The sequence below is a fragment of the Somniosus microcephalus genome, chromosome 3, assembly GCF_052327205.1.
Source record: "Somniosus microcephalus isolate GS21.2 chromosome 3, FLI_Smic_1.0, whole genome shotgun sequence".
NCBI lineage: Eukaryota > Metazoa > Chordata > Chondrichthyes > Squaliformes > Somniosidae > Somniosus > Somniosus microcephalus.
Window position 1 is genome coordinate 128,737,468 of NC_140989.1, and position 72,089 is coordinate 128,809,556.

Sequence of the window (72,089 nt, forward strand, 5' to 3'; positions counted from 1 at the left end):
GCAGAGAAAGTTACTGTGGGATTAAACCCCGATACAGGCAGATACAGTGACTGTCGGGGATTAAAGCCGACACAGGCAGAGACAGCGACTGTGGGGGATTAAACCCGACACAGGCAGAGACAGCGACTGTGGGGGATTAAACCCTGATACAGGCAGAGACAGTGACTGTGGGGGATTAAACCCCGATATAGGCAGAGAGATTGACTGTGGGGGATTAAACCCGACACAGGCAGAGACAGCGACTGTGGGGGATTAAACCCTGATACCGGCAGTGACAGTGAATGTGGGAGAATAAACCCTGATACAGGCCAGGACAGAGACTGTGGGAGATTAAACCCTGATACAGGCAGTGACAGCGACTGCGGGAGATAAAACTCCGATACAGACAGAGACAGTGAGAGTGGGGAATAAAACTCTGATACACGCAGAAACAATGACTGTAGGGGATTAAACCCTGATAAAGGCATTGACAGCGACTATGGGAGATTAAACCCTGCTAGAGGCAGAGACAGTGACTGTGGGGTGTAAAACCCTGATACAGGCAGAGACAGTGACTGTGGGGGATTAAACCCCGATACAGGCTGATTCAGTGACTATGGGGGATTAAACCCTGATACAGGCAGAGACAGTGACTGGGGGATTAAACCATGATACAGGCCGGGTCAGTGACTGTGGGGGATTAAACCCTGATACAGGCAGAGACGGTCACTGTGGGGGATTAAAACCTGATACAGGCCGGGACAGTGACTGTGGGGAAATAATCCCTGATACAGGCAGAGACAGTGACTGTGGGAGAAAAAACACTGATACAGGCTGGGACAGAGACTGTATGGGATTGAACCCTGATACAGGCAAGGACAGTGATTGTGGGAGATTAAAGCCTGATACAGGTGGAGAGAGTGACTGTGGGGGATTAAACCCTGATACAGGCAGAGACAGTGTCTGTGGGGGATTAAACCACGATACAGGCAGAGACAGTGACTGTGGGAGATTAAACCCTGATACAGGCAGAGACAGTGACTGTGGGGGATTAAACCCGATACAGGCAGAGCCAGTGACTGTGGCAGATTAAACCTCGATACAGGGAGAGACAGTGACTGTGGGGTATTAAACCCGACACAGGCAGACACAGCGACTGTGGGGGATTAATCCGACACAGGGAGAGACAGCGACTGTGGGGGATTAAACCCTGATACAGGCATTGACAGTGATAGTGGGGGATTAAAATCTGATACAGGCATTGACAGCGACTATGGGAGATTAAACCCTGATACAGGCAGAGACAGTAACTGTGGGAGAATAAACCGTGATAAAGAGCGGGACAGAGACTTTGGGGGATTAAACCCTGATATAAGCAGAGACAGTGGCTGGGTGGGATTGAATCCCGATACAGACTGGGTCAGTGACTGTGGGGGATTAAACCCTGATACAGGCAGAGAAAGTGACTGTGGGGGATAAAACGCCGATGTAGGCAGAGACAGTGACAGTGGGGAATTAAAATCTGATACACGCAGAAACAATGACTGTAGGGGATTAAACCCCAATAAAGGCATTGACAGCGATTATGGGAGATTAACCCCTGATACAGGCAGAGACAGTAACTTTGGGAGAATAAACCCTGCTACAAGCCGGGACAGTGACTGTGGGGGATAAAATCCTGTTACAGGTAGAGACAGTGACAGTGGGGGATTAAACCCCGATACAGGCAGAGACAGTGACTTTGGGGGATTAAACGCTGATACAGGCAGAGACAATGACTGTGGGGGATTAAACCCTGATACAGGTTGGGTCAATGAGTGTGATGGGGTGAAACCATGTTGCTAGCAGAGACAGTGACTGTGGGTGATTAAGCTCTGATACAGGCAGAGAGAGTGACTGTGGGGTATTAAACCCTCATACAGGCAGAGACAGTGACTGTGGGGGATTAAACCCTGATACAGGCAGAGACAGTGACTGTGGGGTATTAAACCCTGATACAGGCAGAGACAGTGACTGTGGGGGATTAAACCCTGACACAGGCCGGGACAGTGACTGTGGGGGATTAAACCCTGACACAGGCCGGGACAGTGACTGTGGGGGATTAAACCCTGACACAGGCCGGGACAGCGACTGTGGGGGATTATACTCTGATACAGGCAGAGACAGAGACTCCGGGGGATTAAACCCTGATACAGGCAGAGACTGGGGTCGATTTTCCTGGAGCTGTTAGGCGGGGTTTCAGCTGTGTGGGGGGGGGGGATATCCCAAAATCGGTGGTCCCGCCACATCCCGCCCAAAACCCGCCTCCACGTAGCGTAATCCCTATTTTGAGGGGTGTCGTGTGGGATTCCCGATGGCTCCAAACCACGCCAAGTTGTAGCAGGTGGGCCGTCGGTTTGAAGAACTTGGAGGGGTCATGATGTCGGTGTTCAGGTGAGTGATGGGTGCATGAGTGCAAAGGTAAGTGTGTTTGGTGTGTCTAAAGTGTGTAAAGAAGTTTAAATTACCTGTACTTACCTTAACAGCCTTTCTTCCTCTAGGTTTCAGGAGTCCATCACTCAGCCGGCACTGAAAGCAAAATGGCTGCGAGCTGTCAAAAGTGACAGCCTTCAGCTTAAATTGCCGGTGTGAGTTCTAACTGAGTCTGCGTAGATGGACTCAGGTTAGAAGTCAGACTGTCAGTATTATGTCCGTGTATGATTGAGACACGGACAGCAGGAGTTGAACAAAACAAGTCTTTACTGAAAGGAGTCAATCGGGAAAACTGAAACTACAGAGGCTTACTAGCACCTTTTATACAGGGGTGGTCACTGCCGGTACTGCAGTCTGAGACCAGTTATTCTCTTAAAGGTACATACACAACAATTCCTCCCCTTTTAGATAAACAGTACATAACATTCATTTAACAACTAAAAGATAACTAATTACAATCACAATTACGGTTGCTAGATACATTGGTTAAGTTTAAGCAATTATAAGTTCAGTCTTTGAGGAGGCTTCCTGATTCTGTCTGGATAACGCCTCTTTGGGGTATCAGGTTCCTCTGGCAAGGTTGAGTCGGGATCAATGTCGTTGTTTGGTTCATCTGCTTCCAATATCACCGATTCTGCGGTAGCTGCAATTGGTATGTCGATTTCATTACCAGGTGTATCAGATCGTGATGTGGAGTTGACGTTTTCCAGTGACTCTAGAATCTGGTCAGCATGGCGTCTTACAATGCTCTCTCCAATGTCCACGGTGTACATGAGAGGTCCTTGCCATGTACAAATCATTCCTGGCTGCCATTTCTCAGTGCGGTAGTCCCGGGCCAAAACTGGTTGACCTATCTTAAAACTACTGGTCAGCCTTTCATTCATATTCTGAAACTGCCTGTTCTCCACATCTCTTCGGACGTTTGGCTTAACCAAATCCAAGTGGCATCGTAGTCTTCGATTGAAGAACATCATGGCTGGAGTTTTGTTGGTAACCGCATGTGTCGCATTCCGGTAGGCAAACAAGAAGTTGTCCACCTTGTGTTGTAGGGGTATATCTTCATTACACATTGCCTTGATAGCCTTCTTGAATGTTTGAACAAACCTCTCGGCCAATCCATTAGTGGCTGGATGATATGGGGCAGATGTGTAATGCTTAACACCATTGTTCTTTAAGAACCTCTGGAACACTTCAGACACAAACTGTGGTCCATTGTCAGAGCAAATCTGTTCAGGCAGCCCATTCCTGGTGAATATGGTTCGTAAAACTGTGATAGTTTTTTCCGTGGTGGTTGAGGACATTTTTATTACCTCTGGCCACCTTGAATGTGCATCCACCGCAATTAAAAACATCGAGTCCATGAAGGGACCAGCAAAATCAATGTGCACCCTTTGCCATGGAGATGAGGGCCACTCCCATGGATGTAGAGGAGGTTGTGGTGGGGCGTTTTGGACCTTCTGGCATCCTGCACAGCTCTTGGTCATCTGTTCAATTTCTCTATCGATTCCCGGCCACCACACAAACACTTTGGCTAAGTTCTTCATTTTTACCCCACCCAGATGACCCTCATGAAGCTCATTGAGCATTCTATCCGTCAACTTAGGTGGAATTACTACTCTGGATCCACACATCAAGGTTCCTCTGCACACTGACAGCTGTTCTCTTCTCGGCGAGAATGCTGGCAGCAGTGGTTCGCCATGTGCTGGCCATCCCTTCACCGTTAAATCTTAGACCCGTGATAGTGTCGGGTCATTCCGTGTTTCCTTTTCTATGTTTGCATTCGTCACAGGGAGACATTCGACTATGGTCGAGTGGAATAACTCCATTGGATCCACTGCAAGGTCTTCTTCTTCCACCGTCGGCAACGGTAGGCGTGACAATCCATCAGCATTCCCATGCTGTTTAGTTCCTTTGTACTCGATGTCATATTGGTGTGCCCCGAGGAAAAGGGACCACCTCTGCAGCCGTTGCGCTGTCATTATCGGTATGCCCTTCTGAGGGTTGAAAATGGAGACAAGAGGTTGATGATCGGTTAGTAGAGTAAATTTTTGACCGTGCAGGTAGTGATTGAACTTCTTCACCCCCCACACTAGGCTGAGGGCCTCTCTGTCAATCTGGGCGTAGTTACGCTCGGCAGAAGTTAACGAGCGTGACGCAAAAGCTATCGGCCTCTCTAAACCATCAAGGAATTTATGTGACAGTACCGCCCCAATGCCGTAGGGAGACGCATCATACGGCAGTCTGATCAGCAGTGCTGGGTTGTAGTGAGCCAATACTTCTCTTGAAGTGATTAAGTCCTTACTCTTCTGAAAGGCCCGCTTACAGTCATTGCTCCATTTCCATGCTACTCCCGTTCGTAGCAGGGCGTTCAGTGGGTGCAGGATTGTCAACAAATTCGGCAAAAACTTATGGTAGCAAATCACCAATCCGAGGAATGACCTCAGTTGTGACACATTTTCAGGCGCTGGGGCCTTAACAACCGCTTCAATTTTGTCAGGGGACTTATGTAACCCCTCTTCATCAATCACGTGGCCACAATACGATATCTGTTTCTTAAAAAACTCGCACTTGGGGCGGTTGGCTCGTAGCCCATGTTCCCGTAGTCTAGTGAGCACCTGTTCTAGGTTGTTAAGGTGTTCACTGTCATCTTCACCTGTCACAAGGATGTCGTCCAAGTAACACTGAGTCCCCGGAATCACTTGCAGGACTTGTTCCATCGCTCTTTGCCATATCGCCAGAGCCGATGCTACTCCGAATACCAATCGATGATACTGGTAAAGACCTTTGTGAGTGTTTATCGTGAGATACTTCCTAGAGGATTCTTCAACCTCCATCTGCAAATATGCTTGTGCTAGGTCAATTTTTGTAAAACGCTTCCCTCCAGACAGTGAGGCGAAGATGTCTTCTATCCTTGGAAGAGGATATTGTACTGTGTGAAGGACTGGGTTCACCGTCACCTTGAAATCCCCACAGATGCGAACCTTCCTTGGCTCCTCAGACTTATTGCTTAACGTTTTCTTCATGACAGGAACGATGGGTGTCGCCCACTCGCTCCAGTCGACCTTAGACAACACGCCTGCATTCTCCAGATTCTCCAGCTCTGCCTCGACAGCTGGGCGAATTGCATATGGTACCGGTCTTGCTTTGAAAAACTTGGGAATTGCATTCTCTTCTATTTTTATCGAGGCGGTTACGCCTTTAAGAGTGCCCAGTTCTTGTTGAAATACCTCTTTGGCGTTAGCTAAGATTGTTGACAATCGTCCAGGAGTGACGTCTTCATCTTTTTTACCATCCACCATCATTGCATGAATGGAGTGCCAATCTAAGCTTATCTTCCTGATCCATTCACGTCCCAATAATGGTGGTCCACCATTTTGCAGTATGTAGAGATACAATTTCCGTATTTTCTTGCCGTTGTATTCGACAGGCACCCTTATTTTTCCTCTGGGGTATACTTTTTGCCCCGTATACGTCGTCAAGATGATGGATGTCTCTCTCAAGGGTATGTGTGAGAATAGCCGCTCGTAGTCTCGTCGATTCATGATGGTTGGCGCTGATCCTGTATCCAATTCCATTTTAACTTGGGACCCTGCTATCGTGAGGGTGACCCAAATGGTTCGGTGATCCTCTTTTGTGATTACATTGTGAAGTTTGAGACAGCTTAGTCTCCTGTTCCCGGATTCACTATCGCTCATCTGGTCTTCGGAACTACTGTCCGTCATCTTTTGTACTTTCTTGTACGGTTCCTTAGTAGCCTTTTTGTTGTCGCCGGTCTTCTTCCCAGACCTGCAAACTCATGCAATGTGTCCCATCTTTCCGCATTGCCTGCATATTTTGTCCTTGGACCAGCAGCCCTTCTAGTTATGGTTAGTTCTGCCGCAGCGATAACATTTTGCAAATCCCCGTGTCATTTCGTGGGTGCCGTATTCCTGTGGTTTTTGTTGAATTTCCACAGCTCCCCTGGCTGCTGCTTCATACGATACTGCCACGCTGAAAGCCTTATCTAGCGTCAGCTCTTTCTCTGAGAGTAACTTCTTCTGTGTTCCTTCACTCAGGAGTCCACAGACAAATTTGTCCCGTTGTGTATCTGCCAGTCCTGCTCCGAACTGGCAGTGCTTTGATAGCTTGCGTAGTTCCGTAAGGTACTCAGCATTGCTCTCATCTTTATGCTGAGTTCTCCTGTGGAATTTAAATCTTTCGGCTATCAACAGCGGTGCAGGGTTTAGGTGTTCCTGTAGGACAGCAACAATTTCGTTAAAACTCTTCGCCTTCGGTTTGGCTGGAGTAATCAGGTCCCGCAATAGGCCGTACGTTCTAGCGCCCATTAAGTTTAGCAATACCGATGCCTTTTTCTCCTCGGCCATTTCGTTTGCCTCGCAATATACCTCGACTCTTTCCACATACGTGGTCCAGTCCTCTATTGTATTATCAAAGGCAGTGATACAGCCAGTCTTCGGCATCTTGAAAATCTAAAATGGCGCCACCCGCGTTTTGCCTTCTTCCCCGATTTAACAAAATGGCGCCTCCCGCGCTTTGCCTTCTTCCCCCGCTGATTAAGATGACGCCTCCCGCGCTTTTGCCTTCTTCCCCACTGTTGTTAGCGCTGCTTTCCGTGGTTTCCGTTGCAACCTGCAGCTCCTCGCGGTTTCCTGCGCGTTTAATATTTCTTTTTTTTATTATTTTCCCGTCATGGAACAACCCTGTGGGACTCTTGCCTCCCTCTTCTCGGGTCTATACGCAGCCCGGCTTCGTAGCACCGGCCACGCCCTGTGTGCTCCACCCTCTCTCTCTCCTCTTCCCGACAACGCTGCTCGGCCCCGTTGCAAGCCACCCGCTCGAGTTCACGACCGCCGCAGCCCAGGAAGGATCAGTGTACTACCTGCCACCAGCCCGATTAGCTGAAGCACCGTCGACAGGAACCAGGCCCCGCTTTCGACAGCTTCTCCAGCAATCATCAACTGCGCTAACACAGTGGCGGATGCCCATGGTCGACGCCCGTTTCTACTGCTTCTTTCTTCATTCTGGCCTCGACCTCTGCTCACTTCGCTGCAGGAATGGATCCCAGGAGGTGGTGCAGACTGTAGGTAAGTTCGTATCTGCTCGTCACCAGTATTATGTCCGTGTATGATTGAGACACAGACAGCAGGAGTTGAACAAAATAAGTCTTTACTGAAAGGAGTCAATCGGGAAAACTGAAACTACAGAGGCTTACTAGCGCCTTTTATACAGGGGTGGTCACTGCCGGTACTGCAGTCTGAGACCAGTTATTCTCTTAAAGGTACATACACAACAGTCAGTGTTTGACAGCTTCAAACAGCTGTGAAACACTGATATTTCATCTGCCAAGACCTCTTGACAGATGAAATTTCAGTCTGTGACGTCACCTGTTGCCGGGTGGCCCTTAATTGGCCTGCTGAGCCGCTGGGCAGGCTTAACAAGGTCAATCAAGGGAAAATCGTGTGGACTGCCCGAACGTCGATGTAGGCGGGTCTAAAACCCGAAAGTTGTAGTCCCGCCTCCTTCCCGATAGCTTTAGGAAAATCTAGCCCCAGTGCCTGTGGGGGATTAAACAACGATACAGGTAGTGATGGTGACTGTGGAGGATTAAACCCTGATACAGGCAGAGACAGTGACTGTGGGGGAGTAAACCCCGATACAAGCATTGGCAGCGAATATGGGGGTTTAAACCCTGATACAGGCAGAGAGAGTGACTGGGAGAATAAACACAGATATTGGCTGGGACAGAGACTGTGGGGGATTAAACCTGACATAGGCCTTGACAGCAACAATGGGGGATTAAACCCTGATACAAGCAGAGACAGTGACTGTGCGGGATTAAACCCCGATACAGGCAGAGACAATGACTGTGGGGGATTAAACCCTGACACAGGCCGGGACAGCGACTGTGGGGGATTAAACTCTGTTACAGACAGAGACAGAGACTCTGGGGAATTAAACCGTGATACAGGCAGAGACTGGGGTCGATTTTCCTGGAGCTGTTAGGCGGGGTTTCAGCTGTGTGGGGGGGGGGGAAATCCCAAAATCGGTGGTCCTGCCACCATACCGCCAAAACCTGCCTCCACGTAGCGTAATCCCTATTTTGAGGGGTGTCGTGTGGGATTCCCGATGGCTCCAAACCACGCCAAGTTGTAGCAGGCGGGCCATCGGGTTGAAGAACTTGGAGGGGTCGTGATGTCGGTGTTCAGGTGAGTGATGGGTGCATGAGTGCAAAGGTAAGTGTGTTTGGTGTGTCTAAAGTGTGTAAAGAAGTTTAAATTACCTGTACTTACCTTAACAGCCTTTCTTCCTCTAGGTTTCAGGAGTCCATCACTCAGCCAGCACTGAAAGCAAAATGGCTGCGAGCTGTCAAAAGTGACAGCCTTCAGCTTAAATTGCCGGTGTGAGTTCTAACTGAGTCTGCGTAGAAGGACTCAGGTTAGAAGTCAGTCTGTCAGTGTTTGACAGCTTCAAACAGCTGGGAAACACTGATATTTCATCTGCCAAGACCTCTTGACAGATGAAATTTCAGTCTGTGACGTCACCTGTTGCCGGGTGGCCCTTAATTGGCCTGCTGAGCCCTCTGGGTGGGCTTAACAAGGTCAATCAAGGGAAAATCGCATGGATTGGCTGAACGTCGATGTAGGCGGGACTAAAACTCGAATGTTGTAGACCCGCCTCCTTCCCGACAGCTTTATGAAAATCTAGCCCCAGTGTCTGTGGGGGATTAAACAATGATACAGGCAGTGACGGTGACTCTGGGGGATTAAACCATGATACAGGCAGAGACAGTGACTGTGCGGGATGTAAGATTCGAAATTTTCAGCAATAATCACGCAAGAAAACAGGATAAAATAAGACAGTATTGACCAAAGTAAGCTTGTACAGAAAAACCTTTGATAAAAGGGCATACAAAATGGCCGCCGGGCCTCGTGATCAGTTTTCTGGACCATTTGATTTCTGTTACTGCAAGCCAGACAGGCTTGTGGATTGAAGACAGTAAGCCCGCGAAAGCCAGTATCGGGAAAACGAAACTCAGGGAACTGAGCATACATATTAATTAGATTGTAAGTACAAGACAGTTTCAGAGACAGGATGGGGCCCATCAAGGAATGGGCGGACACTTGAAACCCATTTACTGTACAAAGGAAAAACCGTTTAACAGCCATCAAGGGCAATCTCCAGACCGATCAATATACGAACCGAGTTACGGTGACAAAGTAAAAGACATTATCGGCCCAGGAAGGGCAGTTAAGGTATCACCGGCCCCCGTTACAAGACAAAGCGCCCCTGCAGAGATTTCTGCCCGCCAAAATTATTACAAAGACAGGACTATGATTTGGCGGGAGATAAGACTATCCCAAAAGGGTATAACTATGGATTGAAAAGTCCATCAAAGGGGTTCAGGTACGGTTACACAGGTGCAGGATCATGTTCACGTTTCACTTCACTTCTTCGGAATTCGACCAAGACGTTTCTTCTTTTCGAGGACGCTTCGGGACGGACTTTTCAGTGCAAGGCAGCACTTTGATTTCGGGACACGGTCGGTGTTCGTCCAGACAAGGCTCGGCCACAACGGGAAGATGATGAGGGTGGCCCGGGTACTTTGTCGGGAGCTCATCGACGACCCAGGCCAAAGAAGAAGACACCCTCAGGAGGACCGACAATCCAGGCCGGAGAGAAAGGACTCTCCAGGCCTAACACTTCCATGCCTCAACATTCCATTGTTGGCAGGGACTCCTCCATGGACCCAAATCCACAACAGAATATTTAGCGGATTTCAACCTTGACGAGTGCTCATCGAGGCTGTGTCTGCTGCCCCACCGCCTTGAGAGAGAGAGAAAAAAAACCAACTGCGCCAGAAGTTTCCAGATCCACGTGACGACGGAAAGCTGTGCCAAAAAGACTGCGAACCCCCTTTTTGCGATTCTGATAGTGGTGAGCGTGATCCCGAGTTCCTCAAGTCGAAACTTAGTTTAGGTATTAGGGGAGGGAGTAAGGTTAAATCGTAATGTGTTTCCCCTTTTACGACGTGCCGTGTGTTCCCCATTTCCATAGAGTCAAGTTCATAAATTTGTGCATGATTGTAGTTACTTTAATCTGTGCCTATGACATGTATTTTGTAATGCTTCAAACTGTTTAAAAATAGAAGCATCCATTTCGTGCTATTCAACCTGGTCTATTGAGTCCTTTCTCTGCACTACAGTTCTCTGCATCTAAGTCCAAGGTCTAGAGCCATAGGGGAGAGTGGGTCGAACCACTCAAGAGTAACTATTGCACAAAGCCTGGCAGGAGACCAGAACGAGCAAGAGAAACCCCCTACAGAAATGGCGACCATGGCAGGACCTTGGCAGCAGGAAAGTAGTGTGTTAGATCAAGGTCTGAATAAACAAAATGTGATGGATGAAAGAATAGCGGATTATGTTTTTGGAAAGGTAAACCTCACAAAACAATGGATATCTGACCTATTAAGGGATAGGCACCCGCTAGACGCAGCCATCAAGTGGACAGAGGGTAAAGAGCATAAGAAATCTGTAGAAAAGGCGGTCTGGCTGATGTGCTACAAGAAGCAAGTCCAGCTTTTGGACCAAGTCATTGTAGCACAGACAGCCCAGATCAAAGGGTTGCTTACAGAAGTAGGGGAAAAGGTTGCGGGAGGTCAGAAACTGATTGAATCGCTTAACGCGCTGAATCAGGAACGCCAATCCACAACTCACCGCCACGAAACCCGGGTAGAGTATTTAAAATGTCAGGTCATTGAAGCCAAGGCCTGTGAAGGTAGAATGAGAGAAAGGTGTTTCCGTCTAGCTAAGCAAATAGAGACCCAAGAGGAAACATTTCTGGGAGCCAGGGCAGCATATAAGATGGCCATGGAGGATAGATCTGAGAGCACTGACCACAGCGCTTGCCGCCGGGAGCAAGAGGACCTGAGAACGGCCCTAGCCAAGGCAAACGGGTTGGTGTGTCTCATAAACCCACCAGCGAGCCAGCTATTGCTAGCCAAGGAATCCAAAAGACCGATTCCACAAGAGATAGTTCAGGAACCAACCCCCGAACCCTCTGCGCCTCCTGCTTATGATGAGTCTTGGACTCCGGGAAAGGAAACGGAGACGGTAGATGAAGAGATTCTTGAGGAAGAGCCACCCCAGGTAGCAGAGTCAGGACCGGCACCGATGTGTCCCACGCGACACCGGAGGCTCGGTCCGGACGCAGCGAATGGCAATGACGGACCCCTCGTGAATCAGATCATAATGCCCCATAGCGCACGACAGCTAAGGGAAATGATCAGTCACATCCCAAAACTCACTGAATCAGGAGACCCCTCCGTCCATTTTAGGGACATGGAGCAGACCGCAGCTGTTAATGACTGCGACGGGGTTGAACAGTCTAAGATGCTGCTGTTCTCCCTGGACAGCTCGCTCCTCCAGTGTCTCCCTGACGAGAGCAAGAGAGGGCACAGGGAATATGGGTTGTTACGGGACGAGATCCTGGAGATTATAGGAGAGGGTGACGGAACTCCGTTCCTCCGTTTAGAAAAGACAGTGCAGCTAGAAGGAGAACCCCCACGGGTTTTCGCCGGAAGGTTGTGGCCCGTGTATCGGCGCAGCTGCCCGGGAGGACCGGACCGGGACGCGCTAAATGATGAACAAAGGGCTCATTGGCTCCGGTGCCTGGTAGCAGGTTGCTTGCCAATAGTGAGGGAGCAGGCCAAAGCATGGTTTGACCCCACTAACGCCCGCTCCACGGAAGACATAGTGCTCGATCAGCTCATGATCAGTTACAGGAACAACAAGGGTAGGAAATCGCCTGCCTTAAAAGGAAAGGTACATGAGGCAAGGCCCGCAGCTTCTGCTAAAAAGGAATGGCATCAGGAGGGGAATCGCCCTCCCCAAGCCAAAAGCAGTTGTTACGGGTGTGGGAAGGAGGGTCATTGGCGCAAGGACTGTAGAAATCCATGGAAGGATAATAGAGGGAGATTCCCCGCAGCCCAAGCCCAAGCCCAGACCGTTGCCCCAGCACCAGCCCAAAACCCAACCGTAGCCCCTGCCCCAGCAACAGGAGGTGGTGCGGTTGTGGATCCCACTACGATTGAGTCAATTTTAGAGACTATGCGGTCTCTGATGACCTCGCAGGGGAAGGTGGCAGTCGCCAACAGCCCTATTGCTCCCGAGACCCCAACTGAAGCACCTAAATGACTAACGCCTGCGCAGCCCGTCTACTTGTGTCCGCTCCGCTATGACGCCTGGAGAAGACCTGTGGTGGAAATGGAGGTGGAAAGGGAAAAGGGTAGTTACCTGTTGGATACGGGAGCTTCATGCACCGTGATCCACACAGCTAGACCTTTTGCCTCACCTCTGTCCACCCAGGCTCCATTCTCAGTAGCGGGTTTCACAGGCAGAGAACAGGCTGGCGCGTACTCCATCCCGCTCTCCATTCATTTGGGAGCACTCCACACCACATGGACGTGTATCCTATTGAAGTGGAGTGAGGGGGGTGGAAAAGGCATCCTCGGGGCTGATTTCTTGGTGGAACACGGGATCCTCGTGGACCTGAGAAATCACTGTCTCTGGGGAGCCGAGAGCGGTTTAGGTAAGGTAGTTGTAATCCCAGGGAGGGAAGAAAAGGGGGCCCTGTGCACCATGAAGCCGTCAGGAGGTTACGATCTCGAGCTCATGGTAGCGAACGTCCCAACGGACTTGCAGGCGTGTGTGTCGGAAAATCTGACCGCATTTGCCACCCACAAGCACGACTGTGGGAGAGTCACTGGGTTTGAAGTCAGCGTAGACGGGGACCCCATGATCCGACCCCAAAAGCAGTATAACTTCCCCAAGGAGGCAGAACCCGACATGGAGACCGCAATATCTTCATTGGTGCAGCAGGGCGTATTGAGACCAATAGCCACTCACGTGAACTCCCCCTTATGGCCGGTAAAGAAGCCGGACAATTCGTGGAGAGCCACAGTGGACTACAGAGTCCTCAATAGTAACATCCCAGCCTGCGCGCCCACGGTAGCAGCAGTTGCCGACCTAATAGGGAGTATTCCAGCATCGGCGACCACGTTCACGGTGCTGGATATCTCGAACGGTTTTTGGTCCATTCCGCTGCGGCGGGAGGATCAGTACAAGTTTGCCTTTACTTTCAAAGGACAACAGTACACTTGGAACTGCTTGCCACAGGGTTTTCGCAACAGCCCCAGCATTTTCCATCAATGCATGGCGGGGAGTTTAAAAGAATTTAACCAGCCCAACCAGATAGTACAGTATGTGGACGACTTACTCCTGTTCACGGACACAAGGGAGGAGCACGGCCCACTATTAGCCGAATTATTGGAGCTGTTAGAAAGGAAGGGTTTCAAAGTAAACCCAAAGAAAGCACAGATCGGCCAGCAGGAAGTCAAATTCCTGGGTCTGGCCATCCGCGCTGGAGAAAGAGCCATAGATAAGGCCAGAAGGGAATCAGTACAAGATCTGCCGATCCCCAACACAGTAACGGGTGTAAGGTCCTTTTTGGGATTGACCGGGTACTGCAGAGATTTCATCGAGGACTATGCTGCCACAGCAGCCCCGCTACTCCGACTCTTACACAAGGGAATCGAGTGGTCTTGGGATGAGGGGTGCCAGGCAGCATTTGAGAAGTTGAAAAGAGATCTGCAGACCGCGCCAGCCCTAGGGGCCATAGATGGGGGAGAGGAGTTTTTCCTGGAGGTAGCCGCTAGTGGGGACAGCCTGAGCGCCGTGCTGCTCCAGGAGCGGCACGGCAAGCTGAGACCGGTAGTTTATTCCTCCAGGGTGCTCACGGATGTAGAGAGGAGTTTCTCCAATTGCGAACGGCATCTCCTGGCCACGCATTGGGCTGTGAACAGATCAGTGATCTTCACAGGAACCTCTCCCATCACGCTCCTCATCCATCACACCCCCACAAAGATGCTTCTGGATGGAAGGATTAAGGATGGGACCGTAAGCAGCGCTCGGATTACGCGCTGGACCCTCCTCCTTTCCCAGATGGATCTCAAAGTTAAAGGCCTCTGCGAGCCAAAGCTCACAGCCAATATGGCATATCCTGGGACAGCCCATCGGTGTTCCGTAGAAGGGGTATGGGAGGTCAACATAGGTTTACGGGCCGGGATACACCCCACAGGCCGCGAAATCTACGTAGACGGTTCCACAACTGTATCTGCTGGCAAACGACTCACAGGGTGTGGAGTTTATGACCCTGCGGCAAACATTGCCCTGGCAATTAAGCTCCCCAGCACTATGAGCGCACAGCAGGCTGAACTGTCCGTGGTGGCGTACGTGGTTACCCACCCCGAGATTTTCCCAACCCCATACACGATTTGCTCAGACAGCATGTTCACGTGCAATTCGTGTACAGAGTACCTCGCCATCTGGTCCCGCCGTGGATATACCTCCGCGGACGGGCGGCCTTTAACAGTTAAGCCCTTGCTGGAAAAGATCCTAGCAGCTGTGGGGGAGGAAGGGGAGGTGTTCATCCACAAGGTGAAGGCTCATTCCACCACAGAACCCCGCAGTCAGGGCAACCAGCAGGCGGATGCGCTAGCCCGGGAGGGTGCCCGCAACGGCACTTTCTGGGACCCCTATGGACCCGGACCCGTGGCAGCGATCCGAGAAGGGGAGGGAACTCCAGGGAACACAGGGGTGACACCGCCCCCAGACCTAAAGACCGTCCAAACCCTGGATCCCGCCCTAAAAACAGTCCTAAAAGCCACCACAGAAGGCAAGCAGGTAGAGGGTCCGTACAGTACGGCAGCCCTCTCAGTCAAAGAAGGCATGCTGTTCCGAGAGGAGCAGTGGGTTGTGCCGCAGCAGCACCGGAGGGAATTCCTGCAACTGGCCCACGAGGGTCCAGGGGCGGGACACCCCGGGCCTGAGGTTACCTGGCAACGGGTAGAGCAGGCGGGATGGTGGCCGGGACTTCGGGACGATGTCCGCGAGTTCTGCACAAGCTGTCTTGTGTGCGCTGCAAACAACCCAGACCCCCACAAAAGGAAGGTGCCCATGGGGCACATCAGGAGGGTAGAGGGACCATGGCAGTCAATTCAGGTCGACTACATAGGGCCCCTGCCCGCCGCCCAGGGAGGATATAAGTACTGCCTTGTCCTGGTAGATGTGTTCACCAAATGGGTAGAAGCTTTCCCGTGCAGAACAGCTACGGCACTGGGCACTGCTAAGATCTTGATTCGGGAAGTGTTCTCACGGTGGGGACTCCCCCGTTTTGTAGAGTCCGACCAAGGGAGTCAGTTCACCGGTCAAGTAATGCAGAACGCCCTCATGCTCTTGGGCATTGAGGGGAAGTGGCACGTAGCATACAATCCCCAGTCATCCGGGATTGTTGAACGCATGAATCGGACCCTCAAGGAAAAGCTGCGGAAAGGGACAATGGGCTCACCCCAGAAATGGGCGGAGGTCCTGCCTTTAGTCCTCATGGGGATCCGGGCCAGCCAGTCCAAAAGTACGGGGTATTCCCCGCACGAATAAATGACTGGAAGGACCATGCGAACACCCACCCATGTACTAGCCCCGGTGCTCACTGAGGGCCAGCTCCAAGAGGTGAAGCGAGACAAATTCGTCCAAACCCTTTTGGAGCGCCTGAAACAGATTTATGGGCAGACGGCTGGGAACATGGGAAGACAGCATCAGGGAAACCGACTGTTACTGGAACCTCGTAAGCAACAAGAGTGGCTGGTGACTGTGGGAGAATAAACACTGATACAGCACCAAAAGGCATTTGATAAGGTGCCACACAAAAGATTACTGCACAAGATAAAAAATCACGCGATTGGGGGTAATATACTGGCATGGGTGGAAGATTGGCTATCTAACAGAAAGCAGAGAATTGGGATAAATGGTTCATTCTCGGGTTGTCAATCAGTGACTAGTGGTGTTCCGCAGGGGTCAGTGCTGGGACCCCAACTCTTTACAATCTATATTAACGATTTGGAGGAAGGGACCGAGTGCAACATATCCAAGTTTGCCGACGATACAAAGATGGGAGGGAAAGCAGTGAGTGAGGAGGACATAAAAAACCTGCAAAAGGACATAGACAGGCTGAGTGAGTGGGCAGAAATTTGGCAGATGGAATATAATGTTGGAAAGTGTGAGGTTATGCACTTTGGCAGAAAAAATCAAAGAGCAAGTTTTTATCTAAATGGAGAGAAACTGCAAAGTGCTACAGTACAAAGGGATCTGGGGTTCCTGGTGCATGAAACACAGAAGGTTAGTATGCTGGTACAGCAGGTGATCAGGAAGGCCAATGGAATCTTGGCTTTTATTGCAAGGAGGATGGAGTATAAAAGCAGGAAAGTCTTGTTTCAGTTTACAGGGTACTGGTGAGGCCACACCTGGAATACTGTGTGATGTAAGAAAAAGGAGACTTACCATCAAGTAACTTTAAAGTAAGCTTTAAGTAACTTATAAACACACTATATACACAAGAGAGGTCTTTACCATGCCTCTGGTAGAAGCCTCTTACAATACTGAACAGACCAGTATTTATACCAGTCCAACAGGAAGTGACATATGACAGGAAGTGAGGTATGTACACAGTTCATAGTTCATAGTTCATAGTTCACAGGAAGTGATGACATAACTTCCCGGAAGTTATCATTTTTATCACATTCTTCCCTCCTGCAGGATTAGGAGGCTGTGGTCTACCTTTTGGTCCGCAGCCGCCGAACAAGGAAGAGTCGCACCCGTTTGGATTCCCGTCGGAGAGGGTCGCTGGTCCGCTTACATGCGGTTGGCCATTGGTCAGAGTCTGTGTGGCCTGGATTGCCCTGTGAAGGGTCGGGGAGATCATGGCTTTGAGTACGAGCCCCAATAGGTTCAAAGTCGGACTGCCTCTGTTCAGAGGGAGGTGCAGAGCTGGTCTGTGGCGGATCAGTACTTTCATGCGCGGTACTGGGAGGGTCGCAACCTCGAGCACGGGGTTCTACCGGCACCAAGCTAGTTGGTGTCCGATCAGGATCCTGGAGAGGGGTACCCGATAGGTCCCAAGAGTTTCCTGGTGAAATGTCATCACCCGATGTCCCACTAGGTCCTGGTGGGCAGGGAGCCAGATCCCGTAATGATACGGTAGATTCTCGGCCGTCGGAATATCGTATGTTTGCATAGGTGGGGTTGGCATCGGTTAGTTCGACCTCGTCTACAAGAGGGTCATTTTTAGACGTCCGAACGTATCTTCGGAGTAATACAGGTCCAGGAGTAGTTAGCCATGATGGGAGTGATGTCCCATGAGATGAGCGACGCTGGAATCCAAAGAACCGCTCATGAGGTGTAGTATTTGTGGCTGTAGAAAGCAGGGACCGTATAGAGTGCAATGCATCCGGAAGCACTGTTTCCCATTGCTGGTCTGGTAGGCCCCGAGATCTTAAAGCGAGACGTACGGAATTCCAGATGATACCGTTATACCTCTCTACCTGCCCATTTCCGATGGGATGGTATGGTGTTGTTTTGCTTGTAGCAATTCCCCGTTCTGAGAGGTAGTCCTTGAGTTCCCTTGACATAAAGGATGGACCCCAATCTGAGTGAATATAAGCCGGCATGCCACAGAGAGAAAACACCTGCTCAAGGCAGCAGATTACTGTGGACGCCAGCATATTGGAGCAGGGGAAGGCAAACGGAAAACGTGAATATTCGTCGATCATGGTGAGCAAATATGTGTTCCGAGTTGAAGAGGGCACTGGGCCCTTAAAATCGATGCTAAGTCGTTGCATCGGTTGGGTTGCATGTATGAGTATACCATCTGAGGGGCGGAAGAACTGAGGTTTTAATTCCGCACAAAGCCGGCATTCTGAGCATATTTTCTTTACATCTCCAGTGGAAAAAGGGAGATTCCGTGATCGTACGAAATGTAGCATGCGCGTAACGCCAGGATGACACAAACCATTGTGGACATCCATGAGAGTGGAGGATGACATAGTGGAGCAGAATGCCCGTGTGAGGGTGTCCGGGGCCACATTCTCCTTGCCAGGCCGATAGAGAATGGTATAACCAAAAGAGGCCAGTTCCATCCTCCAAAGTTGTATTTTATTATTCTTAATTTTGGTTCGTTTTCGATTATCGAGCATGAAGGCGACTGATCGTTGGTCCGTGATCAATGTAAAGTGCTGGCGAGCTAGAAAATGGTTCCACTTCCGTACTGCCTCTATGATGGCTGTGGCTTCTTTCTCAACCGGAGGATAATGTAGCTCGGCACCTTGTAAGGTCCTGGACATAAATGCTACAGGACGACCTTCCTGATTCAGAGTAGCCGAGATCGCCACCTCCGAGGCATCACATTCAACCACGAAAGGGAGATTCTCATCAATAGAGTGAAGAGCCGCTTTCTCCAACTGTTTTTTTGAGAAGGTTAAAGGCTGCAACAGCCGCTGTTCCCAGTGGAAATGATCTAGCATGCAGCAAGGGTTGGATTTTGTCCGAAAAATGAGGAATCCATTTAGCGTAGTATGCAAACAGACCGAGAGCCCGACGTAAAGAAGCCGGATTCTTAGGTGACGGGAGCTCTTGGAGCGGGCGAAGTCTTTCTGGGTCTGGCTTAATGATAACATTGCCTACGCAGTAGCCAAGGATGTTGATGGTCGGTTGCGACTCAACAGATTTGGATTCATTCAGGGTCAAATTACGGCGATGGAGGGCATCCCGAAATTTTTGGAGGTTGGAGTCGTGTTCCTGTTGATCGTGACCTGCAATGGTAATGTTATCAAGATAGGGAAAAGTGTCCCTTAGGTTTTCCTGCTTAACCAGGCCATCCATTGCCCGTTGAAAGACAGCCACTCCATTAGTAACCCTGAATGGGAGGCGACGAAATTGGTACAGCCGTCCATTGGCCTCAAAGGCTGTGTACTGCTTATCTGAGACCTTCAAGGGTAACTGATGATAGGCACTTTTTAAATCGTAAGTTGAGAACACTTTGTCTTCGGCCAGTTTATTAACCATATCATCAATGCGTGGCAATGGGTAGACGTCCAAGCCGGTATATTGATTGATGGTTTGCGAATAATCGATGCATAGTCGCTGTTTGTGAGGTTTTAGAGGGTTCTTGACAATGACGACTTGAGCCCGCCAGGGCGACGAACATGGTTCAATGATATCCTCTGCTAGAAGTCGAGAGATTTCAGCTGCAATAAAAGATTGGTCTTCCTGATTAAAGCGCCGCGATTTCATTATTATCGGTTGGCATTGAGGCGGAATACTGGCAAATAATGAGGGTTCATCAAGTGAAGCTGCTGATAATGCACAAAATGGTAATTTAGACGGTATATTAGAAATAGTAAGTCCGGGTTTGGATCCACCAAACTCAATGGTGAGTTTCTTATGCTGTTTTTGGAAGTCCAGCCCTAAGAGGAGATCACTACATAAGTCCTTGAGCACCGAAAGTCGGGTGGAGGGATACATACGACCATGAAGTGTCATATCAACAACACAAAAGCTGGAGATTCTGGTATTAAGTGATGACTGGGCCATCGCAATTGCCTGGTCCGATGGGAAGACATGTAGTTTCAATTTCGCAACAATCTGTTCCTTAATGAAACTATCAGTACTTCCTGAGTCAATTAAGGCATCTAAGGTATGCCCTTTAATTGAAATTTTTGTGGCTGCATGAGACAGGTTCTGTGGGCAAGCAGCTGTAATTGGTGTCATTGCACAGAGAGTGGCTAAAACTCTCGGTGTGCTTCTTCGGGAGAGAGCTCGAGAGGAAGCTTGATAGGTCCTAGCTGGAGCATCTTGATAGGCCCTAATTGGGGCAGTTCGGTAGGCCTTAGCTGGATTGGCCCTCGTAGAGGCCCTTGATAGGCAAACTTTAGCAAAGTGTCCTTTTTTCCCGCAATAACTGCAGATTGCATTGCGAGCAGGGCAGGTTTTCCTAGGGTGAAAAGCATCTCCACAAAAGAAGCATTCCTTCCTAGATTGCCAAGAGGCTGCTAAAGTGGGGTCGTCCTCCTCTTCTTCATCAGAATTATCAGAATTAGATTCCCCCATGATAGGGTTCACCTGAGACCGCTTGAATTGTCTGGTTGCAGCTACAGCAGCAGATCGAGATCTGGGCAGCTGATAGAGGTCTGCATTTCTCTTTGCCAAATCCAGTGAACAAGCTAGGTCAAAAGCTTTTTGTAGCTCAAGTGTTTTACTTTCTAGTAGATGCTGGCGTATAAATGGAGAGGCAATCCCGCAGATGAAAGCATCACGAATCATTTCTTGGTGGTACAGCTCAGCTGAGGCTGCCTGAAAGTTACAATCTACGCTGAGCCTGCGAAGTTCTTGCAGGAATTCGTCAATTGATTCCCCTGGCCCTTGTCGGGCTGTGGCCAGTAGATGTCTAGCATAGACCTCATTTGGGGTCTTCGCATACAGTTTCTTAAGTGCCCGAATCACCTCTTCGTAATTATCCCAGTCATCAACATATTCGAACACTTTTGGGGTCACATAATTGAAAAGTATCTTCAATTTAGCAGGAGCATCTGCTTTACATTCATCCAGAAAATTCTCAAAAGTACGATACCAATGCTTCCATACCCTGCCAGCTGCTGGTGTATTCGGGTCCAAGTCCAGACGAATAGGTCTAAGGATTTTCTCCATGATGGGTGGTTCCCTGGATCCTTAACTTCCGAGTTTGTCTGAAGGTCTAGTATTTGTCAGTGTAAACTTAAGTTACTTAAATTGATGTAAGAAAAAGGAGACTTACCATCAAGTAACTTTAAAGTAAGCTTTAAGTAACTTATAAACACACTATATACATAAATCCCCAGGCCCGGACGAGATGTATCCCAGGCTGCTGTGGGAGGCAAGGGAGGAGATTGCAGGGGCTCTGACACTAATTTTCAGAACCTCTCTGGCCACAGGGGATGTACCAGAGGACTGGAGAACAGCTAACGTAGTACCATTATTCAAGAAAGGTAGCAGGGATAAACCAGGGAATTACAGGCCAGTGAGTCTAACATCTGTGGTGGGGAAATTATTGGAAAAAATTCTGAGGGACAAAATTAATCTCCACTTGGAGAGGCAAGGATTAATCGGGGATGGTCAGCATGGCTTTGTCAAGGGTAAATCATGTCTAACAAATCTGATCGAATTTTTCGAGGGGGTGACTAGTGGTGTGGATGAGGGAAATGCTGTGGATGTGGTGTACATGGACTTCAGTAAAGCTTTTGACAAAGTCCCGCATAGGAGACTGGTCAAGAAGGTAAGAGCCCATGGGATCCAGGGTGCCTTGGCGCGTTGGATCCTAAACTGGCTGAGTGGCAGGAGGCAGAGGGTGATGGTCGAAGGTTGCTTTTGTGACTGGAAGCCTGTGTCCAGTGGGGTACCTCAGGGATCGGTGCTGGGTCCCTTATTGTTTGTGATCTACATAAATGATTTGGATGAAAATGTAAAAGGTATGATCAGTAAGTTCGCAGATGACACGAAAATTGGTGGGGTGGTAAATTGCGAGGAGGAAAGCCTCCGGCTACAGGACGATATAAACGGGTTGGTCAGATGGGCGGAAAAGTGGCAAATGGAATTTAACCCTGAAAAGTGCGAGGTGATGCATTTTGGACGGACAAATAAGGCAAGGGAATACACAATGAGTGGTAGGACCCTAGGAAGTACAAAGGGTCAGAGGGACCTTGGTGTACATGTACATAGATCCCTGAAGGCAGCGGAGCAGGTAGATAAGGTGGTTAAAAAGGCATATGGGATACTTGCCTTCATTAGCCGAGGCATAGAATATAAGAGCAGGGAGGTTATGATGGAGCTGTACAAAACGCTGGTGAGGCCACAGCTGGAGTACTGTGTGCAGTTCTGGTCACCTCACTATAGGAAGGATGTGATTGCTTTGGAGAGGGTGCAGAGAAGATTCACCAGGATGTTACCTGGGATGGAGCGCCTCAGCTATGAAGAGAGGCTGGACAGGCTGGAGTTGTTTTCCTTGGAGCAGAGAAGGCTGAGGGGGGACCTGATTGAGGTGTACAAAATAATGAGGGGCATAGATAGGGTAGATAAAGAGGAACTTTTCCCCTTAGTGGGGGGGTCAATAACAAGGGGGCATAGATTCAGGGTAAGGGGCAGGAGATTTAGAGGGGATTTGAGGAGGAACTTTTTCACCCAGAGGGTGGTTGGAATGTGGAACTCAATGCCTGAAAGGGTGGTGGAGGCAGGAACCCTCACAACATTCAAGAAGCATTTGGATGAGCACTTGAAATGCCATTGCATACAAGGCTATGGACCAAATGCTGGAAAATGGGATTAGACTGGACAGGGATGGATGGGCGGCGCAGACACGATGGGCCGAAGGGCCTCTTTCTGTGCTGTAAAACTCTATGACTCTATGACTCTATGACTCTATGACAAGAGAGGTCTTTACCATGCCTCTGGTAGAAGCCTCTTACAATACTGAACAGACCAGTATTTATACCAGTCCAACAGGAAGTGACATATGACAGGAAGTGAGGTATGTACACAGTTCATAGTTCATAGTTCATAGTTCACAGGAAGTGATGACATAACTTCCCGGAAGTTATCATTTTTATCACACTGTGTACAGTTTTGGTTTACATATTTAAGAAAAGATATACTTGTTCTCAAGGCAGTTCAGAGAAGGTTCACTCGGTTGATTCCAGAGATGAGGGGGTTGACTATGAGGAAAGGTTGAGTAGGTTGGGCCTTTACTCATTGGAATTCAGAAGAATGAGAGGCGATCTTATCGAAACATATAAGATTCTGAGGGGGCTTGATCGGGTGGATGCGGTGAGGATGTTTCCACTGATGGGTGAGACTAGAGCAAGGGGGCATAATCTTAGAATAAGGGGCTGCCCTTTCAAAACTGAGATGAAGAGAAACTTCTTCACTCAGAGGGTAGTAAATCTATGGAATTTGCTTCCTCAGACAGCTGTGGAAGCTGCGACATTAAATAAATTTAAAACGGAGATAGACAGTTTCCTACGTGATAAGGGAATTAGGGGATACGGGGAGAGGGCAGGGAAGTGGACGTGAGTCTAGGTTTGGATCAGCCATAATCCTATTGAATGGCGGAGCAGGCCCGAGGGGCTGTATGGCCTACTCCTGCTCCTACTTCTTATGTTCTTATGTACAGGCCGGGATAGATTCTGTGGGGGATTAAACGCTGCTACAGGCAGAGACAGCAACTGTGGGAGATTAAAGCCTGATACAGGCAGAGACAGCGACTGTGGGAGATTAAATCCTGATACAGGCCTGGTCAGTGACTGTGGGCAATTAAACCCTGCTACAGGCAGAGACAGTGACTGTGGGAGATTAAACCCTGATACAGGCCGGGACAGTGACTGTGAGGGATTAAACCCTGATACAGGCAGAGACAGTGACTGTGGGGCATTAAATCCTGATACAGGCAGAGACAGTGACTGTGGGTGATTAAAACCTGATACAGGCAGAGACAATGACTATGGGGGATTAAACCCTGATACAGGCATAGACATTGACAGTGGGGGATTAAACACTGATACAGACAGAGACAGTGACTGTGGGGGATTAAACCCTGATAAAGGCAGAGACAGTGACTGCGTGGAATTAAACCCTGATACAGGCTGGGACAGTTACTGTGGAGGGTCAATCCCTGATACAGGGTGGGACAGTGACTGTGGGGGATAAAACCCTGATACAGGCAGAGACAGCGACTGTGGTGGATTAAACCCTGATACAGGCAGAGACAGTGACTGTGGGGGATTAAACCCTGATACAGGCAGAGACAGTGACTGTGTGAAATTAAACACTGATACAGGCAGTGTCAGTGACTGTGGGTGATTAAACCCTGATCTAGGCAGAGACAGTGACAGTGCAGGATTTAACCCTGATTCAGGCAGAGACACTGTCTGTGGGGTATTAAACTCTGACACAAGCCAGAACAGTGCCTATGGGGCGTTACACCCTGATACAGGCAGAGACAGCGACTGTGGGGGATTAAACACTGATATAGGCAGAGACAGCGACTTTGGGGGATTAAACCCTGATACAGGCAGAGACAGTGACTGTAGGGGATTAAACCCTGATACAGGCCGGGTCAATGAGTGTGTGGGATTAAACCATGCTACTGGCAGAGACAGTGACTGTGGGTGATTAAACTCTGATACAGGCAGAGAGAGTGACTGTGGGGGATTAAACCCTGATACCGGCAGAGACAGTGACTCTGGGGGATAAAACCTTGATACAGGCAGAGACAGTGACTGTAGGGAATTAAACCCTGATACAGGCAGAGAAAGTGACTCTGGGGGATTAAACCCCGATACAGGCAGAATCTGGGGTCGATTTTCCTGGAGCCTTCAGGCGGGGTTTCAGGCGTGTGGTGGTGGGAAATCCTGAAATCAGGGGTCCTACCACCATCCTGCCCGAAACCCGCCTCCACGTAAGTTTCAGGGGAGGCGGGTTCCCGCCCTGCACTGGGACCCGCCGACCTGAGGCGGAAAGGGATTAGTGCCAATTAACTGCCTGTTAACAGTTAGTTAACAGGCAATTTTTAGCGTAATCCCTATTTTGAGGGGTGTCGTGTGGGATTCCCGACGGCTCCAAACTACGCCCAGTTAGAGCAGGCGGGTCGTCGGGTTGAAGGACTTGGAGGGATTGCGATGTCGATGTTCAGGTGAGTGATGGGTGCATGAGTGCAAAGGTAAGTGTGTTTGGTGTGTCTAAAGTGTGTAAAGAAGTTTAAATTACTTGTACTTAACAGCCTTTCTTCCTCTAGGTTTCGGGAGTCCATCACTCAGCCGGCACTGAAAGCAAAATGGCTGCGAGCTGTCAATAGTGACAGCCTTCGGCTTTCATTGCTGGTGAGACTTCCAACTGAGTCTGTGTAGAAGGACTCAGGTTAGAAGTCAGACTGTCAGTGTTTGACAGCTTCAAACAGCTGTGAAACACTGATATTTCATCTGCCAAGACCTCTTGACAGATGAAATTTCAGTCTGTGACATCACCTGTTGCTGGGTGGCCCTTAATTGGCCTGCTGAGCCGCTGGGCAGGCTTAACAAGGTCAATCAAGGGGAAATCGCATGGATTGCCCGAACGTCGACGTAGGCGGGTCTAAAATCCGAAAGTTGTAGTCCCGCCTCCTTCCCGACAGCTTTATGAAAATCTAGCCCCAGTGCCTGTGGGGGATTAAACAGCGATACATGCAGTGATGGTGACTGTGGAGGATTAAACCCTGATACATGCAGAGACAGTGACTGTGGGTGATTAAACCCTGATATAGGCAGAGACAGTGAATGTAGGGGATTAAACCTCAATACAGGCTGGGACAGTGACAGTGGTGGTTTAAACCCTGATACAGGCAGAGGCAATGACTGTGGGTGATTAAACCCTGATACAGGCAGAGAAAGTGACTCTGGGGGATTAAACCCCGATACAGGCCGGGACAGTGACAGTGGTGGTTTAAACGCTGATACAGGCAGAGGCAATGACTGTTGGAGAATAAACCCTGATACAGGCCGGGACACTGACTGTGGGGGTGTAAACTCCGATACAGGCATTGGCAGCGAATATGGGGGATTAAACCCCGATACAGGCAGAGAGAGTGACTGTGGGAGAATAAACACAGATACAGGCTGGGCCAGAGACTGTGGGGGATTAAACCCTGATACAGGCAGAGACAGCGACTGAGGGAGATTAAAGCCCGATACAGGCAAAGAGAGTGACTGTGATTAAACCCTGATACAAGAAGAGACAGTGGCCTAGAAATTCAGTTGGTTGCGCCAGTCGCTAGCGCCTTAAGAGGGAGAGAAGTGGGGCACTAAGCGGCTAGCGACTGGGCGCAGCATGATCTGCGCCTCTCGCGAAATTTATTAACGATTTAGCAGCGGCGCAAAATTTTTGCGCGCACTCAGCTGCGCGCGCAGATCCTGACGTCATTTCATGGTGCAACGCCCTTTGTGCGCCCCGACCCGGAAATTCAGTGGCGCCGGCCTATTGTTCCCAGGCGCTAATTAAAGGGGACTCCTCCTGCAGTATAAATGTCAGCCATTTTGCTCCACTCCCTCTTTGTGAGACACTGATATTTGGAGAGAGACAAATGGAGAGAGCTTTCTGGTTTGAATCAACACTCGCACAGGTACTTCTGGCTTCAGGCCAGAGCTTTGCACTTGTAATTAACTTTCAGTGCCATAGCATTAATTCGATACATCTAATGGGGGCTGCAATGGGTGCAAACGTTGGCTTACTGGATTGCATTCAGAGGGCTCAGAGACGCCGTGACAGAGTGCCAGTCAAGGCCAGATGGAGAAGGGCCAACAGGCGTCGGCACAGGAGGCCTTACCCACCCAGGGTATACCGCCAACAGTTCTCATATCTGAACGTGTCTGAGGAGCAGTGTGTTCGGAGGCTGTGATTCAGAAGGGAGGTGGTCACAGAGATCTGCCACCTGCTTCAGAGAGATCTGCAGCCACAGCTGAGGAGCAGGACGTCTCTGTCGGTGGCAGTGAAGGTGACGGTGGCTCTCAACCTATATGCCACCAGCTCCTTCCAATCTGCTACTGGGGACATTTCCAACATCTCCCAGTTCACGGTACATTGCTGCATCCGCCAGGTGACCTATGCCATTTTCAGAAGGAGACATCAGTTCATCTCCTTCCCCATGACCCTCGACAAGCAGCAAGAGCGTGCAATGGGCTTTGCAGCATTAGTGGACTTCCCAATGGTGCAGGGCGCCATTGACTGCATGCATGTGGCTTTGCGGGCACCTCTGGAGAATGCTGAGGATTACCGCAACCGGAAGGGCTACCATTCACTCAACGTGCAGTTGGTGTGTGACCACAGGTACCTCATACTAGCTGTCAATGCCCACTTTCCAGGCAGCAGCCACGATGCCTTCATCCTGCACCAGACATCTGTGGCAGACATTTTCAAAGCCCAGCCTCACCCACGAGGATGGCTTCTCGGGGCCAAAGGCTATCCTTTGTGCACCTGGCTGATGACCCCGCTCCGTGCGCCCAGCACCCCTGCGGAAGAGCGATACAATAACAGCCATCAAGCAACCAGGAACATCATTGAGCACACAATCGGCGTGCTCAAGCAACGGTTCCGCTGTCTGGATCGTTCCGGGGGAGCCCTACAGTACTCGCCTGAGCGAGTCTCCCATTTCGTTGTCGTGTGCTGCATGCTGCACAACCTGGCTATCCGCAGGACTCAGCCACTGCCAGCAGGCATTGGAGGACCACCAGAGGAGGAGGAGGACCAGGATGGGAGGGAGGCAGAAAGTGCAAGGGCCATCCGTCGGCGGCTTATTGCAACTCGGTTCTAGGCCCCCTCTCAGGGAATGGCTTGTGCCAATGAAGGAAGATGAATGTAGCCGCTCCGCAATCCCTCAGCCGATCAAGGCAACCAATACTTCCAAAAGCAAACATGGACAGTGCAATTAAAGAAAATTTTTTACTCTTACAACTCTGTGCCCTTCCCGCATGACAAACTAATTTAGAGAAACCCCCCAAACAAAAACACACCAGTCTCAGCCTTCATATAAAAAAGAAATACAACAGTGTCAGCCTTCATATAAAAAAGAAATACAACAGTGTCGGACTTCATATAAAAAAGAAATACAACAGTCTCGGCCTGTTTATAAAAAGCAACACAATTGGCCAGACCTTCTACTTTTTCACCTGCGAGGGTGATCCGTCTCGCTTCCGGCCATGGCCCCTACCCGCCCTGCAGCTCCTCCTCAATGGGACCCCAGTGGCTGTAGCAAGACTGAGGGAAGGCTGCTGAGGGTTAGTTGGTGAGGCAGCAGATGCCCTTGGAGGTCGGCCTGGACCAGCTCTGGGCCTGGAGGGCCCGGCTGTGGACTGCTCCAATTCAGCTTGGGCGGCAGCAGTCTGTCCTACGGGTGGTGGCAGCTGCAGTGGAGGAGTGACAGTGTTGGCTGCTGGAATGCTGCCAACCTGACAGAGCACAGGCACTCCCTGGTCGGCTGATACACTGGCATTCGCACGGGCCAGCACTGCAGCATGCGCAGCAATCTGCTGAAGCACAGACTGCTGGGCTGCTGCGGCGCGGCGAGTGCCCCGGTGATGCCTTGCCGAGCCAGCGAGTGTGGCAGCAGTTAATGCCCGTGTGGCCCTGGTCTGTGTCTGGATGACACCAGCCAGTGAATGCACGGCACAACTGACCACTTTGCTGGAGGCCGCCTGTGCTGACGCGAAGCCCTGCAGACTCCTGGCCTGTGCTGCCCCGAATTCCTGCACACACCTTGCCAGTGACTCTATGGAGTCAGGCATCATTGCCACTGCAGCCATGAGCTCAGTGTGCCTGCACTCAGCCTGGGCGCCCATTTCCACTAGGAGCTGCACCTCCTCTGTGCTCACTGTAGCAGGACTGGAGGCCACACTCTCCCTCCGGGGAGAAGGCCGCCGAGCTTCCCCACCCCTCCTGCGTTGCTGCAGCCCGCTGGTCCCCGGAGCATCACTCTCCTCCGAAACTTCCCCCCTGCTCCCCTCCAGGGAAGACGTGTCCCCAGCATGGCCATGGGCTGCCTCGGCCGAGGGTGTCCCTGATGGGGCGGCTTCCTCTTCCTCCTCCTCTAGGTCTGAGTCCGACACAGTGCCAGCTTGAGGGGCCGCCTCCTCACCTGGCGAGTCACCATCTGAAAGCAGGGAGGCACAAGAGTTGCTTTAGAGTGAGGACATAGTGAGGACATAATGGCAGCGAGGGAGGCATGTGTGCTGCTATGCACTGCATTGGTTCGATAGTGGCAAAGGATGCTGGCGTGAGGCGCAGGTGGAAAGAGAGAGGTCCAAAAGGTGTGGACCTTACCAATGGTGCCCAGAACAGGGTCGGCATCTCCAGTCATGACGGGGCCAATCAGCCGGCCTGCCATGATCTGCTCAACTCGCAGCTCTAGGTCACTGAGATGCTTAATGTCAGTACGGCCTCCCCCGGTCTGGCGCTGCTGTCTCCGGTTGTGCGCCAGCTTGCCCTGCAAGAGAGAGGACGGCCTCTAAGTATAGTGTGAAGCTCTGATTTTGCCTGCACAGCCTCCCATAGTGGAATAGCCCTGACACTGTGAAGCCCTGATGTTGCCTGCACAGCCTACCATGGTGGAATAACCCTGACAGTGTATAAACTCCTGAATATGCAAGTGCTTTTCATGACAGTCCCATAGCTGCTGGATGAGGGCTGGGCAGTAGGGCTTTCACGCCCCTTTGGCCATAAACTGAGGAGCACATGCAGGGATGAGGTGGATACTGGAAAGGGTACTCACCCTGACAACCCGAGTGAGTTCGTTGAATTTTTTACAGCATTGGAGGGGAGTCCTGGCAACCACGCTGTTGGAGGCGACCCTGTTTGCCACCTCCCTCCAGGCTTTCTGATATTCAAAGGGCAGCGGCCTCCTGCCACCTTCAGGGAACAGAACATGGCGCCTGCGCTGAACTGTGCCAACCAGCACCCTCAGGTCACCCTCACCGAAGTGCTGCGCTCTCTCCCTTGGCTTTTCCATTCTCCTGGCCGTGGAGCAGTTGAATTAGCACTGTTCAGGCCTTCCCTCAGGGCTGCAGTGTGCAGGGCATGGCAGCCAAACAATTCCACCCTCCCCCTTTAAGTGCTGACCGGCGCCTCACTGTCTGCCTTCAGTCAATAACTCGCCGCACCTGCGCTGCGCCCGCCTTCGGTGTTTGCGCCCCGGATCGCCGGCTTAGCGCCTAATGATAGTCATGCATCACCTGCTTTAGCGCAGCAGCAACCTCTTGGGGCGATGCAACTGAATATCGGCAAAGGTGGCACTAAGTTGCGCCGGGCGCAAAAGTTAGCGAACGCCATGCTGTAGCGCCCCAAACGTGGCTATACTGAATTTCTAGGCCAGTGACTGTGGGGGATTAAACCCTGATACAGGCAAAGACAGCAAATGTGGGAGATTAAATTCTGATACAGGCCTTGTTAGTGACTGTGGGGGATTAAACGCCAATACAGGCAGAGACAGTGACTGTGGGGGATTAAACCCTGATACAGGCCGGGACAGTGACTGTGGGGGATTAAACCGCGATACAGGCAGAGACAGCGACTGTGTGGGAATAAACCCTGATACAGGCTGAGACAGTGACTGTGGGTGTTACATAGTTATGTTGGGACTACATTGTACAAGTGTACTAACACTCAAATCAAGTGTAGCAGCACTACGATGCTGGGAAAGTAGTGCGCAGGCGCCGCACAGGCACTCGGAAATATCACCCCGCACCATGCGGCAGGCAGCCATTACAACTCAAATAAAATAATAGTTTATAATTACAAACTACCGAGTCCAGAGGTGTCTTTACAAAGCACTTCGAGCGCTAGAAGACATAACATGGTGGCAGCGGTATAAGTGAGTAAAACTTACGCACATAAAAATGATATCAGATTGAAGTAAGAAATTTACAAGTAAACTCTGCAGCGTTTTAACTGCGAATCGTACGGGCAGCTAAAATGGCGGCGTCCAATGCACTGACCGCGAATATGCTCCCCATCATGAACTGGGAAGCCAACGATATCGTGGAAGCTTTCCGGAAATTTAAGCAAAAATGCGAACTTACATTTAAAAGTTTCCTGAAAGGCTCCTCCGATGAGGAAAAAGTCAGCTACATTCTACTGTGGGTGAAAAATGCTTAGATCTCTATAACAGCTGGAGTTTATCCGAAGAGGATAAAACGAACCCTATGGAGATTTATGAAAAGTTCAGTAACCATCTCGAGCCTAAATCAAACCACTGCATACACAGGTATAAATTCCAAAGCTTAAGACAGGAACCTGGTGAAACAGCAGACAATTTCCTGACGAGATTAAAAAACGAAGCCAGCAAATGCAAGTTTATGGAACTAGAAGAAAGGCTGGTAGACCAATTAATATGGGGATCAGCACATACAGAAGTGCAAAAAGAACTAATAGGAAAAGAACAGCTCGGAATATCAGAAGCCATAGATACAGCGAGGGCTCACAAAGCCACAAAACAACAGATGAAAACGTTGAATACTCATACGGCTGACGTGCGGGCAACTCCCGAACCGAATCACAGAGTAGATGCAGTGCGCGAAAAGCACAGCACACAAAAACAAGTATATGACAGCGGGAAGAATATGTGTAGAAACTGCGGAAGACAACACGACTACACAGACAGAAGAAAATGCCCAGCGTATGGAACAAGCTGCAACACGTATGGTAAAGCAAACCACTGGCAAAAGATGTGCAGAGCTAAAAGAGAGGGGCTACACACCAAAAGCAGAGGTGGACAGCAGAACCAACAAAAGAAAAATAAAATCCATACCATGGGTGAGCAAGATAACGAAGACTGCGGGTACGACAAAGCTCTGAACATTGAAACCATAAAGGTTCTCTTACACGAAACGTCCAGAGCGGAAAGCACCCCAAAGAAAAAATGGCACACTATCATCCAGATTAAAAGGAGGATCGAAGGACAGCCCACAACCGTCAATCTAAAAGTAAAGTTGGACACAGGAGCTCAGAGCAACATCCTTCCACTGAGGCTATACCAGAGGATCTTCCCCAAAAACTTGGGCGAAGATAGATACCCGAAAAGAGGATGTTTAAAAGCAAACAACATCACGCTGACAGCGTATGGGGGGAGCGAAATCAGACAACTCGGAACAACCTACATAAAAGGAACACACTGATGTGCCATCAATAACTCAAAGACAAGGAATTAAAGGATTCAACTGAAGGCTTTTAATCACTAGGAACATTGCATATCTTTCCACATTGGATTCGTCTGGCAGAAATGACTCATACAGCTCTTGAGACCTTTATATGACAAAAGACAGGGGCGGAGCCAATACACACAATAGGAAAAAGGGGGCGGTACACACAATACAATGCAGGTAAAACACAGGGGCTGATGAAGGCATATATTTCATCACATTCACCCCTTCTACAGATTTAGTCTGTCCGGGGGTGTGATAGTCCTTCCTGAACGTCGCAACAGTACCCCGGGTTCCGACCGGGAGTCCGTGGTGCCCTCCTGGGCATACCCCTGTGCTGGGGGTGTTGCAGGTACTTCTGGGGGTGGTGAGGATACCTCTGGGGATGGTGGAGGTTCTTCTGGGGGTGGTGAGGATGGGTCGTCGTCGCTTCCTGCCGAGGCGAGGTCCTTTATGGACACGGTGTCCTCATGCCCGTCGGCGTGCTTGACGTACGCGTACTGTGGGTTTGCGTGGAGTAGGTGTACTGCCTCCACGAGGGGATCCGTTTTGTGGCCCCTCACATGCTTCCGTAATAGGACTGTCCCTGGGGTGGAGAGCCACGAAGGTAGGGACACTCCTGAGGTTGATTTGCGGGGAAAAACAAACATCTTCTCGTGAGGAGTGGCGTTAGTAGCAGTACACAGTAGCGACCTTATTGAGTGGAGTACGTCTGGGAGGACCCCTTGCCAGCGGGAGATAGGGAGGCCTTTAGACCTTAGTGCTAAGGTGACCGCCTTCCACACCGTCGCGTTCTCCCTCTCCACTTGCCCATTACCCCGGGGGTTATAACTAGTGGTCCGACTTGTGGCTATCCCCTTCGACAGCAGGTATTGGCGCAGTTCGTCGCTCATGAACGACGCCCCCCTGTCAGTGTGGATGTAGTTAGGCATGCCGAACGTGCAAAACAGGCTGCCGAGACACTTGATGACCATGGCACTGGTCATGTCTGGGTAGGGGTAGGCGAATGGGAAGCGGGAGTACTCGTCCACAATGTTGAGAAAGTACACATTGCGGTCGGTGGAGGGGAGTGGTCCCTTGAAATCTAAGCTCAGGCGCTCAAATGGCCATGTAGCTTTGATCAGGTGGACTCGGTCGGGCCTGAAAAAACGGGGCTTGCATTCCGCACAGGTGCGGCAGTCCCTGGTCATAGACCGGACCTCCTCGATGGAATAGGGCAGGTTACGGGATTTTATAAAGTGGAATAGCCGGGTGACCCCCGGGTGGCAGAGGCCATTGTGGAGGCCCTGTAGCCTGTCCCCCTGGATGCTGGCACACATCCCTCGTGATAGGGCATCGGGTGATTCGTTGAGGGCGTGGTAGAGGCGTCCGTTCACCTCGAAGGCGGTGTATGGACGGCCCTCTGGCCTAATGGGGAACTGGTGGTATGCCGATTTTAGGTCGATGGTGGAAAACACCCGGTATTGCGCGATTTGGTTAACCATATCCGCTATGCGGGGCAGAGGGTAGGCGTCTAGCTGGGTGTATAGATTAACCGTCTGGCTATAATCTATCACCATCCGCTTCTTTTCGCTACCCTTAACTACTACTACCTGGGCGCGCCACGGGCTGGTACTGCATTCAATGATACCCTCCCGCTTGAGTCTTTCTACTTCCGACGCAATGAACCGTCTGTCCTCCCAGCTGTACCGCCTACTCTTGGTCGCTATGGGTCGACAGTTGGGTGCGAGGTTGGCGAACAGAGAGGGCGGCTTGACCTTCAGGGTAGCCAGACCACACACTGTGAGGGGCGGCTGGGACCCACCGTAGGTGAGCGTGATACTTTGGTGGTGGCACTGGAAGTCCAGACCCAAGATCACGCTCACACAGAGATCTGGCATTATCAATAGTTTAAAATCTCTGGAATCAGTGCCTTTTACCGACAACATAACCGCGCAGAAACCTGTAATTTTTGAGGTATGGGTCTTATCAGCCATGGCGATTTTGCCCTGTGTAGGGACTATCGTTAGTGAAAGTCGTTTTACCAGGCTAGGATGAATAAAGCTTTCGGTGCTCCCGCAGTCAATCAAGCATTTAACCTTGTTCCCATTTACCTCTATGTCCATCATCGATCTAGACAACGGATGCGGCCTGGATTGATCCACCGTGATCGAGGCCACCAGTGGGTCCTGGAGGTCCGTGTAGTCGGGACAAGATGGTGGACTCCATGAGGGTGGACAAGATGGCGTCCAAGATGGCCGCCCCCACGGCGCGCACGCGCCGGTGGCGGAGTTGGAGGCGGGGTTCCCTCTGCAGACTTTGCTGAAATGTCCTTTCTTCCTGCATTTAAAACAGGTGGTGCCCTTCGCTGGGCACAGATGCCTGGAGTGTTTGTCCTGGCCGCAGAAGTAGCATTTCAGGCCCCGATGCATCGCGGCAGTGGTGGGGCTCCTGGGTGGAGGCTGGGGCTCCGATGGTGCTGGGCTGGCCTGAGACCTGGGAGGTGAAGATGGCTTCCAAGATGGCGGCCCCCACGGCGCGCACGAGGCGGAGTGGGCCACGTGGCCTGAGGAACAGGATTCAGAGTTCCTCTGGGCCATATCCAGCGATCGCGCTATGCCCATAGCCTGTTTTAAGTCCAGTCCCTCCTTTTCTTCTGCCAGACGAATCCGATGTGGAAAGACATGCAATGTTCTTAGTGATTAAAATTGTTGTGCCATCAATAACTCAAAGACAAGGAATTAAAGGATTCAACTGAAGGCTTTTAATCACTAAGAACATTGCATGTCTTTCCACATCAGATTTGTCTGGCAGAAATGACTCATACAGCTCTTGAGACCGTTATATGACAAAAGACAGGGGCGGAGCCAATACACACAATAGGAATACACACAATACAATGCAGGTAAAACACAGGGGCTGATGAAGGCATATATTTCATCACACACACAAAAGCAGAAAAATCAACTGCATGTTCTATGTGACCAACTCCGAGGGACCGGCGATCCTGGGACTAAACAGCTGCGAGAAGCTGGGTTTAATCTTGGTAAACCACGAACTAACAGAAACATCACTGAAAGTCGACAGCAACGCCCCACTGGAAAATCGTCCACAAACCATGGACACGAAGCATTTGATGGACATGTAGCCAGAGTGTTTTGATGACACTGTAGGATGCTTCGGGGAGTTCACGTACCATATTGTGGCAAAGCCTCCAAAGAGACTCTCACAGCAACTTGTACAATTGTCTTTAATCATTATTGTTACCTTTTAATGTTTGCCCTGTTTAAACAGCGCGGGATCGATAAAATCGCGATCTGACTCGATGACGTCATCACATGGGTCACATGACGTTCCCAACAGCGGGAAACGTGATGACGTCATGACGTCAGGGTTGGAGGGCATTTCCAGTTAGTCCTCGTGGAGTGAGCTAGTGTACAGACCTGTTTGGAGTTTCTCCTGCGTTTTTGTTTTGTAATACTTTCAGTGCATTAAACTAAGTTTGTTAACTACCAGTTTAGTTCACAGTGTTTTTGTTAGGAGTGCACAGACTCCTACAATATAACAATAGATCCAGAGGTAAAACCCATCATCCACGCTCCAAGAAAAATACCCATCGAGCTAAAAGAAAAATTATACACCGAACTAAAAGAAATGGAAGAGAAAGAAATAATCGCAAAGGTCACTGAACCCACAGACTGGGTAAACTCGATTGTAGTACGGGAAAAGCCGAATGGGCGGCTCAGAATCTGTCTGGACCCCAAAGACTTAAACCAGGCAATAAAGCGGGACCACTACCCCACACCAACATTAGAAGAAATCACACCAGCACTGGCAGGAGCCAAAGTCTTCTCCAAACTGGATGCCAGAAACGGTTACTGGAATGTAAAACTGGACGAAGAATCAACTAACCTGATGACTTTTAATACACCATTGGGGCATTATAAATTCCTGCGGCTGCCATTCAGGTTGAAAGTCAGCCAAGACATCTTCCAACAAAAGATCGATGAAACATACAAAGGCTGTGAAGGAGCCATTGGAATCGCTGATGACATCCAAGTTTACGGAACAAATGAAAGAGACCACGACGTGCACTTGCACGAGGCCATGGAGCGCACCAGAATGGCTGGCATCAAGCTGAACGCCGAGAAGTGCATCGTTAAAAGTACGAAATGCAAATTTTTTGGCATGATCTACACACCGGAGGGTGTCAAGCCTAATCCCGAAAAGGTCGAGGCGATAGCAGAGATGAAACCTCCAAACGACAAGAAGGAGCTGAGAAGCTACCTCGGCTTGGTCCAGTATATGTGCTCTTTCATCCCGAACATGTCAGACTACACAGCGAACCTAAGAGAATTACCAAAAGAAGACACCGAATACCAATGGTCAGAATCGCATGAGAGGAACTTCAAACACCTAAAGGAATTATTATGTAAAGAAACCAGCCTGTCTTATTACGATAGAAAAAAAACTGTCACCCTACAGGTAGATGCCTCTACCAGGGGGCTAGGGGCAGCCCTCGTACAGGGAGGAAAACCAATAGCTTTCGCATCGAAGGCATTGACATCAGCAGAGACAAGATATGCAAACATCGAAAGAGAGCTATTGGCAGTAGTATACGGATGCGAAAAGTTCCACACCTACTTATACGGAAGAAAATTTGAGGTAGTGAGTGACCATCATCCACTCGAACAAATTTACAAGAAAAACCTAAGCAAGGCCCCAGCAAGACTGCAAAGGTTACTGTTAAGACGCCAAAGTTACGACTTTGAATTAAAATACCGGCCAAGAAAAGAAATGGCACTGGCAGATGCATTGTCTCGATTGTCACCACACGAAAAACATGAGATGAAGGGCCTGACAGTAAAAATACACCACCTCGTAAATGTTACTCCCACAAAGCTTAGCCAAATTCAAGAGGAGACTGGTAAAGAAGAGGAGTTGCTACTACTCATGCAACAGGTAATACAGGGGTGGCCGGAGAAGATCCAGCAGGTCCAAAACCAAATCCAACAGTACTGGACGATCAGAGACGACATCTCGGTGGAGGACGGTGTTTTCCTTGCTGGCTCAAGAATCATAATACCAAAAACGATGCAAACGGAACTTCTCTGCATAATACACCAAGGCCATATGGGGATGGGGAAATGTAAACTGAGAGCCAGGTCAGCTGTGTACTGGATAGGCATGTACAAAAGCATAGAACAAATGGTCTCCACATGCTGCATATGCCAGAATTACCGAAACACACAGCAGAAGGAGGAGATGATTCAAATGTAAGTACCCCCGAGACCATGGCACATGGTCGGAACAGATCTGTTCCTGTGCAACCAGGAGTGGTACATCATAATAACAGACTACTACTCAAAATTTCCTTTTGTCAGAAGGATAAATGACATGAGAGCCACAACAATCACAAAATTTGCGAAAAACTTATTCGCAGAACAGGGCATCCCAGACAAGGTCATCTGCGACAATGGGACACAATTCACCTCCAGCGAATTCAGAGCACTGGCTGGAAAATACGGATTTAAAATAATTACCTCATCCCCACATTACCCAAGGGGACACGGATTTATTGAAAGACAGATCCAAACAGTCAAAAGAGCTCTCATTAAAAGCAAGGAGATGAGAGAAGACCAAGACCTCGCCCTTTTGGCAATCAGATCGACACCTTTGAGAGCAGGCTCGAAATCACCAACAGAACTACTAAGCGGTAGAAAATACAAAACAACTCTACCATCAAAGATATATCCTCCCCAGGACCAAGAGGACGTTCGGCAGAAGCTGATGGAAACACAAGCTACGGGGAGCACACACTATAACAAGCATGCAAAACCACTACCGGAGCTGCTAATTGGGCAATCAGTGCATATACAAGGTCTGTTGTTGAGAACATGGAGTCCAGCCAAGGTTATTGGAAAAGCTGATGCTCCAAGATCTTACTTGGTAGAGACAGAACCTGGAAACCAATACAGGTGAAACAGGATCCATATCAGACCCTCACCTGAAGCTGTCAAACAGCGGACAACATTAACAGCAGTTACGGTACCAGACACGGAAACAATATAAAGCCAGAAACAAACACCTCAAATACGACAACTGCAAACATGCACTCTCCTGAGCCAAACACGACAGCACCAGCAACAAGAAAAGAACACACCAAAACACCGCAGAAAGGAATAGTTACAGCCAAGTCCACAAGATGGAGGAGTAACATACAACCACCTGAGCGGTATCGCAAATAAGTATAAAGACAATTATAATTTGCACAGAACAGTAAAACAACATGGACAAATATCTGTATATAAATTGAGCAAAGAAAGCTCACGTTCTGTATTGTTGTTAACGTTATTCAACTGGAAACATTGTAAAATAGAAAATTGATGTAATTAGTTTTGTTGGGAAAGAGGGTTGTTACATAGTTATGTTGCGACTACATTGTACAAGTGTACTAACACTCAAATCAAGTGTAGCAGCACTACGATGCTGGGAAAGTAGTGCGCAGGTGCCGCACAGGCACTCGGAAATATCACCCCGCACCATGCAGCAGGCAGCCATTACAACTCAAATAAAATAGTAGTTTATAATTACAAACTACCGAGTCCAGAGGCGTCTTTACAAAGCACTACGAGCGCTAGAAGACATAACAGTGGGGGATTAAACACTGATACAGGCATTGACAGCGATTGTGGGGGAATTAAACTCTGATACAGGCATTGACAGTGACTATGGAGGATTAAACCCTGATACAGGCAGTGACAATGATTGTGGGAGAATAAACCCTGATACAGGCCGGAACAGAGACTGTGGGAGATTAAACCCTGATAGAAGAAGTGACAGCGACTGCGGGAGATAAAACTCCGATACAGGCAGAGACAGTGACAGTGGGGAATTAAACTGTGATGCACGCAGAGACAATGACTGTAGAGGATTAAACCCCGATACAGGCATTGACAGCGACTATGGGAGATTAAACCCTGATACAGGCAGAGACAGTAACTGTGGGAGAATAAAGCCTGATACAGGCCAGGACAGAGAATGTGGGGGATTAAACCCTGATACAGGCAGAGACAGCGACTGGGTGGGATTAAACCCTGATACAGGCAGAGACAGCGACTGTGGGAGATTAAATCCGGTTACAGGCTGGGTCAGTGACTGTGGGGGATTAAACCCTGATACAGGCAGAGACAGTGACTGTGGATTAAAGCCTGATACAGGCAGAGTCAGGGACTGTGGGGGATTGAACCCTGATACAGGCCGGGTCAGTGACTGTGGGGGATTAAACCCTGATACAGGCAGATACCGTAACTGTGGGGGATTACACCCTGATACAGGCAGAGACAGTGAATGAGCGAGATTAAAACCTGATACAGGCCGGGACAGTGACTGTGGGGGATAAAACTCCGATACAGGCAGAGACAGTAACTGTGGGAGAAAAAACCCTGATACAGGCTGGGACAGAGACTGTATGGGATTAAACCCTGATACAGGCAGGGACAGCTACAGTGGGAGATTAAACCCTGATACAGGTGGAGAGTGTGACTGTGGGGGATTAAACCCTGATACAGGCAGAGACAGTGTCTGTGGGGTATAAAACCCTGATACAGGCAGAGACAGTGACTGTGGGAGATTAAACTTTGATACAGGCAAAGACAGTGACTATGGGGGATTAAACCCCAATACAGGCAGAGACAGTGAATGTGCAGGATTAAACCCCGATATAGGCAGGGTCAGTGATTGTGTGGGGCTAAACACTGATACAGGCAGAGACAGTGACTATGGGAGATTAAACCCCGATACAGCCAAAGCCAGTGACTGTGGTGGATTAAACCTCAATACAGGCAGAGACAGTGACTCTGGGGGATTAAACACGACATGGGCAGATACAGCGACTGTGGGGGAATAAACCTGACACAGGCAGAGACAGCGACTGTAAGGGAATTAAACCCTGATACAGGCATTGACAGCGATTGTGGGGGATTAAACTCTGATACAGGCATTGACATCGACTATGGGGAATTAAACAGTGATACAGGCAGTGACAGTGAATGTGGAAGAATACACCCTGATACAGGCCGGGACAGGGACTGTGGGAGATTAAACCCTGATACAGGCAGGGACAGCGACTGCGGGAGGTAAAACTCCGATAGAGGCAGAAACAGTGACAGTGGGGAATTAAATTCTGATACATGCAGAGACAGTGACTGTAAGGGATTAAACCCCGATACAGGCATTGACAGCATCTATGGGAGATTAAAATCTGATACACGCAGAGACAGTGACTGTGGGGGATTAAACACAGATACAGGCAGAGACAGTGACTGTGGGGGATTAAACCTTGTTACAGGCAGAGACGGTGATGGTGGTCGATTAAATCCTGATACAGGCAGAGACAGTGACTGTAGGGGATTAAACCCCGATACAGGCATTGAAAGTGACAATGGGGGACTAAACCCTGATACAAGCAGAGACAGTGACTGTGTGGGATTAAACACCGATACAGGCAGATCCAGTGACTGTGGTGGATTAAACTTCAATACAGGCAGAGACAGTGACTGTAGGGGATTAAATCCCGATACAGGCATTGACAGCGACTATGGGAGATTAAACCCTGATACAGGCAGAATACAGTGACTGTGGGCGTTTAAACATGGATACAGGCAGAGACAGTGACTGTGGGAGATGAAACCCTGTTACAGGCAGAGACGGTGATGGTGGGGGATTAAACCCTGATACAGGCAGAGACAATGACTGTAGGGGATTAAACCCCGATACAGGCAGTGACTGCGACAATGGGGGATTAAACACTGATACAAGCAGTGAAAGTGACTGTGCGGGATTAAACGCCAATACAGGCAGATCCAGTGACTGTGGCGGATCAAACATCAATACAGGCAGAGACAGTGACTGTGAGGGATTAAACCCCGACACAGGAAGAGACAGCGACTATGGGGAATTAAACAGTGATACAGGCAGTGACAGTGAATGTGGAAGAATAAACCCTGATACAGGCTGGGACAGGGACTGTGGGAGATTAAACCCTGATACAGGCAGGGACAGCGACTGCGGGAGGTAAAACTCCGATAGAGGCAGAAGCAGTGACAGTGGGGAATTAAATTCTGATACATGCAGAGACAGTGACTGTAAGGGATTAAACCCCGATACAGGCATTGACAGCATCTATGGGAGATTAAAATCTGATACACGCAGAGACAGTGACTGTGGGGGATTAAACACAGATACAGGCAGAGACAGTGACTGTGGGGGATTAAACCTTGTTACAGGCAGAGACGGTGACGGTGGTCGATTAAACCCTGATACAGGCAGAGGCAGTGACTGTAGGGGATTAAACCCTGATACAGGCATTGAAAGTGACAATGGGGGACTAAACCCTGATACAAGCAGAGACAGTGACTGTGTGGGATTAAACACCGATACAGGCAGATCCAGTGACTGTGGTGGATTAAACTTCAATACAGGCAGAGACAGTGACTGTAGGGGATTAAATCCCGATACAGGCATTGACATCTACTATGGGAGATTAAACCCTGATACAGGCAGAATGCAGTGACTGTGGGCGTTTAAACATGGATACAGGCAGAGACAGTGACTGTGGGAGATTAAACCCTGTTACAGGCAGAGACAATGACTGTAGGGGATTAAACCCTGATACAGGCAGTGACTGCAAAAATGGGGGATTAAACACTGATACAAGCAGTGAAAGTGACTGTGCGGGATTAAACGCCGATACAGGCAGATCCAGTGACTGTGGCGGATCAAACATCAATACAGGCAGAGACAGTGACTGTGAGGGATTAAACCCTGACACAGGCAGAGACAGCGACTGTGGGGGATTAAACCCTGATACAAGCACAGACAGTGACTGTGGGGTATTAAAACCCGATAAAGGCAGAGAGAGTTACTGTGGGTGACTAAACCATGATACAGGCAGAGACAATGACTGTGTGGGTTTAAACCCTGATACAAGCAGAGACAGTAATGGTGGGGGATTAAACAATGATACAGGCAGAGAAAGTGACTGTGGGGGATTAAACCCCGATACAGGCAGAGACAGTGACTGTGGGGGATTAAATGCTGATACAGGCAGAGACAGCGATTGTGGGAGATTACAGCCTGATAAAGGCAGAGAGAGAGACTGTGGGGGGTTAAGCACTGAAACAGGCAGAGACAGTGACTGTGGGGTGATTAAACCCTGATACAAGCAGAGACAGTGACTGTGGGGGATTAAACCCTGATACAGGCAGTGACTGTGACTGTGGGGGATTAAACCCTGATACAGGCAGAGTCATTGACTGTGGGGTGATTAAACTCTGATACAGGGCTAGAAATTGACTGTGGGGGATTAAACCCTGATACAGGCAGAGAGCGTGATTATGGGGGATTATACCCTGATACAGGCAGAGACAATGAATGTGGGGAATTAAATCCTAATACTGGCATAGACAGTGAGAGTGGGGGATTAAAACCTGATACCGTCAGGGAAAGCGAATGTGGGGGATTAAACCCCAATACAGGCAGAGACAGTGATTGTGGGGGGATGAAACCCTGACACAGGCAGAGACAGTGACTGTGAGGAATTAAACCCTGATACAGGCTGGGACAGTTACTGTGGAGGATTAATCCCTGATACAGGGTGGGACAGTGACTGTGGGGGATAAAAACCTGATACAGACAGAGACAGTGACTGTGGGGAATTAAACCCTGATACAGGCAGAGTCAGTGACTGTGGGTGATTAAACTCCGATACAGGCAGAGGCAATGACTGTGGGGGATTAGATCCTGATACAGGCAGAGACAGTGACTGTGGGGGTTTTAACACTGATACGGGCAGAGACAGGTACTGTGGAGGATTAACCCCTGATATGGCAGAGACAGTGACTGCAGGATTAAATCCTGATACAGGCAGAGACAGTGACTGTGGGGTAGTAAACCCCGACACAAGCCTTGACAGTGCCAATGGGGGCTTACACCCTTATACAGGCAGAGACTTCGACTCTGGGGGATTAAACACTGATACAGGCAGAGACAGCGACATTGGGGGATTAAACCCTGATACAGGCAGTGAGAGTGACTGTGGGGGATTAAACCGTGATAAAGGCCGGGTCAATGAGTGTGTGGGATTAAACCATGTTACTGGCAGACAGAGTGACTGTGGGTGATTAAACTCTGATGCAGGCAGAGAGAGTGACTTTGGGGGATTAAACCCTCACACAGGCAGAGACAGTGACTGTGGGGGATTAAACCCTGATACAGGCAGAGACAGTGACTGTGGGGGATTTAACACTGATACAGGCAGAGACAGTGACTGTGCAGGATTTAACCCTGATTCAGGCAGAGACAGTGACTGTGGGAGATTACAGCCCGATACAGGCAGAGAGAGTGAATGTGGGGGATTAAACACTGAAACAGGCAGAGACAGTGACTGTGGGGTGATTAAACCCTGATACAAGCAGAGACAGTGACTGTGGGGGATTAAACCTTGTTACAGGCAGAGACGGTGACGGTGGTCGATTAAACCCTGATACAGGCAGAGGCAGTGACTGTAGGGGATTAAACCCTGATACAGGCATTGAAAGTGACAATGGGGGACTAAACCCTGATACAAGCAGAGACAGTGACTGTGTGGGATTAAACGCCGATACAGGCAGATCCAGTGACTATGGTGGATTAAACTTCAATACAGGCAGAGACAGTGACTGTAGGGGATTAAATCCCGATACAGGCATTGACAGCGACTATGGGAGATTAAACCCTGATACAGGCAGAATGCAGTGACTGTGGGCGTTTAAACATGGATACAGGCAGAGACAGTGACTGTGGGAGATTAAACCCTGTTACAGGCAGAGACGGTGATGGTGGGGGATTAAACCCTGATACAGGCAGAGACAATGACTGTAGGGGATTAAACCCCGATACAGGCAGTGACTGCGACAATGGGGGATTAAACACTGATACAAGCAGTGAAAGTGACTGTGTGGGATTAAACGCCGATACAGGCAGATCCAGTGACTGTGGCGGATCAAACATCAATACAGGCAGAGACAGTGACTGTGAGGGATTAAACCCCGACACAGGCAGAGGCAGCGACTATGGGGAATTAAACAGTGATACAGGCAGTGACAGTGAATGTGGAAGAATACACCCTGATACAGGCTGGGACAGGAACTGTGGGAGATTAAACCCTGATACAGGCAGGGACAGCAACTGCGGGAGGTAAAACTCCGATAGAGGCAGAAACAGTGACAGTGGGGAATTAAATTCTGATACATGCAGAGACAGTGACTGTAAGGGATTAAACCCCGATACAGGCATTGACAGCATCTATGGGAGATTAAAATCTGATTCAGGCAGAGACAGTGACTGTGGGGGATTAAACACAGATACAGGCAGAGACAGTGACAATGGGGGATTAAACCCTGATACAAGCAGAGACAGTGACTGTGTGGGATTAAATGCCGATACAGGCAGATCCAGTGACTGTGGTGGATTAAACTTCAATAAAGGCAGAGACAGTGACTGTAGGGGATTAAATCCCGATACAGGCATTGACAGCGACTATGGGAGATTAAACCCTGATACAGGCAGAATACAGTGACTGTGGGCGTTTAAACATGGATACAGGCAGAGGCAGTGACTGTGGGAGATTAAACCCTGTTACAGGCAGAGACAATGACTGTAGGGGATTAAACCCTGATACAGGCAGTGACTGCAAAAATGGGGGAATAAACACTGATACAAGCAGTGAAAGTGACTGTGCGGGATTAAACGCCGATACAGGCAGATCCAGTGACTGTGGCGGATCAAACATCAATACAGGCAGAGACAGTGACTGTGAGGGATTAAACCCTGACACAGGCAGAGACAGCGACTGTGGGGGATTAAACCCTGATACAAGCACAGACAGTGACTGTGGGGTGTTAAAACCCGATAAAGGCAGAGAGAGTTACTGTGGGTGACTAAACCATGATACAGGCAGAGACAATGACTGTGTGGGTTTAAACCCTGATACAAGCAGAGACAGTAATGGTGGGGGATTAAACAATGATACAGGCAGAGAAAGTGACTGTGCGGGATTAAACCCCGATACAGGCAGAGACAGTGACTGTGGGGGATTAAATGCTGATACAGGCAGAGACAGCGATTGTGGGAGATTACAGCCTGATAAAGGCAGAGAGAGAGACTGTGGGGGGTTAAGCACTGAAACAGGCAGAGACAGTGACTGTGGGGTGATTAAACCCTGATACAAGCAGAGACAGTGACTGTGGGGGATTAAACCCTGATACAGGCAGTGACTGTGACTGTGGGGGATTAAACCCTGATACAGGCAGAGTCATTGACTGTGGGGTGATTAAACTCTGATACAGGGCTAGAAATTGACTGTGGGGGATTAAACCCTGATACAGGCAGAGAGCGTGATTATGGGGGATTATACCCTGATACAGGCAGAGACAATGAATGTGGGGAATTAAATCCTAATACTGGCATAGACAGTGAGAGTGGGGGATTAAAACCTGATACCGTCAGGGAAAGCGAATGTGGGGGATTAAACCCCAATACAGGCAGAGACAGTGATTGTGGGGGGATGAAACCCTGACACAGGCAGAGACAGTGACTGTGAGGAATTAAACCCTGATACAGGCTGGGACAGTTACTGTGGAGGATTAATCCCTGATACAGGGTGGGACAGTGACTGTGGGGGATAAAAACCTGATACAGACAGAGACAGTGACTGTGGGGAATTAAACCCTGATACAGGCAGAGTCAGTGACTGTGGGTGATTAAACTCCGATACAGGCAGAGGCAATGACTGTGGGGGATTAGATCCTGATACAGGCAGAGACAGTGACTGTGGGGGTTTTAACACTGATACGGGCAGAGACAGGTACTGTGGAGGATTAACCCCTGATATGGCAGAGACAGTGACTGTGCAGGATTAAATCCTGATACAGGCAGAGACAGTGACTGTGGGGTAATAAACCCCGACACAAGCCTTGACAGTGCCAATGGGGGCTTACACCCTTATACAGGCAGAGACTTCGACTCTGGGGGATTAAACACTGATACAGGCAGAGACAGCGACATTGGGGGATTAAACCCTGATACAGGCAGTGAGAGTGACTGTGGGGGATTAAACCGTGATAAAGGCCGGGTCAATGAGTGTGTGGGATTAAACCATGTTACTGGCAGACAGAGTGACTGTGGGTGATTAAACTCTGATGCAGGCAGAGAGAGTGACTTTGGGGGATTAAACCCTCACACAGGCAGAGACAGTGACTGTGGGGGATTAAACCCTGATACAGGCAGAGACAGTGACTGTGGGGGATTTAACACTGATACAGGCAGAGACAGTGACTGTGCAGGATTTAACCCTGATTCAGGCAGAGACAGTGACTGTGGGAGATTACAGCCCGATACAGGCAGAGAGAGTGAATGTGGGGGATTAAACACTGAAACAGGCAGAGACAGTGACTGTGGGGTGATTAAACCCTGATACAAGCAGAGACAGTGACTGTGCGGGATTAAACCCTGATACAGGCAGAGACAGTGACTGTGGGGGCTTGACCCCTGATACAGGCAGAGACACTGACTGTGGGGGATTAAACCCTGATACAGGCAGAGACAGTGATTGTGCAGGATTTTGTGGTGTATGTGCCTTTAAGAGCCCCCTGTGTACTGTAATGTCGGTAATGGCCACTCGGGCTATATAAGCCTGTATATTGTCTTGTATCTGTTAGTTCACCTCCAGACTTTGTTCAGTAAACACCTGTGAAACCAACTCCTGCCTTCCGTGTCTCCATTAACACACAGATACAACATTGGCGATGAATTGGAAATGGACTTACCTGCAATTCGGCAGCACCTCAAGGAGATCGATTCCTCAGACGAAAGTCAAAGAAAAGCAAGAAAGAAAAAAAAAAAAAAAACTGTGGTTTCACCAGCTAGCCGAGCTGGTGGCAGGTACTGCAATAATCCTTCCTGGGCGGTGGGCTGGGGCTCCATCGGCTGGCTCTGCAACGGGGCCGAGCAGCGAAGGCGGAGGCAAACAGAGACAGAGGGGGGGAACACTCGGGAGACGGCCGGCGCTGCAAAACAGGTCGGCGTTCGGACCAAGCAGAGGGAGGGAAAAGTCCCAGAGAGTCCGGCGGGAACGAGTCTCCACCTGTAAATAAAAACCGCGGAAAACAGTGTTGTCAGCAGCAGCAGCGGCGGGAAAGCGCGGGAAGCGCCATTTTTTTCTGCAGAGAAGAAAGGAAAGCGCGGGAGGCGCCATTTTTTTTCAGGTTGCCTAAGGCTGGCAATATTAATGCTTTCGATAATGATATAGAGGATTAGACCACATATGTAGAAAGAGTGGAGGTATATTGCACAGCAAATGAAATAGAAGATGATAAAAAGGCATCAGTACTTCTAAATCTAATGGGTGCAAGGACATACGGGCTGTTACGAAACTTAATCACTCCAGTCAAACCAAAGGACAAGAATTTTAAGGAGATTGTTGATACCCTACAGGAGCACTTAGACCCAACACCGCTGCGGATAGCGGAATGATTCAAATTCTTCAAGAGGAATCAGCACAAGAATGAAAGTAATGCTGATTACCTCACCGAATTAAGGAAGCTATCAAAGCACTGCCAATTCAGGGCAGGACTGGCAGATTCTCTTCGAGACAAATTCGTCTGCGGTCTCCTAAGTGAAGGAACACAGAAAAGGCTACTTTCTGAGAAAGATTTGACACTGGACAAGGCTTTCAGTATGGCTGTATCATACGAAGCAGCCGCAAGAGGAGCTGCAGAGATACAGCAAAAGCCACAGGACTTCGGCACCCATGAAATGACACAGGGTTTCCAGAGATGTTATTGCTGCGGCAGATCCACCCATGACCAGAGGGACTGCTGGTTCAAGGACAAAGCATGCAGGCAATGAGGAAAGATTGGACACATTGCACGTGTATGCCGATCTGGACACAAAATTCCACGGACAGGAAAAAAATCAATAAGGAAAAGTACAGAAAGGTACAAATGATGACGGACAGTAGCTCCGAAGACCAGAAGAGCAATAGTGACTCCGGAAACAAGAGACTAAGCTGTCTCAAATTACATAATGTAATTGCCAAAGAAGATTACCAGACCATTTGGGTTACCCTCACGATAGCGGGGTCCCCAGTTAAAATGGAGCTAGATACAGGATCAGCTCTGACCGTCATAAGTCGACAGGATTACGAGCGGCTATTTCCGCATATACCTTTGAAAGACACATCCATTATCTTGAAAACATATACGGGGCAGAAAGTATACCCCAAAGGGAAAAAAAGGGTGCCTGTTGTATACAACGGCAAGGAAATACAGAAGTTGTATTTATACGTTCTGCAAGATGGTGGTCCACCGCTGTTGGGACGTGAATGGATCAGGAAGATACGTTTAGACTGGCACTCCATTCAGGCACTGACGGTGACCAGTAAGAAAAAAAATGATGAGGACGTCATACCTGAACGATTAAAAGACATCTTGGCCAACGCCAAGGAAGTGTTTCAACAGAAACTAGGAACCTTGAAAGGCATCACCGCCTCAATAAAAGTGGAAGATGCGGCAATTCCCAACTTTTTTAAGGTAAGGCCGGTGCCATACGCAATTCGTCCAGCAGTCGAGGCAGAGCTGGAAAATTTGGAAAAGGCAGGCGTATTATCCAAGATAGATTGGAGCGAGTGGGCAACACCCATCATCCCGGTCATGAAGAAAACTTTGAATAATGATAAATCTGAAGAACAGAGAAAAATTCACATCTGTGGGGACTTCAAGGTGACTGTAAACCCGGTCCTTCACATGGCACAGTATCCTCTTCCGAGGATAGAAGATATTTTTGCCTCACTATCCGGAGGGAAACGTTTCACCAAAATTGACTTGGCACAGGCATATCTACAGATGGAGGTTGAAGAGGCCTCCAAAAAGTATCTCACGATAAATACACACAAAGGCCTGTACCAGTACAATCGACTGGTTTTCGGAGTAGCATCAGCTCAAGCTATCTGGCAAAGAGCTATGGAGCAAGTCCTCCAAGGGATTCCGGGGACTCAATGCTACATAGACGACATCCTTTTAACAGGAGAAAACGACAACGAGCACCTTGCCAATTTGGAGCAGGTGCTCACTAGGCTGAGAGAACGGGGCCTACGAGCAAATCGCCCCAAGTGCGAATTTTTCCAGAAACAAATATCATATTGTGGCCACATAATTAACGAGGAAGGGTTGCATAAGTCACCTGAAAAAATTGAAGCGGTCATAAAAGCCCCAGCACCTGAAAATGTCTCACAATTAAGGTCGTTCCTGGGATTGATAAATTACTATCATAAATTTTTACCGAACATGTCAACTCTTCTGCACTCTCTTAACGAACTGCTACAAACGGGAGTAATTTGGAAATGGAGCGAAGACTGTAAACGTGCCTTCCATAAATGCAAAGGCTTGATCACGTCCAAGGAAGTTTTGGCTCATTACAACCCATCACTGCCAATCAGACTGGCGTGCGATGCATCCACTTACGGCGTAGGAGCGGTATAATCGCATAGATTCCCTGATGGCTCGGAGCGGCCGATAGCTTTTGCATCACGCTCATTGAACTCAGCTGAGCGTAACTATGCCCAGATCGACAGGGAAGCACTCAGCCTGGTATGGGGAGTGAAGAAATTCAACCATTACCTACACGGACAAAAATTTACCTTGTTGACTGACCATCAACCCCTCGTCTCCATATTCAACCCTAAAAAGAGGTGGTCCCTTTTCCTAGGGGCACATCAATATGACATAGAATACAAAGGATCAAAACAGCATGGAAATTCTGACGGTTTATCGCACCTACCGTTGCCAACGGTAGAAGAGGCGCCTACAGTAGACCCAGTGGAGATGTTCCACTCAACCATAGTGGAATGTCTACCAGTAACAAATTCTGCCATTGAAAAGGAAACTAGAAATGACACGACTCTCACGAGTCTACGATTTAACGGTGAAGGGATGGCCAGCACATGGCGAACCACTGTTGCCAGCATTCTCGCAAAGAAGGGAACAGCTGTCAGTGTGCCGAGGAACTTTGATGTGTGGATCCAGAGTGGTGATTCCACCCAAACTCCAGGATAAAGTGCTAAAGGAGCTTCACAAGGGGCATCTGGGTGGAGTGAAAATGAAGAACCTAGCCAGAGCATTTGTGTGGTGGCCAGGTATCGATGGAGACATCAAAGAAATGACCAAGAGCTGCCTAGGATGCCAGAAGGTCCAAAACGCCCCACCGCAAGCCCCTCTACATCCATGGGAGTGGCCCTCATCTCCATGGCAAAGGGTACACATCAACTTTGCTGGTCCATTTATGGACTCAATGTTCTTAATCGCGGTTGATGCACGCTCCAAGTGGCCGGAGGTAATAAAGATGTCCTCCACCACCATGGAAAAAACCATCACAGTATTAAGGACCATATTTGCCAGGAATGGGCTGCCTGAACAGATCTGTTCTGATAATGGACCGCAATTTGTGTCCGAAGAATTCAGGAAGTTCTTAAAAAACAATGGGGTTAAGCACTACACGTCCGCCCCATACCATACCGCCACCAATGGATTGGCTGAAAGGTTTGTCCAGACCCTCAAGAAGGCCATAAAGGCCATGGGTAATGAAGATATAAAACTTCAGCATAAGGTAGATAACTTCTTGTTTGCATACAGGAATGCAACACATGTGGTTACAAACCAAACTCCCACCATGATGTTTTTCAATAGAAGACTAAGATGCCGGCTGGATTTGACCAAGCCAAACATCAGAAGGGACGTGGAGAACCGGCAATTTCAAGGCATGATTGAAAGGCCAACTAGAACCTTCCAGATAGGTCAACAAGTTTTGGCCCGGGACTACCGTACCGAGAAATGGCAGCCTGGAACTATTTGCACACGACTAGGACCACTGATGTATACCGTGGACATTGGAGAAAGCATAATAAGGCGCCATGCTGACCAGACCATAGAGTCATCCAAAAAGGGACAACCTACACCACAACTCTATACGCCTAATGATGAAGTAGAGATACCCATAGTATCTACCTCCGATCCGGTGATACTGGAACCAGATGAACCCGACACTGGCATTCAAGCCGAATCAGCCTTGCCAAACGAACCTACTACACCACCAGAAACTACTACACCACCGAAGCGTTATCCGGACTGAGTCAGGAAGCCTCCAGAGAGACTGACTTATAATTGATTAACGGCAGCAAATGTGTAGATTATTGTTCTTGTAACATGTTAATTAATGATTACTTAAAATATTATGTACTGGTTGTCTAAAAGGGGAGGAATTGTGGTGTATGTGCCTTTAAGAGCCCCCTGTGTACTGTAATGCCGGTAATGGCCACTCGGGCTATATAAGCCTGTATATTGTCTTGTATCTGTTAGTTCACCTCCAGACTTTGTTCAGTAAACACCTGTGAAACCAAATCCTGCCTTCCGTGTCTCCATTAACACACGGATACAACAGATTTAACCCTGATTCAGGCAGAGACAGTGACTGTGGGAGATTATAGCCTGATACAGGCAGAGAAAGTGACTGGGGGATTAAACACTGAAACAGGCAGAGACAGTGACTGTGGGGTGATTAAACCCTGATACAAGCAGAGACAGTGACTGTGGGGGATTAAACCCTGATACAGGCAGAGACAGTGCCTGTGGGGATTTAAACCCTGATACAGGCAGAGACAGTGACTGTGTGGGATTAAACCCTGATACAAGCAGAGACAGTGACTGTGGGGATTAAACCCTGATACAGGCAGAGAGCATGATTGTGGGGGATTATACCCTGATACAGGCAGAGACAGTTACTGTGGGGGATTTAACACTGATATGGGCAGAGACAGTGACTCTGGAGGATTAACCCCTGATACAGAAGAGACAGTGACTGTGGGGGATTAAACCCTGATAAAGGCAGAGACAGTGACTGTGCAGGATTAAACCCTGATACAGGCAGAGACAGTGACTGTGGGGTAGTAAACCCCGACACAAGCTGGGATAGTGCCTATGGGGAGTTACACCCAGATACAGGCAGAGACAGCGACACTGGGGGTTTAAACACTGATACAGGCAGAGACAGCGACTTTGGGGGATTAAACCCTCACACAGGCAGAGACAGTGACTGTGGGGGATTAAACCCTGATACAGGCAGAGACAATGACTGTGGGTGATTAAACCCTGATACAGGCAGAGAGAGTGACTGTGGGGGATTTAACACTGATACAGGCAGAGACAGTGATTGCGGGGGATTGACCCCTGATATAGGCAGAGACAGTGTCTTTGGGGGATTAAACCCTGATACAGGCAGAGATAGTGACTGTGCAGGATTTAACCCTGATTCAGGCAGAGACAGTGAATGTGGGAGATTACAGCCCGATACAGGCAGAGAGAGTGACTGTGGGGGATGAAACACTGAAACAGGCAGAGACAGTGATTGTGGGGTGGTTAAATCCTGATACAAGCAGAGACAGTGACTGTGGGGGATTAAACCCTGATACAGGCAGAGACAGTGCCTGTGGGGGATTAAACCCTGATACAAGCAGAGACAGTGACTGTGGGGGATTAAACCCTGATACAGGCAGAGAGTGTGGTTGTGGGGGATTATACCCTGATACAGGCAGAGACAGTGAATGTGGGGGATTAAATCCCGATATGGGCAGAGACAGTGAGAGTGGGGGATTAAAACCAGATACAGGCAGGGACAGCGGCTGTGGGGGATTAAACCCCAATACAGGCAGAGACAGTGATTGTGGGGGGATGAAACCCTGATACAGGCAGAGACAGTGACTGTGAGGAATTAAACCCCGATACAGGCTGGGACAGTTACTGTGGAGGATTAATCCCTGATACAGGGTGGGACAGTGACTGGGGGGGATAAAAAACCTGATACAGGCAGAGACAGCGGCTGTGGTGGATTAACCCCTCATACAGGCAGAGTCAGTGACTGTGGGGGATTAAACCCTGATACAGGCGGAGACAGTGACTGTGGGGAATTAATCCCTGATACAGGCAGAGTCAGTGACTGTGGGTGATTAAACTCTGATACAGGCAGAGACAATGACTGTGGGGGATTAGATGCTGATACAGGCAGAGACAATGACTGTGGGGGTTTTGACACTGATACGGGCAGAGACAGAGACTGTGGATGATTAACCCCTGATATGACAGAGACAGTGAGTGTGGGGTAGTGAACCCCGACAGAATCCTTGACAGTGCCAATGGGGGCTTACACCCTGATACAGGCAGAGACATTGACTCTGGGGGATTAAACACTTATACAGGCAGAGACTGCGACATTGGGGGATTCAACCCTGATACAGGCAGAAGAGTGACTGTGGGGGATTAAACCGTGATAAAGGCCGGGTCAATGAGTGTGTGGGATTAAACCATGTTACTGGCAGAGAGAGTGACTGTGGGGGATTAAACCCTGATACAGGCAGAGACAGTGACTGTGGGGGATTTAACACTGATACAGGCAGAGACAGTGACTGTGGGGGATTGACCCCTGATATAGGCAGAGACAGTGACTGTGGGGGATTAAACCCTGATACAGGCAGAGACAGTGATTGTGCAGGATTTAACCATGATTCAGGCAGAGACAGTGACTGTGGGAGATTATAGCCTGATACAGGCAGAGAAAGTGACTGGGGGGATTAAACACTGAAACAGGCAGAGACAGTGACTGTGGGGTGATTAAACCCTGATACAAGCAGAGACAGTGACGTGGGGGATTAAACCCTGATACAGGCAGAGACAGTGCCTGTGGGGGTTTAAACCCTGATACAGGCATAGACAGTGACTGTGTGGGATTAAACCCTGATACAAGCAGAGACAGTGACTGTGGGGGATTAAACCCTGATACAGGCAGAGAGCGTGATTGTGGGGGATTATACCCTGATGCAGGCAGAGACTGTGAATGTGGGGGATTTAATCCCGATACGGGCAGAGACAGTGAGAGTGGGGGATTAAAACCTGATACAGGCAGGGACAGTGACTGTGGGGGATTAAACCCTGATACAGGCAGAGACAGTGATTGTGGGGGGATGAAACCCTGATACAGGCAGAGACAGTGACTGAGAGGAATTAAACCCTGATACAGGCAGAGACAATGATTGTGGGGGATTAAACCCTGATACAGGCAGAGACAGTTACTGTGGGGGATTTAACACTGATATGGACAGAGACAGTGGCCTAGAAATTCAGTTTGGGGCGGCCAGCTCACTCACGCTGGGTGGGGAGCCATTAGCAATCGTCAGATATTCAGTGTTTGCGCCCCAATTCGGAACCGGGCGCTATACCAGGATGTGCCCGCCTCCGCTTGGGGCGCTGAAACTGAATTTCAGCGCTCTTGGCACCGCTGCGCCAGCCGCTGCGGAGCGGCAGGCTGCGGTACTGCAGGCCTCCTCCTTCTCTTAAGGGGGAGCTGCCTGCAACGGGGAGATCGCCGCTGGAGAGTGCCGGCAAATGAGCCCGGCACCACGGAGAAGTGCCGGGTTCGCGGAAAGCAGCCGGCAATGCCGCGGGGGGGTGGTGGAGGAGGCCGGGGAAGGAGGTGCGGGCAGGCGGCCGCAGAAAAAGCGGCCGGCCGCACCTTCCCCTTTAAAGCGCCCCACTAAGGCTACAGCATGGCCCCATTTTCTGGTCGCTGTTTGCGGCCGCTTCGGAGGAGGCGGCCGCTACTAAATATGGGGATCGGGCCAGTTTCGGGGCGGAACCGGGGCACTGCGCACACTGATGACGTCATCGGTGCCGGCGCAGTGCTAACGGCTACCGCCGCCAATACCGCTGTGCTGAATATCAGCGCAAACTCATTTTTGGCGCAGAAGCCCTCTTTAGTCGGTAACTGGCCGCAAAGCTGGCAGCGCCTTAATGAATTTCTAGGCCAGTGACTCTGGAGGATTAACCCCTGATATAGAAGAGGCAGTGACTGTAGGGCATTAAACCCTGATACAGGCAGAGTCAGTGACTATGCAGGATTAAACCCTGATACAGGCAGAGACAGTGACTGTGGGGTAGTAAACTCCGACACAAGCTGGGGTAGTGCCTATGGGGGTTACACCCTGATACAGGCAGAGACAGCGACACTGGGGGTTTAAACACTGATACAGGCAGAGACAGCGACTTTGGGGGATTAAACCCTCACACAGGCAGAGACAGTGACTGTGGGTGATTAAACCCTGACACAGGCAGAAACAATGACTGTGGGTGATTAAACCCTGATACAGGCACAGACAGTGACTGTGGGGGATTTAACACTGATACAGGCAGAGACAGTGATTGTGGGGGATTGACCCCTGAAATAGGCAGAGACAGTGTCTTTGGGGGATTAAACTCTGATACAGGCAGAGATAGTGACTGTGCAGGATTTAACCCTGATTCAGGCAGAGACAGTGAATGTGGGAGATTACAGCCTGATACAGGCAGAGAGAGTGACTGTGGGGGATTAAACACTGAAACAGGCAGAGACAATGACTGTGGGGTGGTTAAACCCTGATACAAGCAGAGACAGTGACTGTGGGGGGTTAAACCCTGATACAGGCGGAGACAGTGCCTGTGGGGGTTTAAACCCTGATACAAGCAGAGAGCGTGATTGTGGGGGATTATACCCTGATACAGGCAGAGACAGTGAATGTGGGGGATTAAATCCTGATACGGGCAGAGAGAGAGACTGTGGGGGATTAAACCCTGATACAGGCAGAGACAGTGACTGTGGGGGATTAAACCCTCACACAGGCAGAGACAGTGACTGTGGGGGATTAAACCCTGATATAGGCACAGACAGTGACTGTGGGGGATTTAACACTGATACAGGCAGAGACAGTGACTGTGGGGGATTAAACCCTGATACAGGCAGAGACAATGACTGTGGGTGATTAAACCCTGATATAGGCACAGACAGTGACTGTGGGGGATTTAACACTGATACAGGCAGAGACAGTGATTGTGGGGGATTGACCCCTGAAATAGGCAGAGACAGTGTCCTTGGGGGATTAAACCCTGATACAGGCAGAGATAGTGACTGTGCAGGATTTAACCCTGATTCAGGCAGAGACAGTGAATGTGGGAGATTAAACCCTGATACAGGCGGAGACAGTGCCTGTGGGGGTTTAAACCCTGATACAAGCAGAGATCGTGATTGTGGGGGATTAAACCCTGATACAGGCAGAGACACTGACTGTGGGGGATTAAACCCTGATACAGGCAGAGACAGTGACTGTGGGGGATTAATCCCTGACACAGGCAAAGGCAGTGACTGTGGGGGATTAAACCCTGATACAGGCCAGGTCAATGAGTGTGTGGCATTAAACCATGTTACTGGCAGAGACTGTGACTTTGGGTGATTAAACTCTGATACGGGCAGAGAGAGTGACTGTGGGGGATTAAAACCTCATACAGACAGAGACAGTGACTCACAGAATCACAGAAACCCCACAGTGCAGATAGAGGCTATTTCGGCCCATCGAGCTTGCACCGACACATATCCCACCCGATCCCCGTAACCCCTACACCAACACATATCCCACCCTATCCCCATAACCCCACATATTTAATCCCCCTAACACTAAGGGTCAATTTATCATAGCCAATCAACCTAACTCGCACATCTTTGGACTGTGGGAGGAAACCGGAGCACCCGGAGGAAACCCACGCAAACACGGGGAGAATGTGCAAACTCCACACAGACAGTCGCCCGAGGCCGGATTCAAACCCGGGTCCCTGGCGCTGTGAGGCAACAGTGCTAACCACTATGCCACTGTGGGGGAATAAACCCTGATACAGGCAGAGACAGTGACTGCAGGGAATTAAACCCTGATACAGGCAGAGAAAGTGACTGTGGGTGATTAAACCCTGATACAGGCAGAGACAATGGCCTAGAAATTCATTATAGCCACTTTTGGGGCGGTAAAGTCGGGCGGCCGCTAAAGTTTGCGCCCGGCGCAAATTCAAGGCCACTTCTCCGATATTCATTAGCTTTGCCCTAACAGTTTGCTCGAGCGCTAAAACTGGCGATGCACGCCTCTCTTTAGGCGCTAAGCCAGAGGTGCTGAGCGAGAGCGCCGAGGCCGGGCGCAGCGCAGGTGCGGCCATTTCTTGATTGACAGCAGACACCCTGGCGCCGGCCAGCTCTTAAGGGGGAAGGGACGACTTGGTTTGCTGCCACGCCCTGGATAGTGGAGCCCTGCAGCTAGGCCTGAACACTGCTGCTGGACCCAAATAGCGCCTGAAACCATGGAGAAGGACGGTGAACGAGCGCAGCGCTTCTCAGAGCTTGATCTGAGGGTGCTGGTTGGTGCTGTGGAGAAGAGACGCCATATCTTGTTTCCGGACAACGGCAGGAAGCCGCCGGCCCGCGTCTACCGGAGAGCCTGGAGGCATGTCGCCACCAAGGTGTCATCCAACAGCGAGGTCCCCAGGAGCGGTGTCCAATGCCGCAAAAAGCTGAATGACCTCGCCAGGATTGTCAGGGTGAGTACCCTTTCCAGTGTCCTCCTCATCCTTGCATGTGCACCTCACATTATGGGCAAAGGGACCTGAAAGCCCTAATGGCCAGCCCTCATGCAGCAGCTATGGGACACTCATGAACATCAATTGCACATTGTGCACTTAACACACTGGCCAGGCTATTCGACCATGGGAGGCAGTGCACACAAGATCAGGGCTACACACTGGCCAGGCTATTCGACCATGGGAGGCAGTGCACACAAGATCAGGGCTACACACTGTACTTAGAGGCCATCCTTTCTCTTGCAGGCCAAGCTGGCCAATAATAAGAGGAGCCGGAATGCGACTGGGGGAGGCGGACCCCAGATCCAGCCGCTCACCGAGCTGCAACATCGCGTGGAGCGCATCATGGGTGCCCGGGTGTTTGGCCCCGTTGCATCTGGAGATGCCGACCCTGTTCTGGGCACCAATGGTAAGGACATCACCTTTTGGACCTCTCTTGTCCCACTTGCGCATCAGATCTACATCCTTTGCCACTGTCTGACCAATGCACTGAATGCCACCACTCATGCATCCCTCGCTGATGCCCTCTCCTCACTCTAAAGCTACTCTTGTGCCTTCCTGCTTTCAGATGGTGAGGAGGAGGTCCCTGAAGTTGCCAGTGACAGCCCCTCAGAAGAGGAGGAGGAGGAGGAGCAAGAGGAAGGCGGCCCATCAGGGGAACCCTCAGCCGCGGCAACCCATGCCAATGTAGGGGACACGTCTTCCCTGGAGGGGAGCATGGGGGAAGTGTCGGAAGGGAGGGTAGCTCCTGGGACCAGCGGCCTGCAGAAACGCGGGAGGGGGGTGGAAGCTCAGCGGCCTTCTCCCCAGAGGGGGGAAGGGTCGGAGGGGAGTCCAATTGCTGGGCCCAGCGGCGTCCAGCAACGCAGGAAGGGTCGGCCAGCTCGGCGGCCTTCTCCCCAGAGGGAGAGTCCGGCCTCCAGTCCGGAGACGGCCAACGCCGAGGAGATGCGCCGCCTCGAGGACTTGTCCGCGGACTCGGAGCGCCAGCACATGGAGCTCATGGGGGTAGTGGCACAGTTGCCTGAGGCCATCGAGTCCCTGTCTCGGAGTGTGACCGAGTTCGGGGCCTCACAGGCCACCAGTCGGGCGGAATTCGGGGCAGCTCAGGCAGCGAGTGGCCAGGTGATCAGTGGTGCCGTGCAGTCACTGGGTGCTCTGATGCAGTCACTGAACAGGTCAACACGGGCACTCACTGCTGCCACACTCGCTGTGTCAGTCAGGCATCGCCAGGGCACCCGGCGCACTGCAGCAGCACAGCGGTCTGTCCCTCGGCAGATTGGTGCGCATGCTGCAGTGCTGGCCCGGCCGAGTGCCAGTGTCTCAGGTGACCAGCGAGCACCTGCCATCCACCAGCTTGCCCCCATTCCTCCAGCCGCCACTGCCACTCCCCCAGTGGAGCTGCCAGGAGCTGCTGCAGCGACTGATGCTGGCCAGCCACAGCTGCAGCATTCACCAGCCAGCCCCTCGACGGCCAGACCTCGTCTTGGCCGACCCCCAAGGGCATCTGCCATCACGACATGTGCCCCTCAGGAGCCTGCCCCCAGCCTTGCAGCAGCCAATGGCCTCACTTTGAGGAGGAGCAGCAGGGCGTGCAGGGGCCGCCAAAGTTGGCAGAAGGCATCGCCCCCGCGGGCCACTAAGTAGAGGGTGTGTCCAAATGTTGTGTTTTCTGGAATGTGTATTTTGTGAAGGCCGAGGATGAAGGCCATTTTTGTTTACATCTTTTGTTAATGCTCCCCAGGTTGTGGGAGTGAGTCATGTGTGTGAGTGTTTTTTGGGGGTTTCGTCTGTTTTTGGTTTTCATGTGGGAAGGGCCCTGAGTTTGTACAATAAAGCATTTTATTTATTCACATTGTCCATGTTTGATCTTTGAAGTGTTTGTTGCCTTAACCGGCTGACGGCTTGCGGAGCGGCTGCAATCATGTTGTTTCATTGGCACAAGCCATTCCCTGACAGGGGGCCTAGAAGTGACGGTCAATAAGCCGCCGACGGGCGGCCCTTGGACCTTCTGCCTCCCTCCTGGGCTGGTACTCCTCATCCTCCTCCTCCTCCTGCTCCTCCTCCTGAGGTGGTGGTCCAACGTGAGGTGGCAGTGCCTGAGTCCTGCGGATAGCCAGGTTGTGCAGTATGCAGCAAACGATGACGAATTGGGAGACTCGCTCCTGCGAATACTGGAGGGCTCCCCCGGAGCGATCCAGACAGCGGAACCGTTGCTTGAGGATGCCGATTGTTTGTTCTATGATGTTCCTAGTCGCTTGATGGCTCTCGTTGTATGCCTCTTCAGCAGGGGTCGTGGGCGCGCGGAGCAGGGTCATGAGTCAGGTACACAAAGGATAGCCTTTGTCCCCGATAAGCCATCCTCTTGGGTGAGGCTGTGCCTGGAACATGTCAGCCACAGTTGTCTGTCACAGGATAAAGGCATCGTGGCTGCTGCCTGGAAAGCGGGCATTGACAGCTAGGATGCGCTGCCTGTGGTCACACACCAGCTGTACGTTGAGGGAATGGTAGCCCTTCCGGTTGCGGTAATCCTCGGCATGCTCCAGAGGTGCCCGCAAAGCCACATGCGTGCAGTCAATGGCGCCCTGCACCATGGGGAAGCCCGCTATTCTTGCAAATCCCACTGCACGCTGCTGCTGCTTGTCCAGGGTCATGGGGAAGGAGATGAATTGATGTCTCCTTCTGAAAAGGGCATTGGTCACCTGGCGGATGCAGCAATGCACGGCAAACTGGGAGATGTTAGCGATGTCCCCAGCAGCGGATTGGAAGGAGCCGGTGGCATAGAAGTTGAGAGCCACCGTTACCTTCACTGCCACCGACAGAGACGTCCTGCGCATCAGCTGTGGACGCAGATCTCTGTGCAGCAGCTGGCAGATGTCTGCAACCACCTCCCTTCTGAATCACAGCCTCCTAACACACTGCGCGGCAGACATGGTCAGATAGGAGGACTGCTGGCGGTATACCCTGGGTGGGTAAGGCCTCACTTGGCGACGCCTGTTGCCCCCTCTGCGTCTAGCCAGGGCTGCCACTCTCTCACGGCGTCTGTAAGCCCTTCCGGCATAAGGCTGAAACTCAGCGTTGGCACCCAATGCAGCCCCCATTATATGCTGGCAAACACTGAGATCTCAATGAAGGCAAAGATAATTGCTAAGCTCTGGCCTGAGCCAAAAATACCTGTCCTAGTGTTGGGCCAAAGCAGTAAGCTCTCCTCCTTGGTCTCTCGCCAAAAAACCGTTGCACAAGAGTGAATGCTGCAAAATGGCTGGCCTTTATAGTGCAGGGTAAGTGCCCTTTAATTTGCGCTCCCCGCGGCCCGCCTCAGCTGTGTACCATTCCACTTCACAGTCGTTAGGGCCGCCGGCGCAAAATGGGGTGGCGTGAGTGAAGTTCCGGTTCCGGGCGCACAAAGGGCGTTGCACGACGAAATGACGTCATGATCTGCGCGCGCAGCAGGGCGCGCGCTAAGACTTTGCGCCGGTGCTAAATGTCTACTGAAGTTGGGTCGAGGCGCAGATCGCGCTGCGCCCGGGCGCTAAGCGCCTAGCGCTCGAGATCTACTCCTCCTAAGGCGCTAACGGCTGGCGCGCCCAACTGAATTTCTAGGCCAATGACTTTTGGGGATTAAACCCTGATACAGGCAGAGACAGTGACTGTGGGGGATTTAACACTGATACAGGCAGAGACAGTGACTGTGGAAGATTAACCCCTGATACAGGTCGGGACAGTGACTGTAGGGGATTAAACCCTGATACAGGCAGAGACAGCGTCTGTGGGAGATTACAGCCCGATACAGGTGGAGAAAGTGACTGTGGGATATTAAAACCTGATACAGGCAGAGTCATTGAATGTGGGGTGATTAAACCCTGATACAGGCAGAGACACTGACTGTGGGAGATTAAACCCTGATACAGGCAGAGACAGTGGCCTAGAAATTCAGTTGCGTTCGCCAGCCGTTAGCGCCATAAGAGGAGTAGATTTCGAGCGCTAGGCACTTAGCGCCCGGGCGCAGGCCGATCTGCGCCTACGCCCAACTTCAGTTGACATTTAGCGCCGGCGCAAAGTGTTTGCGCCCGCTCAGCTGCGCGCGCAGCTTATGACGTCATTTCGTCGTTCAACGCTGTTTCTGCGCCCCAAACCGGAACTTCAGTGGCGCCCGCCCAATGTGGGCGTGGCGCTGTTAAGAACTGTGAAGTGGAACGCAGCAGAGGCCCTGCGGGCCTCGGGGAGTGCTAATTAAAGGGCACTCAGACTGGACTATAAAGGCCAGCCATTTTGCTGCAATGACTTTAGTGCTTTGGATTTCTGGACAGAGACCAAGGAACAGACCTTACTGATTTGGGACAACATAGGAGAGGTATTTTTGGCTTCTGGCCAGAGCTTGGAAATTTGACTCATTGTGATTTGACTGTTTGCAAGTATATTATGGGGGCTGCATGGGGTTCCAACCCTCAGTTCCAGCATTATGTGCGAAGGGCTCGCAGACGCTGTGTGAGAGGGGCAGCCATGCCTAGACGCAGAGGGGCCATCAGGCGTCGGCAACGTAGGCCTTACCCACTCAGGGAATACCGGCAGCAGGTGTCCTATCTCACCATGACTGCCGTGCATTGTGTGAAGAGGCTGCGCTTCAGAAGGGAGGTGGTTGCAGAGATCTGCCAGCTGCTTCACAGAGATCTGCGTCCACAGCTGATGTGCAGGATGTCTCTGTCGGTGGAAGTGAAGGTCACGGTGGCTCTGAACTTTTATGCAAGCGGCTCCTTCCAAGCCGCTGCTGGGGACATAGCGAACATCTCCCAGTTCGCCGTGCATCGTTGCATCCGGCAGGTCACCGATGCCCTTTTCGCAAGGAGACACCAATTCCTCTCCTTCCCCATGACCCTAGAGAGGCAGGAGCAGTGTGCAGTCGGATTTGCCAGGATCGCCGACTTCCCCATGGTGCAGGGCGCCATTGACTGCACGCATGTGGCTATGCGGGCACCTATCGACAATGCCGAGGATTACCGCAACCGGAAGGGCTACCATTCCCTCAATGTACAGCTGGTGTGTGACCACAGGCAGCGCATCCTAGCTGTCAATGCCCGCTTTCCAGGAAGCAGCCATGATGCATTTATCCTGCGCCAGACTACTGTGGCTGACATGTTCCAGGCACAGCCTCCCCCAAGGGGATGGCTTATCGGGGACAAGGGCTACCCTTTGTGTACATGGCTCATGACCCCGCTCCGCGCGCCCAGGACCCCTGCTGAGGAGGCATACAACGAAAGCCATCAAGCCACAAGGAACATCATAGAGCAAACGATTGGCGTCCTCAACAATGGTTCCGCTGCCTGGATCGTTCCGGCGGATCTCTAGAGTATTCGCCGGATAGAGTCTCCCAGTTCGTCGTCGTTTGCTGCATGCTGCACAACCTGGCTATCCGCAGGACTCAGGCACTGCCACCTCACGTTGGACCACCACCTCAGGAGGATGAGCAGGAGGACCATGAGGAGGAGGAGGAGGAGGAGGAGGAGTACCAGCCCAGGAGGGAGCCACAAGGTCCAAGGGCCGTCCGCCGGTGGCTTATTGAACGACACTTCTAGGCCCCCTCTCAGGGAATGGCTTGTGGCAATGAACGCACCTGAATGCAGCCGCTCCACAAGCCCTCAGCCGGTTAACGCAACACCACTTGAAACATGACACATGGACAAGCTGAATAAATAAAAAGCTTTATTTAACAAACTCAGGGCCCTTCCCACATGAAACACAAAAACAGACAACACCCCCAAAAAACAGTCAAAAACATATCTCACTCCCGCAACCTGTGGAGGAATAACAAAACTTGTCCATCCAATTGGCCTTCATCCTCGGCCTTACCAAGACAAACCCCCCCATACAGAACACAAACACCCCCATCTAAAAAAACATTTGCCTTCATCTTCGGCCTTACCAAAATAAACCCCCCCCATACAGAACACAAACACCCCCATCTAAAAACACATTTGGCAACACACTCTACTTGGTGTGCCGAGAGGGCGAGTCCTTGTGCAGGCTTCTCCGGCCCCTGCCCGACCTGCTGCTCCGCCTCAACCTGGGCCCTGTGGGTGTTGCAAGGCTGGGGGAAGGCTCCTGAGGGGCACAAAGCGTGACGGCAGATGCCCTTGGGGGTCGGCCTAGACGAGGTCCGGCCCTGGAGGGGCCGGCTGCTGACTGCTGCAGCTGTGGCTGGGCAGCATCAGTCTCTCCAGCAGCTCGTCGCAGCTTTGCTGGGGGAGTGGCAGTGGCGGCTGCAGCAATGGGGGCAAGCTGGCTGATGCCATGCGCTCGCTGGTCGCCAGAGACACTGGCACTCGGCCGGGCTGGCACTGCAGCAAGCGCAGCAATCTGGTGAAGGCCAGACCGCTGTGCTGCAGCAGCGCAGCGGGTGCCCTGGCGATGCGTCCATGACACAGTGAGTGTGGCAGAAGTGAGTGCCCGTACTGCCCTGGTCTGTGCCCGCATCAGACCAGCCAGTGTCTGCACGGCACCACTCATGAACTCTCGACTTGCGTCCTGTGCTGCCGCGAGTTGTTCGACATCCCTGGCCTGTAAGTCCCCGAAATCGGCCACACTATGAGCCAGGGACTCAATGGCCTGAGGCAACTGTCCCACAACCCCCATGAACTCGGTGTGGCGCCGCTCCGAATCCGCGGACATTTGATCAAGGAGGTGCACCTCCTGGGTGAGGACCGTCTCCGGACTGGAGGCCGGACTCTCCCTCTGGGGAGAAGGCCGCCGAGCTGGCCGACCCTTCCCGCGTGGCTGGACGCCACTGGGCCCAGCAACTGCCCTCCCCTGCAACACTTCCCCCCTCTGGGGAGAAGGCAGCCGTGCTGCCCGACCCTTCCCGCGTGGCTGCACGCCATTGGGCCCAGCAACTGCCCTCCCCTGCAACACTTCCCACCTCTGGGGAGAAGGCAGCCGTGCTGCCCGACCCTTCCCGCGTGGCTGGACGCTACTGGGCACAGGAGCTACACCCCCCTGCAACACTTCCCCCTGGCTCTCCTCCAGGCAAGACGTGTCCCCTCCATTGCCATCCCCTGGCGTGGATGAGGGTTCCGCCGATGTGCCGCCTTCCTCTTGGTCCTCGTCGTCCTCCTCTTCCGAGGGACTGACACTCGCAGCTTCAGGGACCTCCTCCTCACCAGCTGAAAGCAGGAAGGCGCAAGAGTAGCTTTAGAGTGAGGACAGGGCGTCAGCGAGGGAGGCATGAGTGGTGGCATTATGCGCATTGGTGGGACAGTGGCAAAGGATGTAGATCTGAAGCGCAAGGGGAACGAGAGAGGTCCAAACGGTCATGTCCTTACCATTGGGGCCCAGCACAGGGTCGGCATCTCCAATAACAACAGGGCCAATCACCCGGGCACGCATGAGTCGAGCCACGCGCTCCTCCAGGTCACTGAGCTCCTGGAACTGGACACGGCCTCCCCCGGTGACAGTCCGGCTCTTCAGATTCTGTGCCAGCTTGGCCTGCAAGAGAAAGGACGGCCTCTAAGTACAGTGTGGTGCCCTGTTGTTGTGTGCACTGCCTCCCATGGTCGAATAGCTTGGCCAGTGTGGTGCCCTGTTGTTGTGTGCACTGCCTCCCATGGTCGAATAGCTTGGCCAGTGTGTGAAGTGCAGAAAGTGCTACTGATGATCATGCCAGTGCCATAGCTGCTGGAGGAGGGCTGGCCATTAGGCCTTTGAGGTCCCTTTGCCCATAATGTGAGGTGCACATGCAAGGATGAGGAGGACACTGGAAAGGGTACTCACCCTGACCAACCGAGTGAGGTCGTTGAACTTCTTGCGGCATTGGTCACCAGTCCTGGGGACATCGCTGTTGGCTGTGACCCTCTGGGCGATTTCCCTCCAGGCTCTCCTGTACAGCCTCTTGGGAGCCTTCTTGCCACTGTCCGGGCACAAGATATCTCTTTTCTTCTCCAAACCCCTAAGCAGCACCCTCAAAGCATGCTCTGAGAAGCGCTGCGCTCGTTCACGGGCCTTCTGCATGGCTTCAGGCGCTATTTGGGTCCAGCAGCAGTGTTCAGGCCTAGCTGGAGGGCTGCAGTATCCAGGGCGTGGCAGCAGACCAACTCGACCCTTCCCCCTTTAAGAGCTGGCCGGCGTCAGGGTGTCTGCTGTCAATCAAAACATGACCGCACCTGCGCTGCGCCCGGCCTCGGCGTTATCACTCTGCACCGCCGGCTTAGCGCCTAAAGATAGGGGTGCAACGCCAGTTTCAGCGCTCGCCCAAACTCCTTGGCCAAAGCTACTGAATATCGGCGAAGTGGCCTCCACTTTTCGGCGGGCGCTAACTTTAGCGCCCGCCCGACTTTACCACCCCAAAAGTGGCTATACTGTGGGGGATTAAACCCTGATACAGGCAGAGACAGTGACTGTGGGAGAATAAACACTGATACAGGCCAGGACAGAGTCTGTGGGGGATGAAATACTGCTACAGGCAGAGACAGCGACTGTGGGAGGTTAAAGCCCGATACAGGCAGAGAGAGTGACGGTGGGGTGATTAAACCCTGATACAAGCAGAGACAGTGACTGTGGGGGATTAAACACTGATACAGGCAGAGGCAGTGACTGTGGGGGATACAACCCTGATACATGCAGAGACAGCGACTGTGGGAGATTAAATCATGATACAGGCCTGGTCAGTGACTGTGGGGGATTAAACCCTGATGCAGGCAGAGACAGAGACTGTGGGGGATTAAACCCTGATACAGGCAGAGACAGCGACTGTGGGGTGATTAATCCCTGATACATGGTGACTGTGGGTGATTAAACCCTGATACAGGCCATGTCAGTGACTGTGGGGGATTAAACCCTGATACAGGCAGAGACAGTGACTGTGGGGGATACAGCCCTGATACATGCAGAGACAGCGATTGTGGGAGATTACATCCTGATACAGGCCTGGTCAGTGACTGTGGGGAATTAAACCCCAATACAGTCAGAGACAGGGACTGTGTGGGATTAAACCCTGATACAGGCCGGGACAGTGACTGTGGGCGATTAAACCCTAATAGAGGCATTGACTGCATCTATGGGGGATTAAACTCTTGTGATGAAATATTCCATTCATCACTGCCTGTGACTGTGGTTGGTTTCAGGTTTCAGTTCCCTTACCTCAGTTCCGTCTCCTCACCATTGTATTGTATATTGTAATGTATTGTGTGTAGGGCTCCGCCCATACCTGGCCCCTATGTAAGCAAGCTCAGTCTGGCCTCATATCCAGTACTGCAGACCTCCAGATGGAAGATACCTCTCTCCACTGCGTGTTACCTTCTAAGTTAATAAAAGCCTTGTTTTGTGCCTCAATAATTCCGAGACTCGATGTTAGCGAAACAAAACAAGGCTTTTATTAACTTAGAAGGTAACACGCAGTGGAGAGAGGTATCTTCCATCTGGAGGTCTGCAGTACTGGATATGAGGCCAGACTGAGCCAGCCAAAGCACACTAGAAACCTGTGCCCGGCGAAAGGCACCACCTGCTTTAAATGCGGTAAGAAGGGGCACTTCGGGAAGGTGTGCAGAGGGAACCCCGCCGGAAAACCCGCCACCGCCGCGTGTGCGCCGTGGGAGCGGCCATCTTGGACGCCATCTTGCCCGACTTCGTGGGGTCCGCCATCTCATGAGCAGACAGCGTGGACGCCATCTTGTCTCGATCAGGGCCCTACAGTGGCATCGGTCACAGTGGACCAGACCAGGCCGCACCCGCTATCCAAATCAATGGTGGACATCGAGGTAAACGGGTGCCGGGTTAAATGTTTAATTGACAGTGGAAGCACGGAGAGTTTTATCCACCCTGAACTGGCACAACAACTCTCCCTAAAGGTGGTCCCTACTCAGGGTACCATCTCTATGGCTGATAAAACCCAGACATCGACCATTCTGGGTTACTGCATGGTACAATTGTCCGTTAACGGAACTGTATACGATAATTTTAAAGTATTAATCATGAAGAATGTATGCGCGAGCGTGATCTTGGGCCTGGATTTCCAGTGCAACCACCAAAGCATCACGCTCAAGTACGGTGGGTCCCAGCCGCCCCTCACAGTGTGCGGTCTGGCTACCCTGAAGGTAAAGCCGCCTTCGCTATTCGCGAACCTTACCCCTAACTGCCGGCCAATAGCGACCAAAAGCAGGAGGTACAGCTGGGAGGACAGGCGGTTTATCGCGACCGAGGTAGACAGGCTCCTGAAAGAGCGCATTATTGAACGCAGCAACAGCCCGTGGCGCGCCGAAGTGGTAGTGGTAAGGGGTAGCGAGAAGAAACGGATGGTGATCGACTATAGCCAAACGATCAACAGGTACACCCAACTAGACGCCTACCCGCTACCCCGCATATCAGAAATGGTGAACCAAATCGCCCAATACCGGGTGTTCTCCACCATCGACCTCAAGTCAGCGTACCACCAGCTCCCTATCAGACCAGAGGACCGCCCGTACACCGCCTTCGAGACGAACGGACGCCTCTACCAATTCCTCAGAGTCCCCTTTGGGGTGACGAATGGGGTCTCGGTCTTCCAGAGGGAGATGGACCGCATGGTCGATGACCACCACTTGCAGGCAACCTTCCCCTACCTCGACAACGTCACCATCTGCGGTCACAACCAGCAGGATCACGACTCGAACCTCGAGAGGTTCCTGAAAACCGCACAAAAACTCAACCTCACCTACAACGAGGACAAGTACATTTTCAACACCACGCGTCTCTGCATACTAGGCAGCGTGGTGGAGAATGGGGAAATCGGACCAGACCCCGACCGATTGCACCCACAATTCACAATTCACAATTCAAATCGCTTTATTGGCATGATAAGTTACATCTTATGTTGCCAAAGCATCAAAATACATTTATGGTTTAGCACATAAACGCAGTTCTATTCATACAGTGTATAAACAGGTATATCCCTGAGTGTATAAATATACATTCGCATTGTTTATATATATTCTTTTCTTAGTTTACTGGTTGTCCCTCTGTTCATGGCAAGCTGTAACATAGTGTGCCGCCAGTGTTACACAGCTTCTCTCCTCTCCCAGTAGGAATGGGAGTTTTTGGTTGTCATTCAGATTTCTGAAATCAGGGCATATTTGTGAGAATTTTTGGTAGAAATTCTCCCTGATGCCCTGATATTTTCCGCAGGCTGTGAGGAAGTGCATCTCTGTCTCCACTACTCCCTGACTGCAGTGAGAGCATATCCTGTCTTCTCTTGGCAGCCTGGTCTGCCTGTGTCTGCCTTTTTCGATCGCTAGGCTATGTTCGCTAAGTCTGTACCTTGTCAAGGTTCTTCTCAGTTTGTTATCCTTTACCATGGTCAGGTAATCAGCTATGTTGTATTGTCTGTTTAGGGCCAAGTAGCAATTGAGTTTGCTTTGGGTTTTTGTTGTTTCTGCCCAATATGTCAGATATTTTTCCTTTTGCTTAGCGACGATTGTGTTGGGTCGAATTCTTTGTGTTACCCTGTCACTGTTCTGGGGCTGGTTACTGTTAGTATTGTTAGTAGTTACTTCACTGAGTCCCAGGACTAGTTGACTGAGGGTATTCTTCTTTATGGTCAGCTCTTGGCATTTCAGGGCGTCGTAGTGATAGCATTGGGGATTGCTCATTTGTAGGTGATTCCAAAATTTGGTGGCTCTTTTTTGGATAGTGATTATTAATGGATATTGGCCTAGTTCCGCCCTGCATGCATTGTTTACTGTTTTCCTTTGAGTCCGGAGGATACTTTTACAGAATTCTGCATGTAGGATCTCAATTGGGTGTTTGTCCCATTTTGCAAATTCTTGTTGAGTTAGCGGTCCCCATACCTCACTGCCATAGAGTGCAATTGGTTCAATTACTGATTTGAAAATTTTGAGCCAAATGCTAATTGGGATTTCTATTTGGATTGATTTTTTGATGGCATAGAAAGCCCTTCTTGCTTTCTCTTTCAGTTCATTCACAGCCAGTTTGAAGTTTCCCGTAGAACTGATTTTTAAGCCCAAGTATGTGTAGTTAGTGGTTTGTTCAATTTTGGTTGTTCCTACTGTGAAATTTATTTTGGGTCCCTGATGTTTGGATCTTTGCTGGAACACCAGGACTTTGGTTTTTTGGGGATTTATTGTCAGGGCCCAAGTCTGGCAGTACGACTCCAGCAGGTCCAGGTTTTGCTGTAGCCCCTCTTTAGTTGGTGACAGCAGAACCAGGTCGTCTGCATAGAGGAGGAATTTAACCTTGGATTCATATAGGGTGAGGCCGGGTGCTGTAGATTGTTCAAGTAGTTTTGCCAATCCATTTATGTAAATATTAAAGAGTGTCGGTGAGATTGGCGAGCCCTGCATCACCCCCCGCCCCTGTGGGAAGTATTTTGTTTGTTTGTCTCCAATTTTAACTGCACATTTGTTGTTTGTATACATTGATTTAATTACATCATATGTTTTCCCTCCTACCCCGCTTTCGATAAGTTTCAGGAATAAACCGTCATGCCAGATGGAGTCGAAAGCCTTCTGGAAATCTACAAAGCATGCGTAGATTTTGCTTTTGTTATGGTGAACGTGTTTGTCAATTAGGGTCTGTAGGGTGAAGATATGATCGGATGTTCTATAGTTTGGCAGGAATCCAATTTGGCTTTTACTCAAGACATTGTGCTCCTCAAGGAAGTTTATAAGTCTTTTGTTTATGATGCTACAGAATACCTTCCCCAGGTTACTGTTTACACAGATGCCTCGATAGTTGTTTGGGTCGATTTTGTCCCCACTTTTGTATATGGGCGTTATGAGTCCTTTGTTCCAGATATCAGGGAAATAACCGACACTCAGAACCAAGTTGAAGAGTTTTAGGATAGCCAGTTTCATTTTGTTGTCTGTGTATTTAATCATCTCGTTTAGTATGCCGTCTGTCCCGCAGGCTTTTCCAGGTCGCAGGTCCTTGAGTTTTTCAAGAAGTTCTTTTTCTGTTGTTATGGCGTCCAGCGGGTTTTGGTTATCTTTTATGGCCATTTCTAGCTTTTCCAGTTTTTTGCATATTTGGTGTTGCTCTGGTCTTAGTGTGTTTTTCTGGTATAATTTTTCAAAGTGGTTTACCCATGTGTCCCCATTTTGAATGGCCAAATCGTCGTGTTGTTTTTTGTGTAGTGTTTTCAAGTTTTCCCAGAAACAATTGGAATCAATGGATTCCTCCATGGAGCTGAGTGTATTCTTAATATATTGCTCTTTTTTGGTTCTGAGTGTGTTTCTGTATTGTGTTAGTGTCTGACAATAAGTAAGGCGTAGTTCCTCGTTTTCTGGATGTCTGTGTTTTTGGTTTGATATTTTTCTAAGTTTTTTCCTCATGTTATGGCAATCTCGGTCAAACCATTTTTCATAGTTTTTTGTTTTGGGTTTGTTCTTGCGAGCTTTCAAGTTTGCATTTGTTGCCAAATTATCAAAAATATTGTTTAGTTTACTAACTGCCCGGTTTACGCCTTCTTTATTGTGAGTGTATATGTTATCCAGAAAGGTGTCTAAGAGAGCTTGAGTTGATGCATTGCTAATTGTTTTCTGGTATTTTTCCGTGTCGTTTTTGGCCCATCTGTACGATTTTTTGGTGTTGTACAGTTTACTGGGTTGTGTTTCTATGTTGTTTGTTTCTGTCTTTTTGAGGAACATAGTGATTTGACTGTGATCTGACAGTGTTGTTTGTGGTTTGACTGTGAATGCTCTGAAAGAGGATGGGTCTAAGTCTGTAATCATATAGTCTACTGTGCTGCAGCCAAGAGGTGAGCAATAGGTCGATCTTCCTAGGAGGTCTCCTATGAACCTACCATTGACAATGTACAGACCCAGGTTTCGACAGAGCTGTAGTAGCTGTTTTCCGTTGGTATTTGACTGCTTGTCGCAGTTATGCCTGTATGGAAGGGAAGGGATGTCAAAGTGGTTATTCCCGAAAACGTAATTGTTTCCCTGATTATTGGTGAAGTCTGGTTCTTCGCCCGTTCTTGAATTGAGGTCCCCACAGATCAACACGTTCCCCTGGGCCTGGTATTGGATAATTTCCCCCTCCATGTTGGAGAAGGTGTCCTCTTTAAAGTACGGGGAATCGATTGGAGGGATATAAAGTGCGCAAATGTAAACATCTTGGGTGTTTGAGATAATCTCCCTCTCAAGTTTGAGCCACATATGGTTTTCGCCCTTTTTTATAAATTTGATGTAATTCTTAAGTTCTGTTTTAAACCAGATCAGTATGCCTCCAGAGTCTCTGCCTTGGGTTACACTTGGTAATTTATTGGAGGGGACCACCAGCTCAGTGTACCCTTGGGGACAGCCAGTGTGTCCTTTTCCTTTATACCAAGTTTCCTGTAAAATGATAATATCTAGGTCTTCAGTTTCATCTATGAACTCTGGGGTCCTACTTTTCACTTCTCGCAGTGAAGAGCGTAGACCTTGGATATTCCAGGTCAAAATATATAAGGATTTCATGGTAAGTTTGATCTTTTACTA